The 72,089-nt window shown below is 47.7% G+C and overlaps 1 protein-coding gene across 1 annotated transcript; it reads right to left on the reverse strand.

The window, feature by feature from the left end:
• Positions 1-15,203: 15,203 nt before the first annotated feature.
• Positions 15,204-54,067, reverse strand: ptprma (protein tyrosine phosphatase receptor type Ma). Its single transcript, XM_080183017.1, has 7 exons — positions 53,813-54,067; positions 52,858-53,220; positions 39,719-39,822; positions 39,299-39,488; positions 25,848-25,944; positions 16,945-17,188; positions 15,204-15,227 (listed from the first exon to the last, which is right to left on the reverse strand). The coding sequence occupies exons 2-7, from the start codon at positions 53,213-53,215 to the stop codon at positions 15,204-15,206; spliced, it is 1,017 nt and encodes a 338-aa protein (XP_080039143.1). The 5' UTR covers positions 53,216-53,220; positions 53,813-54,067.
• Positions 54,068-72,089: the final 18,022 nt, after the last annotated feature.

Raw genomic sequence — 72,089 nt, forward strand, 5'->3', positions numbered from 1 at the left:
CCATATACACCACGTCCACTGCCTTACCCCCATCCACCTCTTTGGTCACTTTCTCAAAAAACTCAATAAGGTTAGTAAGGCACGACCTACCCGCCACAAAACCATGCTGACTATCTCCAATCAACTCATTACTCTCCAAATAACTATAAATCCTATCCCTAATAATTTTTTCCAAAACCTTGCCCACAACAGAAGTGAGACTCACCGGTCTATAATTCCCGGGGAAGTCTCTGTTCCCCTTCTTAAACAATGGGACAACATTCGCTTGGATAATCTGACCCCTTCACAAGGGAAGTGTCCCATCTCCAACTCCGGGACCCCCTGTACCTACCTGTGGAACAGGAAGATGAGGGCCAGAGAGATGATCAGAACCAAAAACAGGAAGGAACCGGAAATGATCTTGCTGAGTTTTCCCGAAGATACTATTGGAGGAAAAAAAATCAGTGAAAGAAAATGAATTTAATATCAGCTTCTGTTCACCAGACACACTCCATTTAATAATCGACAACAGTCTCTCCGCATCCATTCCCAAACTCTCAAAGACATTCCCGTTAATCGTGCAGAATGAAGTCCAGCGACACCACCGAACCTGGATCAGGCCATTCAGCCCCATCAGTCTGTGCTAGTATTTACCCTCCACACCTAATCATTCCAGTCACATTCACCCACCCTCCACCCAAACCCTCATCATCATTTCCTCCAATCACCTCTCTAATTCAATCCTGAATATTGATGCCGTTTCTGTCTAAATCATTCAGCCAGGAAATGAGTTCTACACTTTCACAACTCTCTGAAGATGTTTCTCACGCTCACTGTTCCAAACCCCTGCTATTTAAACTTCTATCTGTGTTCCATACAATATATTCAAAGAACAATACAGCACAGGAAGAGGCCCTTCGGCCCTCCAAGACTCTGCTGATCACGTTGTCTGATCGAGACCAACCGCCTGGATGCCTCTATTCCCTGTTTGTTGATATGTCTATCCTGGTGACGCTAACATAACTGTCTCAACCACCTCACTTGGCAGTGCATTCTAGGTCCCCACCACCCTCTGTGTAAAAGTAAAACTTCCCTTGCACATCTCCACTGATCCTTTCCCCCTTATCTTGAACTTGTGTCCCTTTGTAATTGTCATTTCTGCCTTGGGAAAAAGCTTCCAACTGTTCACCCTATCCATACCCCTCATAATTTTATAAACTTCTATCAGGTCGTCCCTCAGCCTCTGTCTTTCCAAGGAGAATAATCCCAGTTTATTCAATCTCTCCTCATAGATAATGCCCTCTGTACCAGGCAGCATCCTGGTAAATCTTTTCTGTCCCCTCTCCAAAGCCTCCACATCCTCCTGGTAGTGTGGGGACCAGAAGTGGACACAGTATTCCAAATGTGGCCTAACCATTGTTCATATAACTGTAACATAATTTGCCAACTTTTATACTCAATACCCACTTTATTGAAGGTGAGCATGTCAAATGCTTTCTTCACCACCTTTTCCAGCTGTGCTGCCACTTTTAAGGATCTGTGGACCTGTACTCCCAGATCTCTGTGTCTCTATGTTCCTGATGGTTCTGCCATTTATTGTCTCGCTCCCACCTGAATTGGATCAACCAAAATGCATCACCTCGCATTTGTCCAGATGAACTTCCACCTGTCATTTCTCCACCCAGTTTTCCAGCCTATCCATATCCTGCTGTATTCTCTGATAATCTTCATCACTATCCGCGACTCCACCAATCTCAGTATCATCCACAAACTTGCTAATCGGACCAGCTACATCTTCTTCCAAATCATTTATATATATCACAAACAGCAGAGGCCCCAGTACACAGCCCTGCGGAACACCACTGGTCACAGAAAAAGACCCCTCCACTGCTACCCTCTGTCTTCTATGGCCAAGATGTGGGTATGCCGGCGTTGGACTGGCGTAAACACAGTGAAAAGTCTGACAACACCAGGTTTTAGTCCAACCGATTTATTTGATAATATACTCACAAGCTTTTGGGGTTAGCCCCTTTGTCAGGTGAATGGAGAGTTCTGGCCTCAGACAGAGCATATAAAGCACAGACAGTTTACAGATTACTGATTAGAATGCGAATCCTTACACCTAACCTGCTGTTCAAGACCTGAAGTGGCTGATAATGTGAGTGGAAGGAGCACTGATCACAGTTTAAAGAGATGTGTATTGTCTCCAGATAGTACAGTAAGTGAGGTTTTGCAAACCCAGGCAAGTCACGGGGGTTACAGATAGTGCGACATGATAGTGCGTCATGTCGCACTATCTGTAACCCCCGTGACTTGCCTGGGTTTGCAAAACCTCACTTACTGTACTGTCTGGAGACAATACACATCTCTTTAAACTGTGATCAGTGCTCCTTCCACTCACATTATCAGCCACTTCAGGTCTTGAACAGCAGGTTAGGTGTAAGGATTCGCATTCTAATCAGTAATCTCTAAACTGTCTGTGCTTTATATGCTCTGTCTGAGGCCAGAACTCTCCATTCACCTGACAAAGGGGCTAACCCTGAAAGCTTGTGAGTTTACTATCAAATAAATAGGTTGGCCTAAAACCTGGTGTTGTCAGACTTTTCTATGGCCAAGCCAGTTCTGAATCCATCTCACTAGTTCACCCCTGATCCCATGAGATTGAACACCAGCCTGCCAGGACGGACCTTGTTGAATGCTTTACTGAAATCCATGTAGACGACATCCACAACCCTTCCTCATCAATCATTTTTGTCACCTCCTCAAAAAACTCAATTAGTGAGACATGATCTCCCTCATACTAAGAGCAAAGAAAATTCCAGCACAGGAACAGGCCCTTCGGCCCTCCAAGCCTGTACCGATCATGCTGTCCGACTGAACTAAAACCCCCTACCTTTCCGAGGACCATATCCCTCTATTCCCATCCTATTCATGGATTTGCCAAGATGCTCCTTAAAACTCACTATCGTATCCGCTTCCACTCCCTCCCCCGGCAGCGAGTTCCAGGCACCCCCCACCCTCTGTGTAAAAAAAATCTGCCTCATACATCTCCTTTAAACCTTGCCCCTCACACCTTAAACCTGTGCCCCAGTAATTGACTCTTCCACCCTGGGAAAAAGCTTCTGACTATCCACTCTGTCCATGCCTCTCATAATCTTGTAGACTTCTATCAGGTCTCCCCTCAACCTCCGTCACTCCAGTGAGAACAAACCAAGTTTCTCCAACCTCTCCTCATAGCTAATGCCCTCCATACCGGGCAACATCCTGGTAAATCTTTTCTGTACCCTCTCCAAAGCCTCCACATCCTTCTGGTAGTGTGGTGACCAGAATTGAACACTATATTCCAAGTGTGGCCTCACAAAGGTTATTGTTAGCGCAGACCGTGCTGTCTGTCACTAACAAGACCATTCAACTCCTATTCCTAAGAATCTTCTCCAACAGTTTCCCGATTACTGATGTCAATCTCACCGGCCTATAATTACCCGGGTTATCCTTGCTACCCTTCCTAAATAATGGGACAACATTGGCTATTCTCCAATCCTCTGGGACCTCACCAATGGCCAACAGGAAACAAAGATTTCTGTCAAATATTAATTCAATGATAACAAAGAACAGGACATCACTGGAACAGATCCTTTGGCCCTCCAACCTGTGCCCGTCATGATGCTCTAACTGAACTAAAACAAAACCTTCTGCCCTTACTCGGTCCGTATCCCTCTATTCCCTCCCTATTCATGTACCCATCCAGATACCTCTTCACTGTTGTTAATGTGCCTGCTTCCACCACCTCCTCTGGCAGCGCGTTCCAGGTACCCACCACTCTCTGTGTGAAAAACTTCCCCTGCATGTCTCCCTTAAACTTTCCCCCTCTCACCTTAAACCTGTGCCCCAGTAATTGACACTTCCACCCTGGGAAAAAGCCTCTGACTATCCACTCTGTTCAATAACTTTAAAAACTGAATATAGACAAGCCATCAAAATAGGTGTTCCAAATCTTATAGCCTTTGGTACAAGAACTATATTCCCTTCTACAAGGTCATTTCGAAGTGTCATTTAGACCCAAAACACTAGCTCTGTTTATCTCTCCACAGACGCTGCCAGACCTGCTGAGATTTTCCAGCATTTTCTGTCTCTATTTCAGATTTCCTCTTACCAAATAAAATATTCACAGCTACCCAGACAATTCCCACTTCTCCCACTAGTGAGTGAGTGGAATCGGCTGCCATTGGTGGTGGTGGAGGCGAACTCGCTGGGGTCTTTTAAAAGACTTCTGGATGAGCATATGGGATTTAATGGGATTGAGAGTTACAGGTAGTGCTATGGCCTGGTAGGTATAGATGTGATCGGTGCAACTTGTGGGCCGAAGGGCCTGTTTGTGCTGCAGTGTTCTATGTTCTATGTTCTCTGTGTTTCAGGTCAACACAAAAGACTCAGTGGAATTTCCCCAAAATTTGTTTGCGTGCCAGGTTCAGAATGAAACCCAGCGTCCAGATAGGGCAGCACGGTGACACAGGGGTTAGCACTGCTGTCTCACAGTGCCAGGGACCCGGGCACGGTGACACAGTGGTCAGCACTGCTGTCTCACAGTGCCAGGGACCCGAGTACAGTGACACAGTGGTTAGCACTGCTGCCTCACAGTGCCAGGGACCCGGGTACAGTGACACAGGGGTTAGCACTGCTGTCTCACAGTGCCAGGGACCCGGGCACGGTGACACAGTGGTTAGCACTGCTGTCTCACAGTGCCAGGGACCCGGGCACAGTGACACAGTGGTTAGCACTGCTGTCTCACAGTGCCAGGGACCCGGGCACGGTGACACAGTGGTTAGCACTGCGGTCTCACAGCGCCAGGGACCCGGGTACGGTGACACAGTGGTTAGCACTGCTGCCTCACAGTGCCAGGGACCCGGGCATGGTGACACAGTGGTTAGCACTGCTGTCTCACAGTGCCAGGGACCTGGGCACAGTGACACAATGGTTAGCACTGCTGTCTCACAGTGCCAGGGACCCGGGTACGGTGACACAGTGGTTAGCACTGCTGCCTCACAGTGCCAGAGACCCGGGTACGGTGACACAGTGGTTAGCACTGCTGTCTCACAGTGCCAGGGACCCGGGTACAGTGACACAGTGGTTAGCACTGCTGTCTCACAGTGCCAGGGACCCGGGCACAGTGACACAGTGGTTAGCACTGCTGTCTCACAGTGCCAGGGACCCGGGCACGGTGACACAGTGGTTAGCACTGCTGTCTCACAGTGCCAGGGACCCAGACACGGTGACACAGTGGTTAGCACTGCTGCCTCACAGTGCCAGGGACCCGGGTACGGTGACACAGTGGTTAGCACTGCTGTCTCACAGTGCCAGGGACCCGGGCACGGTGACACAGTGGTTAGCACTGCTGTCTCACAGCGCCAGGGACCCGGGCACGGTGACACAGTGGTTAGCACTGCTGCCTCACAGCGCCAGGGACCCGGGCACAGTGACACAGTGGTTAGCACTGCTGTCTCACAGTGCCAGGGACCCGGGTACGGTGACACAGTGGTTAGCACTGCTGTCTCACAGTGCCAGGGACCCGGGTACAGTGACACAGTGGTTAGCACTGCTGTCTCACAGTGCCAGGGACCCAGACACGGTGACACAGTGGTTAGCACTGCTGTCTCACAGTGCCAGGGACCCGGGTACAGTGACACAGTGGTTAGCACTGCTGCCTCACAGCGCCAGGGACCCGGGCACGGTGACACAGTGGTTAGCACTGCTGTCTCACAGTGCCAGGGACCCGGGTACAGTGACACAGTGGTTAGCACTGCTGTCTCACAGTGCCAGGGACCCGGGCACAGTGACACAGTGGGTCAGCACTGCTGTCTCACAGTGCCAGGGACCCGGGCACGGGGACACAGTGGTTAGCACTGCTGCCTCTCAGTGCCAGGGACCCGGACACAGTGACACAGTGGTGAGCACTGCTGTCTCACAGTGCCAGGGACCCGGGTACGGTGACACAGTGGTTAGCACTGCTGTCTCACAGTGCCAGGGACCCGGGTACGGTGACACAGTGGTTAGCACTGCTGTCTCACAGTGCCAGGGACCCGGGTACGGTGACACAGTGGTTAGCACTGCTGCCTCACAGTGCCAGGGACCCAGACACGGTGACACAGTGGTTAGCACTGCTGTCTCACAGTGCCAGGGACCCAGACACAGTGACACAGTGGTTAGCACTGCTGTCTCACAGTGCCAGAGACCCAGACACAGTGACACAGTGGTTAGCACTGCTGTCTCACAGTGCCAGGGACCCGGGTACAGTGACACAGTGGTTAGCACTGCTGTCTCACAGTGCCAGGGACCAGGGTACGGTGACACAGTGGTTAGCACTGCTGTCTCACAGTGCCAGGGACCCGGGTACAGTGACACAGTGGGTCAGCACTGCTGTCTCACAGTGCCAGGGACCCGGACACAGTGACACAGTGGTTAGCACTGCTGTCTCACAGTGCCAGGGACCCGGGTACAGTGACACAGTGGGTCAGCACTGCTGTCTCACAGTGGCAGGGACCCGGGTACAGTGACACAGTGGTTAGCACTGCTGTCTCACAGTGCCAGGGACCAGGGTACGGTGACACAGTGGTTAGCACTGCTGCCTCACAGCGCCAGGGACCTGGGCACGGTAACACAGTGGTTAGCACTGCTGTCTCACAGTGCCAGGGACCCGGGTACGGTGACACAGTGGTTAGCACTGCTATCTCACAGTGCCAGGGACCCGGGCACGGTGACACAGTGGTTAGCACTGCTGTCTCAAAGTGCCAGGGACCCAGACACGGTGACACAGTGGTTAGCACTGCTGCCTCACAGTGCCAGGGACCCGGGCACAGTGACACAGTGGTTAGCACTGCTGCCTCACAGCGCCAGGGACCTGGGCACAGTGACACAGTGGTTAGCACTGCTGTCTCACAGTGCCAGGGACCCGGGCACGGTGACACAGTGGTTAGCACTGCTGTCTCACAGTGCTAGGGACGCGGGTACAGTGACACAGTGGTTAGCACTGCTGCCTCACAGTGCCAGGGACCAGGGTACAGTGACACAGTGGTTAGCACTGCTGCCTCACAGTGCCAGGGACCTGGGCACAGTGACACAGTGGTTAGCACTGCTGTCTCACAGTGCCAGGGACCCGGGCACAGTGACACAGTGGTTAGCACTGCTGCCTCACAGTGCCAGGGACCCGGGCACAGTGACACAGTGGTTAGCACTGCTGCCTCACAGCGCCAGGGACCCGGGCACGGTGACACAGTGGTTAGCACTGCTGTCTCACAGCGCCAGGGACCCGGGCACAGTGACACAGTGGTTAGCACTGCTGCCTCACAGTGCCAGGGACCTGGGCACAGTGACACAGTGGTTAGCACTGCTGTCTCACAGTGCCAGGGACCCGGGCACGGTGACACAGTGGTTAGCACTGCTGTCTCACAGCGCCAGGGGCCCGGGTACGGTGACACAGCGGTTAGCACTGCTGTCTCACAGCGCCAGGGACCCGGGCACGGTGACACAGCGGTTAGCACTGCTGTCTCACAGCGCCAGGGACCCGGGCACGGTGACACAGCGGTTAGCACTGCTGTCTCACAGCGCCAGGGACCCGGGCACGGTGACACAGTGGTTAGCACTGCTGTCTCACAGCGCCAGGGACCCGGGCACAGTGACACAGTGGTTAGCACTGCTGTCTCACAGCGCCAGGGACCCGGGCACAGTGACACAGTGGTTAGCACTGCTGCCTCACAGTGCCAGGGACCTGGGCACAGTGACACAGTGGTTAGCACTGCTGTCTCACAGCGCCAGGGACCCGGGGCGGCACAGTGACACAGTGGTTAGCACTGCTGTCTCACACTGCCAGGGACCCGGGCACGGTGACACAGTGGTTAGCACTGCTGTCTCACAGTGCCAGGGACCCGGGCACAGTGACACAGTGGTTAGCACTGCTGTCTGACAGTGCCAGGGACCCAGGCACGGTGACACAGTGGTTAGCACTGCTGTCTCACAGCGCCAGGGACCCGGGCACGGTGACACAGTGGTTAGCACTGCTGTCTCACAGTGCCAGGGACCCGGGCACGGTGACACAGTGGTTAGCACCGCTGTCTCACAGCGCCAGGGACCCGGGTACGGTGACACAGTGGTTAGCACTGCTGTCTCACAGTGCCAGGGACCCAGGCACAGTGTCACAGTGGTTAGCACTGCTGTCTCACAGTGCCAGGGACCCGGGCACAGTGACACAGTCTGAAAGACGTGCTGGTTAGGGCACATTGACCCAAACAGGCGCCGGAGTGCGGCCACTAGGGGAATTTCACAGTAACTTCATTGCAGTGTTAATGTAAGCCTTACTTGTGACCAATAAATGTACAGTTGCCTTTTCACTCTGGATCATTTGGCATGTAGTGCACAGACAGCTGAGAGATGTGGTTGGCAATGCCACCCTGGGAGGGTGGAAGCTAATACAGATGGCAAGGTCTGTTCCATTGAGATCAGGGAGGCATCTTTCAATGGCACCCAGATCTACAATCTTGAGTAAACTTATTGCAGAAGGTCAGGGGACATGGAGTTGGGGGTAGGGTGTTAGCGTGGATAGAGGACTGGTTGTCAAATAGGAGGCAGAGAGTGGGGGTCGATGGGTGCTATTCGGATTGGCGGTTGGTGACTAGTGGAGTGCCTCAGGGGTCGGTGCTGGGGCCTCAGCTTTTTACCATTTATATAGATGATCTGGAGGAGGGAACCGAGTGTATGGTGTCGAAATTTGCTGATGACACCAAGATTGGTGGAATGGCAAATTGTGCGGAGGGTGTGGAGAGTCTACAGAAGGATCTAGATAGGCTGGGCGAATGGGCCAGGAAATGGCAAATGGAATTTAATGTTGGCAAGTGTGAGGTGGTCCACTTTGGTAGGAATAATGGTAGGAAGGACTATTACTTACGTGGAGAAAAACTGCAGCAGGCGACGGTGCAGAGGGACCTCGGGGTCCTTGTGCATGAGTCGCAAAAACCCAGCTTGCAGGTGCAGCAGGTGGTCAGGAAGGTGAATGGGATGCTGGCCTTCATAGCGAGGGGGTTTGAATATAAAAGTAGGGAGGTCTTGCTACAGCTGTATAGGGCATTGGTGAGGCCGCAGCTGGAGTACTGTGTGCAGTTTTGGGCGCCGTACTTACGCAAGGATATTTTGGCCTTGGAGGGAGTGCAGAGGAGGTTTATCAGGCTGATACCGGAGTTGAGGGGGTTGAGCTATGAGGAGAGGCTGAATAAATTAGGCTTGTACTCGTTAGAGTTTAGAAGAATGAGGGGAGATCTCATTGAGACGTATAAGATGATGAATGGGATGGATAGGATAGAGGTGGAGAGACTCTTCCCGCTCAGAAAGGATAGTAGGACTAGGGGGCACAGCCTCAAGATAAAGGGGGGGCGGTTTAGAACGGAGTTGAGGAGGAACTTCTTCACTCAAAGGGTGGTGAATCTCTGGAATTCTCTGCCCGTTGAAGTGGTGGAGGCTGCCTCGCTAAATATTTTTAAGACGCGGGTTGATGGGTTTTTGATAAAAGAGGGGATTAAGGGTTATGGGGAGAGGGCGGGAATGTGGAACTGAGCCACGACAGATCAGCCATGATCTTATTGAATGGCGGGGCAGGCTCGAAGGGCTCGATGGCCTACTCCTGCTCATATTTCTTATGTTCTTATTTCTCTCCTCAGACATGTAACGAAGGTTGGTGGTGTTGTGGATAGTTTGGAGGGATGTCAGAAGTTGCAGTGTGACGTAGATAGGATGCAAGACTGGGTGGAGAAGTGGCAGATGGACTTCAACATGGATAAATGTGTAGTGGTCCATTTTGGCAGGACCAATGGGATGAAGGAGTACAATATCAAGGGTAGGAGTCTTAGATGTGTTGAGGAGCAGAAGGATCTTGAGGTCCGGGTCCATAGAACATAGAACATTACAGCGCAGAACAGGCCCTTCGGCCCACGATGTTGCGCCGACCAGTTAAAAAACAATGACCCTCTAACCTAAACCAATCCCTTTTCATCCATAACCCTATCCACGGATCTCTTAAACGCCCCCAAACTAGGCGCATTTACAACTGCAGCAGGCAGGGCATTCCAATCCCTCACCACCCTCTGGGTAAAGAACCTACCCCTGACATCCGTCCTATAACTACCCCCCCTTAATTTAAAGCTATGCCCCCTCGTGCTAGCTTTCTCCATCCGAGGAAAAAGGCTATCACTGTCCACCCTATCTAAACCTCTAATCATCTTGTATGTTTCAATAAGGTCCCCTCTTAGCCGCCTTCTTTCTAACGAAAACAACCCCAAATCTCTCAGTCTCTCCTCATAGGACCTCCCCTCCACACCAGGCAACATCCTGGTAAACCTCCTCTGCACCCTCTCCAAAGCCTCCACATCCTTCCTGTAATGTGGGGACCAGAACTGCACACAGTACTCCAAGTGCGGCCGCACCAGAGTTTTGTACAGTTGCAACATGACGTTGCGGCTCCTAAATTCAATCCCCCTACCAATAAACACCAAGACACCGTACGCCTTCCTAACAACCTTATCTACTTGATTCCCAACTTTCAGGGATCTATGTACACATACACCTAGATCCCTCTGCTCATCCACACTATTCAGAGTCCTACCGTTAGCCCTATACTCTACACATCTGTTATTCCTGCCAAAGTGAATTACCTCACACTTTTCCGCATTAAACTCCATCCGCCACCTCTCGGCCCAGCTCTGCAACTTGTCCAAGTCTCTCTGTAAACTATGATACCCCTCTTCACTATCTACCACTCCTCCAACTTTGGTGTCATCAGCAAATTTACTGATCCACCCAACTATACCCTCATCCAGATCATTAATAAAAATTACAAACAGCAGTGGCCCCAAAACAGATCCCTGAGGCATACCACTTGTAACCGAACTCCATGACGAATACTTACCATCAACCACCACCCTCTGTCTCCTATCCGCTAGCCAATTCCTGATCCAATTAACTAAATCACCCTCAATCCCATACATCTGCATTTTCTGCAGAAGCCTTCCATGGTGAACCTTATCAAACGCCTTACTAAAGTCCATATATACCACATCAACTGCCTTACCCCCATCCACCTCTTTGGTCACTTTCTCAAAAAACTCAATAAGGTTAGTAAGGCACGACCTATCCGCTACAGAACCATGCTGACTATCTCCAATCAATTCATTACTCTCCAAATAACTATAAATCCTATCCCTAATAATTTTTTCTAAAACCTTGCCCACAACAGAAGTAAGACTCACCGGTCTATAATTCCCGGGGAAGTCTCTGTTCCCCTTCTTAAACAATGGGACAACATTCGTTATCCTCCAATCTTCTGGCACTATACCGGTGACCAAAGACGACCTGAAGATCAGAGCCAGAGGCTCTGCAATCGCCTCTCTTGCCTCCCAGAGAATCCTAGGGTAAATCCCGTCCGGCCCAGGGGACTTATCTATTTTCAAACCCTCAAGAATATCTAGCACATCCTCCTTATCAACTGCAATATTATCCAGTTTACAACCCTGTAACCCAGTGTTCTCCACAGCTACATTTATGTCCCCCTGCGTGAATACCGAAGAGAAATATTGGTTCAATGCCTCTCCAATCTCTTCCGGTTCCACACATAAATTCCCCCTGCTGTCCCTGACTGGCCCTAATCTTGCCCTAACCAATCTTCTGTTCTTAACATATCTATAGAACGCCTTAGGATTCTCCTTAATCCTGTCAGCCAAAGTCTTCTCGTGTCGTCTTTTAGCCCTTCTTAACTCACTCTTTAACTCCCTCCTAGCCAATCTAAAGCTTTCCAATGCACTACCTGAGCCCTCAAGTCTCATCCTGACATAAGCCTCCTTTTTCCTTTTAACCAGCGAATCAACTTTTTTAGTGCACCAATCAACTTTTTTAGCGCACCAAACTCTTAGGACTCTTAAATCGGCCTCGCAGGTGGAGGATGTGGTCAAGAAGGCGTATGGTGTACTGGCCTTCATTAATCGAGGGATTGAGTTTAGGAGTCGGGAGGTAATGCTGCAACTTTATAAGACCCTTGTCAGACCCCACTTGGAGGACTGTGCGCAGTTCTGGTCGCCTCACTACAGGAAGGATGTGGAAGCTATTGAAAGGGTACAGAGGAGATTTACAAGGATGTTGCCTGGATTGGGAGGCATGCCTTATGAGGATAGGTTGAGGGAGCTGGGACTCTTTTCTCTGGAGAGACGAAGGTTGAGAGGCGACCTGATAGAGGTTTATAAAATGTCGAGAGGAATAGATAGGGTGGATTCTCGGAGGCTATTTCCCAGGGCTGAAATAGTCGCTACGAGAGGACACAGGTTTAAGGTGCTGTGGAGCAAGTACAGAGGAGATGTTAGGGGTAAGTTTTTCACTCAGAGGGTGGTGAGTGAGTGGAATCGGCTGCCGTCGGTGGTGGTGGAGGCAAGCTCGCTTTAAGAGACTTCTGGATGAGTATATCGGATTTAATGGGATTGAGGGTTATAGATAGGCCTGGTAGGTAGGGATATGATCAGTGCAACTTGTGGGCCGAAGGGCCTGTTTGTGCTGTAGTGTTCTATGTTCTATGTAAGATCCCCCCACAAGCATCGAATGACTCCCCTCCCAACACACAAGCACTGAGGGTCCCGTCTTTTCCCAGGACACAGAAGGGAAACGCCCCTCCCCGACAGGGCTCTCCAGAGCGCCCGCCTCTGGCAGTACACTGAAATCCCAGTTCTTGCTTCTCACGAGATATAGCATGGAGTTATCAGACTGCAGAAATTAGGCAGCCAGATTACCTCACCCCATCCAGTTAAAGTTCAGCTGAGAACCTCCTAAAAGTGTAAACCTCATAACTTTATGTGAAGCCTTTGCTTTATAATATCTTGCATTCAATTTTAAAGCATTGAAAACATGCAAGAATTATCCCTGGGTGAGGTTCCTGAAGATTGGAGAGCGGCAAATGTTGTGCCTTTGTTTAAAAAGGGCTGCAGGGAAAAGCCTGGGAACTACAGAACATAAGAAATAGGAGCAGGAGTAGGCCATCTAGCCCCTCGAGCCTGCCCCACCATTCAATAAGATCATGGCTGATCTGAAGTGGATCAGTTCCACATTCCCGCCCTCTCCCCATAACCCTTAATTAGTTGAGGGGATTGAGCTATGAGGAGAGGCTGAATAAACTAGGCTTGTACTCGTTAGAGTTTAGAAGAATGAGGGGAGATCTCATTGAGACGTATAAGATGATGAATGGGATGGATAGGATAGAGGTGGAGAGACTCTTCCCGCTCAAAAAAGACAGTAGGACTAGGGGGCACAGCCTCAAGATAAAGGGGAGGCGGTTTAGAACGGAGTTGAGGAGGAACTTCTTCACTCAAAGGGTGGTGAATCTCTGGAATTCTCTGCCCGTTGAAGTGGTGGAGGCTGCCTCACTAAATATTTTTAAGAAGCGGGTTGATGGGTTCTTGATAAGAGAGGGGATTAAGGGTTATGGGGAGAGGGCGGGAAAGTGGAACTGAGCCACAACAGATCAGCCATGATCTTATTGAATGGCGGGGCAGGCTCGAAGGGCTAGATGGCCTACTCCTGCTCCTATTTCTTATGTTCTTATGTTTTTATGTAAAACCTATCTACCCGTGACTTAAATATATTCAGCGAAGTAGCCTCCACCACTTCAACGGGCAGAGAATTCCAGAGATTCACCACCCTTTGAGTGGAGAAGTTCCTCCTCAACCTTGTACTACTTGTGAGTGGAAAATCACGTCTCACAAATTTGATTGAGTTTTTTGAAGGGGTGACCAAGAAGGTAGATGAGGGCAGTGCAGTTGATGTTGTCTACATGGACTTTAGCAAGGCCTTTGACAAGGTACCGCATGGTAGGTTGTTACATAAGGTTAAATCTCACGGGATCCAGGGTGAGGTATCGAAATGGATAGAAAATTGGCTTCTTGACAGAAGCCAGAGGGTGGTTGTAGAGAGTTGTTTTTCAAACTGGAGGCCTGTGACCAGCGGTGTGCCTCAGGGATCAGTGCTGGGTCCACTGTTATTTGTCATTTATATTAATGATTTGGATGTGAATATAGGAGGCATGGTTAGTAAGTTTGCAGATGACACCAAGATTGGTGGCATAGTGGACAGTGAAGAAAGTTATCTCCAATTGTAACGGGATCTTGATCAATTGGGCCAGTGGGCTGATGAATGGCAGATGGAGTTTAATTTAGATAAATGTGAGGTGATGCATTTTGGTAGATTGAACCAGGGTAGGACTTACTCAGTTAATGGTAGGGCATTGGGGTGAGTTACAGAACAAAGAGATCTAGGAGTACAGGTTCATAGCTCCTTGAAAGTGGAGTCACAGGTGGACAGAGTGGTGAAGAAGGCATTCGGCATGCTTGGTTTCATTGATCAGAACATTGAATACAGGAGTTGGGACGTCTTGTTGAAGTTGTACAAGACATTGGTAAGGCCACACTTGGAATACTGTGTACAGTTCTGGTCACCCTATTATAGAAAGGATATTATTAAACTAGAAAGAGTGCAGAAAAGATTTACTAGGATGTTACTGGGACTTGATGGATTGAGTTATAAGGAGAGGCTGGATAGACTGGGACTTTTTTCTCTGGAGCGTAGGAGGCTGAGGGGTGATCTTATAGAGGTCTATAAAATAATGAGGGACACAGATCAGCTAGATAGTCAATATCTTTTCCCAAAGGTAGGGGAGTCTAAAACTAGAGGGCATAGGTTTAAGGTGAGAGGGGAGAGATATAAAAGTGTCCAGAGGGGCAATTTTTTCACACAGAGGGTGGTGAGTGTCTGGAACGAGCTGCCAGAGGTAGTAGTAGAGGCGGGTACAATTTTATCTTTTAAAAAGCATTTAGACAGTTAGATGGGTAAGATGGGTATAGAGAGATATGGGCCAAATACGGGCAATTGGGATTAGCTTAGGGGTTTAGGGCAGCATGGACAAGTTGGGCCGAAGGGCCTGTTTCCCCGCTGTAAACCTCTCTGGGTCTGTGAGTGTAGGTCAGGTGGAATGTCCGGAGAGATGGTTTAGATTTTCACCCTTGATTCATGCAGGGATACACTAACTGGGAGAGGTTTGTGTGGAGATGGAGGCAGGCATTGAACTCACTGTGAATCTGCTGGGGTTCGGAGCACCGGTACCTGAGGTTCTGAAAGGAAAATTTAACAGTGTTAATTGTGAATATCGTTCACTTCTAATATCGCAATGTCTCTGTCTCCTTCAGAATGAACACAACATCCCAATTTCCCCTCAATCCCTCACCGTTCCACCAAACCTGAACCCCTCTCCCATCCACTGTCACCCCCTCCCCTCAGCCCCTGTAATCCCCACTGTCCCCCCCACCCCCTGTAATCCCCACTGTCCCCCCCACCCCCTGTAATCCCCACTGTCCCCCCCACCCCCTGTAATCCCCACAGACCCCCCCACCCCTGTAATCCCCTCTGTCCCCCCACCCCCTGTAATCCCCACTGTCCCCCCCACCCCCTGTAATCCCCACTGACCCCCCCACCCCCTGTAATCCCCACTGTCCCCCCCACCCCCTGTAATCCCCACAGACCCCCCCACCCCTGTAATCCCCTCTGTCCCCCCACCCCCTGTAATCCCCACTGTCCCCCCCCACTCCCTGTAATCCCCACTGTCCCCCCCCACCCCCTGTAATCCCCACTGACCCCCCACCCCCTGTAATCCCCACTGTCCCCCCCCACCCCCGTAATCCCCACTGACCCCCCACCCCCTGTAATCCCCACTGACCCCCCCACCCCCTGTAATCCCCACTGACCCCCCACCCCCTGTAATCCCCACTGACCCCCCACCCCCTGTAATCCCCACTGACCCCCCCCCTGTAATCCCCACTGTCCCCCCCCACCCCCTGTAATCCCCACTGACCCCCCCACCCCCTGTAATCCCCACTGACCCCCCACCCCCTGTAATCCCCACTGTCCCCCCCCACCCCCTGTAATCCCCACTGACCCCCCACCCCCTGTAATCCCCACTGACCCCCCCACCCCCTGTAATCCCCACTGTCCCCCCACCCCCTGTAATCCCCACTGACCCCCCACCCCCTGTAATCCCCACTGTCCCCCCCCACCCCCTGTAATCCCCACTGACCCCCCACCCCCTGTAATCCCCACTGTCCCCCCACCCCCTGTAATCCCCACTGTCCCCCCCCACCCCCTGTAATCCCCACTGTCCCCCCCCACCCCCTGTAATCCCCACTGACCCCCCACCCCCTGTAATCCCCACTGTCCCCCCCCACCCCCTGTAATCCCCACTGACCCCCCACCCCCTGTAATCCCCACTGACCCCCCCACCCCCTGTAATCCCCACTGTCCCCCCACCCCCTGTAATCCCCACTGACCCCCCACCCCCTGTAATCCCCACTGTCCCCCCCCACCCCCTGTAATCCCCACTGACCCCCCACCCCCTGTAATCCCCACTGTCCCCCCACCCCCTGTAATCCCCACTGTCCCCCCCCACCCCCTGTAATCCCCACAGACCCCCCCACCCCCTGTAATCCCCTCTGACCCCCCCACCCCCTGTAATCCCCTCTGTCCCCCCCACCCCCTGTAATCCCCACTGACCCCCCACCCCCTGTAATCCCCACTGACCCCCCCACCCCCTGTAATCCCCACTGTCCCCCCCACCCCCTGTAATCCCCACTGACCCCCCACCCCCTGTAATCCCCACTGTCCCCCCCACCCCCTGTAATCCCCACTGACCCCCCCACCCCCTGTAATCCCCACTGCCCCCCCACCCCCTGTAATCCCCACTGACCCCCCACCCCCTGTAATCCCCACTGACCCCCCCACCCCCTGTAATCCCCACTGCCCCCCCAGTCCCTGTAATCCACACTGCCCCCCCCACCCTCTGTAATCCTCACTGCCCCCCACCACCCCCCCCTCCCCCCACTCCCTGACCCTCCCTATCTGATTTACCCCTCGCCACTGGCTGGCCACTCTCAGGGTCACCAAGTAATCTCTGTCCAGCTCCAATGGAACATTTTTATATCCACCGATCTCGGTTCCATCTCCGACGGTCACTACTGTTTCCGGTGCTGTCCCTGGGACCTGCAGGCTGATGTACCGGCGATGAGGAAATCTAGAGTCAAACCTGCCGGTAGCAGGGCTTTCACAGTTCAGCTGTGAGCGCGGAACTCTCTCTACGAGGATCTGATAGAAACTGAAAATACAATCCAATAAAACAGGCTGTCAGCATCAGAAAGCTGTCACTGGCCCCTTACTGAGCACAGAGAGGGGAGAGAGAGAGAGAGAGAGAGACACACACACACACACAGTGAGAGACACAGACACAGAGAGAAACGTACAGAGGGAGAGACAATGAGTGACACAGAGGGAGAGACACAGAGAGGCACAAAGAGAGACACAGAGAGAAACACACACACACACACACACACACACACACACACAGAATGATAGACACAGAGACAGACACAGTGAGAGACACAGAGAGAGACACAGAGAGAGACACACACACACAGAGACAGAGAGAGAGAGACACACACACACACACACACACACAGAGACAGTGAGTGACACAGAGAGAGACACAGAGAGAGAGAGAGAGAGAGACACACACAGAGACAGAGAGAGAGAGACAGAGTGAGACACAGAGAGAGAGAGACACACACACAGAGACACAGAGAGAGACACACACAGTGAGAGAGAGAGAGAGAGAGACACACACAGAGACAGTGAGTGACACAGAGAGAGACACAGAGAGAGACTCAGAGATACACAGTGAGAGACAGAGAGAAACACAAAGTGGAGATTAATTCTGTCCCTCAGAATGTTTCCCAATCATTTTTCAATCACTGTTAGACTCACTGGACTGGAATTACCTGGGTTTTCCCTACTTCCCTTCTTGAATAATGGTACCACATCATCCTCCAGTCCTCCGGCACCTCTCCTGTAGTGTGGAGATGCCGGGGTTGGATTGGGGTGGACACAGTAAGTCTCATAACACCAGGTTAAAGCCCAACAGGTTTATTTGGCAGCAAAGCTTTCGGAGCGCTGACTCACCTGATGAAGGAGCGAGACTCTGAAAGCTTGTACTGCCAAATAAACCTGTTGGACTTTAACCTGTTGTTATCAGACTTCTTATTATACCTCTCCCGTAGCCAGAAATGAATTGAAACTTACTGTCACAGAGTCATAGAGGTTTACAGCATGGAAACAGGCCCTTCGGCCCAACTTGTCCATGCTGCCCTTGTTTTTAAACCCCTAAACTAATCCCAATTGCCCGTGTTTGCCCCATATCCCTCTATACCCATCGTACCCTTGTAACTGTCTAAACGCTTTTTAAGAGATAAAATTGTACCCGCCTCTACTACTGCCTCTGGCAGCTTGTTCCAGACACTCACCACCCTCTGTGTGAAAAAATTGCCCCCCAGACACTTGTACCTCTCCCCTCTCACCTTAAACCTGTGCCCTCTAGTTTTAGACTCCCCTACCTTTGGGAAAAGATATTGACTATCTAGCTGATCTGTGTCCCTCATTATTTTATAGACCTCTATAAGATCACCCCTCAGCCTCCTACGCTCCAGAGAAAAAAGTCCCAGTCTATCCAGCCTCTCCTTATAACTCAATCCATCAAGTCCCGGTAGCATCCTAGTAAATCTTTTCTGCACTCTTTCTAGTTTAATAATGTCCTTTCTATAATAGGGTGACCAGAATTGCACACAGTATTCCAAGTGTGGCCCTACCAATGTCTTGTACAACTTCAACAAGACGTCCCAACTCCTGTATTCAATGTTCTGATCGATGAAACCAAGCATGCTGAATGCCTTCTTCACCACTCTGTCCACCTGTGACTCCACTTTCAAGGAGCTATGAACCTGTACCCCTAGATCTCTTTGTTCTGTAACTCTCCCCAGCGCCCTACCATTAACTGAGTAAGTCCTGCCCTGGTTCAATCGACCAAAATGCATCACCTCACATTTATCTAAATTAAACTCCATCTGCCATTCGTCAGCCCACTGGCCCAATTGATCAAGATCCCGTTGCAATTGGAGATAACTTTCTTCACTGTCCACTATGCCACCAATCTTGGTGTCATCTGCAAACTTACTAACCATGCCTCCTATATTGTGCCAGCCCTGTCCTTCAGTCTAAGAGGAATGTGTTTACCCTGAACCCTGGTTAACACACTTTTGAAAGCTTCCCACTTACCAGACGTCCCTTTGCCTTCCCACAGACTCCCCCAATTAACTTTTGAAAGTTCCTGCCTGATACCATCAAAATTGGCCTTGCCCCAATTTAGAATTTTAACTTTTGGGACAGACCCCTCATTCTCCATAGCGATCTTAAAACTAATAGAATTATGGTCACTGGTCCCAGAGTGATCCCTCACTCACACTTCTGTCACCTGCCCTTCCTTATTTCCCAAGAGGAGCCACATCAACCTACCATCAGAACCCCTGCAATCTCCTCCCTTGCCTCCCACAGCATCTCATCTGGACCTGGGGGTTTATCCACTTTCAAACCAGCTAAGCACATGAACACCTCCTCCCTCTCAATGCTAATCTGTTCAGTTATGTTGGAACGTGTTGGCCCTGTACTCGATTTCCTTTTTGAATAAATCCCACTGCTCTGATGGAGATTTTCCTATGAGTCGCGGCTCCCAGTCCTACTTTGGCCAGGTCCTCTCTTATCCAATTAAAATTGCCCTTTACACAATTCTGAATCTTTGTCCTTTTCCATCATTACTGTAAATCTTACTGAGCTTTGATCACTATCACTGAAATGCTCCTCTACTGGCTGGCTTCATTTCCTAAAATTAGCTCCAGTACCGCCATTCTCTTGTTGGACTTTCTACGTATTAACATAAAAAGCTCTCCTGGATGAATTTTAAGAATCCTGCCCCCTCTAAACCTTTCATACTTTGACTATCACGATTAATATTGGGGATGTTGAAATCCGTGACTATTATTACCCGGTTATTTTTACACTTCTCAGAGGTTTGCCTACACCTCTGTTCTTCTGTCCCTCTCTGTGGTTTCCATGATCTGAAGCCAGTATGTAGATGGATGGTCCGTCAAACTGAAGGGAGCTTTTTTAATCCATGCGATGTGGCTGTCACTGGCTGGGTCAGCATTTGGTGCCCATCCCTAATTACCCTTGAACTAAGTGTTTCACTCGGCCAGTTCAGGTGCTGGTTAAGAGTCAATCACATTGCTGTGGGTCTGGAGTCACGTGTAGGCCAGACCGGGTAAGGACGGCAGATTTCCTTCCCTAAAAGAGATTAGTGACCGAGCTGGGTTTCTCCAGCAATCGACAATGGGTTCACACTCACCATGACTGAGACAAGCTTCATATTACTGATTCATTTTAATTCAATGCAAATATCCCATGGTGGGATATCTGGCATCTGGGTTTCCAGGGCATTATCCTGGGTATCTGGATTATTAGTCCAATGACAATACCACTACATCACTGCCTCCCTAAATGACACTGATGCTTTAAGAATGGAGCTGTATGATTTGCTGTCTGCCCCAGCATCAGACCCAATTATCCACTTTTGACTGGGTGGTGAGTCCTGGCGATGTCCCTTGACCTTGTGTGTTGTTGAATCGATGGAGAGGGTAATCCTCAGTCCTCTTCCTCCATGTGAAACCCTTACTGAGGAAGGGGGCAGAGTTAGGATCAAGTCCCAAAGTGTAAATTAGGCTCTGACACCAATGCCAGTCTCTGTCGACTGTCGAATCGACTGTCTCAATCTTTCCTAGAAAACAATGCTTCAGAGCCAGGTGTGTGCATTGCTGCTACTGTTTCCACTATTACGTAATGTTCCCGACAAAATCCAGGTCAATATTGTTGTAAAGTTGAGTTTGTAAAGATGTAAAAATATGAGAGGAAAAGACTAACATTGTGTGATGATAAGAGCTCATGTTGAAGAACAGAAAGTAAAAACAGCAACAAGAGCTGCAGAGATGGCAGATGAATACACATTAATGCATCAATTGAAAATGAGCAGGAGTTCACCAGATTATGTTGCTGGTAGAATATAGGCAGGAAGTATTGTGGGTAGCACATGGATTACCTGTAGGATGGTGTGTAGGAGTGAGGAAGACTCAGGCTAAGATACAGAAGCATTTTTATTGACCTGGGTCACATAGAGATGTGGTTGAATTTTGCTGTGCCTGCCATACGTGTCTGATGGTGGGAAAGCCACAGGCTGTGCCTTTGGTAGCAAGTCCCACATGTGAGGAACCGTTTACAGGGGTTGTAATTGATTGTGTAGGTCCCTCCCTAAAACTAAAAGTCGGAGCCAGTATTTGCTAACCAGATTTCTCGAGGCAATTCCCTTCCACAATGTTGAGATAAATACGGTTATGTTGAAGTTGCTTTCATTAGCCATTATAAATTACCCAGGGAGATTCAGTCTAACCAAGGATCCAGTTTTACTGCCAAATTATTTAAGGAGGTGATGGATAGTTTAGACATCAGACACTGTACATTGAGAGCACACCACCCTGAATCCTGGGGAGCACTGGAAAGGTGACATCAGACCCTAAAGACCATGTTGATGGTTTATTGCCAGGATTACCCAATTGATTGGGATAAAGGTATCTCCTTTTATTATTTACTATTAGAGAGGCTCCAAATAAATTAACTCAGTTTACTCCAGTTGAGTTGATATTTGGACACAAAGTGAGAGGAGTTTTAACATTAATTAAGGAAAAGTTTGTCGGTGTGCAGTCAGAGATCTGACTGTTGGATTATGTATCTGAGGTGAGTGGAAGGTTAACCAGAGTGGGTGAATCAGCTCGATAATATTTGAAGGTGGCCCAGCACCTAATGAAGCAAAAAGCCGATAAGAAATCTAAAATTTATACATTTACCCGAGGCGATAAAGTATTGGTGCTATTACCAGTGGTAGGAAATCTCTTCAAAGCAAACTTTAGTGGTTTCTATCAGATTGAGAAGAAGTTAAATCAAGTGAATTATCTGGAAAGGATGCCGGATAGGGAAAATCTGTATAGGGAAGGTCGTGTGGATATACTGAAACAGTACTGTGTCAGAGAAAGGAGAGCGGAGAAACAGGTATTAGTTCCTGCTCCTCAGAGTGAGGAATCAAATCCCAATGATGTGGAGATTGATGTGCCTCAGAATAAATTGAATAATGAAGAAATCCTTAAGGAATGGAATTGGGTAATGAGCTACCTGTCCCAGGGACAGAGAACTGAATTGAAAGATTTGTTACAGTGCTATGAGGACCTGTATAGAAATAGAATGGGGAGGATTAATGATATGGTCATGAGGCTGACGTAGGGAATACTGTTCCAATAAAACAACACCCCTATCGGCTCAATTCGCTCAGAGCAGGGCAGGCTCAGCAGGAAGGGGAAGTGATGCTACAAGATGACATCATGGAGCTGAGTGAAAGTGAGTGGAGTTCACGATTGTATTGGTTCCCAAACCTGACGGTGTGAAGATTATCGGAATGTCAATCACAAAGTTGGAACTACTTCACGGTTACTGGCAGGTACCTTTGTCAGAGAGCGCAAAAGAAGTTTCTGTCTCTGGAACCCCAAATGGCCTGTATTTATTTAGAGTGATCCCTTTGGGATGGAAAACACTCCAGCTGCTTTTCAAAGGTTTATGAGCAGAGATGTTGTAGGATTGGCTCATTGTGCTGTCTAGATGATCTAGTGATCTTCATCCATTCCTGGAAAGATCACATGGAGCATTTAACAGAAATCTTTGAGAGACTACGGAAGGCAAAAACAAAGCTTGGCAAAAACACAATTTGCAACGGCGGAAGTGATATTCTTAGGGCGTCAGATACGGACGGACAACACCAAGAAACGTGAAGAGGAAGGTCATCAAGGAATTTCCAAGACCATCCTCGAAGAAGGAAGTGCGACGATTTCTGGGATTGAGTGGATTCTACAGGAAATTCAGACTAAACTTTAGTCGCACAGTGGGTACCGTGATGGATTCGTTAAAGAAGACACAAAATTTCGGTGGACTGAACAATGCCGGGAGGTATTTGAGAATTTGAAAACTGTGTTAACCACCGCACCCGTTTTAACCACACCAGAATTCCGAGTGACCATGGAGGCGGGTGATGTAGGAATTGGAGCTGGGTTATTACAGGAGGAGGATTGTGGAATTGAAAGGCCAAAGAGTTAATTTTCAGAAAAACTCAATATCTACCAGACAAAATATTCTACTTTTGAAAAGGAATTATTGAGTTTAATAACAGCCTCACAACATTTTAATATTGACATTACAAACAATATATCAGAGACGATTGTGTAACCAATCACAATCCTTTGACATTTCTGGAAAGATTTAAGGACAAGAACATCAGATTATTTCATTGGAGTTTCATGTCACAAGCATTTCATTTAAAGATTTTATATGATGTGATCTGTGGAAGTATTATTGCAGATGCTTTATTGTGAAATTTAATAAAAGGAAGCCAGCTTTCCATGATGATATTCATTTTTTTCTTAAGGGGGAGCTGTTGTGAAGTTGACTTTGTAAAGATGTAAAGAATGTAAAAATGCCAGAAGAAGAGAAAACAGTGTGTGGTCCCTTTAAAAACTGGTTTTGTTTCAGTGCTGGGGAGTTTAAAGGGCAAAGGGCATTCAGAGTCGAAAATAACACATTTGTTTCAAAAGCCAGACAACAGGACTGCCTTGGTAACAGGCTTCAGGCATCTGAATGTTTTTAAATCCAGCCGATCAATTTAAAAGCAGGCACTCAGATACCAAGAACCTATCAGATTTGAATTTGATGATGTTAAAAAATCAGACCAATCCTGTTGTAGGAAAGTTGCTAGGTCATCAGGTATCAAAGAGAGGGTGAGAGGGAAGCAGTTAGCCACTGTCAGCTCTGATGTCGGAGGGTGAGAACAGCTTGCCACCCTGCCTTCTCCACGGGAGAAATCCAAACCTTTCCAAAAGCCACAAACCTGGTCGAAATTTTTTTGCAAGTGATGGAATTCTATTAATGTATTTTTTGGTGAATGGCTGGTCCTTGTATTTATTTGAACAGCATTCCAGTAGACGCTTATTTGATTCGATGTGTTACTTGTGTTGATTTTGCAGTGAGTGTTTGATGTTTCTGTTAGTTATCCACTGAATGTTACTGAAGGACAGTTCACATCTTCCCACACACTTTAAACAGATTACCAAATGAGGGATTCCTCTTTGGGGGATTTGGTTTTACATCTAAAAGCGGAACAACCTCCGCATCGTAACAATATCCATGTCCTAGTGACAAATAAAACACTTGAAGAGAGGCGTGAAGATGTTATGATGTTACTGCTGGCCTGTGTTTATATACAGATTAGCACACACACAGGATTATAACCCAAACACTAATCCTAACGCAGAAGGTGCTGGGATGAAACCTTCAAGTTTTAATGCAGTCACAATAACAACAACACAAAGCAATGAGACAAGGTGACCAGACCCCAAGGAAATCACAGCCTCCAAAGCACCCCAAGGCAATCACTCTTGTAGCACAGAGAGAGACAGAGAGAGTTAGAGAGAGAGAGAGACAGGCAGACAGGGACAGAGAGAGAGAGAAGGAGAGAGAGTCAGAGTGAGAGACAGAGAGAGAGATGGAGACAGACAGACAGACAGGGACAGAGAGAGAGAGAGAAGGAGAGAGAGAGAGACAGAATGAGAGACAGAGAGAGAGATGGAGAGAGAGAGACAGGCAGACAGGGACAGAGAGAGAGAGAGAGAAGGAGAGAAGGACAGAGAGAGACAGAGAGAGAGTCAGAGAGAAGGAGACAGACAGACAGGGACAGAGAGAGAGAGAGAAGGAGAGAGAGAGACAGAGAGAGTCAGAGAGATGGAGAGAGAGAGAGACAGATAGACAGGGACAGAGAGAGAGAGAGGAGAGAGAGAGACAGAGAGAGAGAGGCTGAGTGAGAGACAGAGAGGGACAGAGAGAGAGAGACAGAGAGAGAGAGAGCGAGACAGAGAGAGAGACAGAGAGAGAGAGACAGAGAGAGAGATAGAGAAAGAGAGAGAGAGAGACAGAGACAGAGACAGAGAGAGAGAGAGACAGAGAGTCAGAGACAGAGGGAGAGAGAGACAGAGAGAGAGAGACATAGAGAAAGAGAGAGAGAGACAGAGAGAGAGATAGAGACAGAGAGAGAGAGACAGAGAGACAGAGAGAGAGACAGAGAGTCAGAGACAGAGAGAGAGACAGAGAGAGAGGGAGAGAGACAGAGAGAGAGACAGAGAGTCAGAGACAGAGAGAGAGACAGAGATAGAGAAAGAGAGAGAGACAGAGACAGAGAGAGAGAGAGAAAGAGAGTCAGAGACAGAGAGAGAGAGAGAGAGACAGACAGTCAGAGACAGGGAGAGAGAGACAGAGAGAGAGAGACAGAGAGAGAGAGACAGAGAGTCAGAGACAGAGGGAGAGAGAGACAGAGAGAGAGAGACATAGAGAAAGAGAGAGAGAGAGACAGAGAGAGAGAGATAGAGAAAGAGAAAGAGAGAGAGAGACAGAGAGAGAGAGAGTCAGAGACAGAGAGAGAGAGACAGAGAGAGAGAGAGACAGAGAGAGAGAGACAGAGAGAGAGAGAGAGAGAGACAGAGAGAGAGAGACAGAGAGAGAGACAGAGAGAGAGAGAGAGAGAGACAGAGAGTCAGAGACAGACAGAGAGAGAGAGAGAGAGACAAAGAGAGAGAGTCAGAGACAGACAGAGAGAGAGAGAGAGAGAGACAGAGACAGAGAGTCAGAGACAGAGCGAGAGAGACAGAGAGAGAGTCAGAGACAGACAGAGAGAGAGAGAGAGCAAAGAGGGATTTAAGAGCAACAGAGTAGAAAACACAGATTTTCAGACTAACCTGATCGGTGTACAGGCTGATGATACGGGCTTGAAGGAAACAATAACCGTGGAGTCTGTGATTTTAGAGATGGAGAGGGGAATGATTGGAAGTTGACCTGTAAAAAATGATGTGGAACTGTCAGCAATGCCCAGAATACTGCAGATACACACAGAGGAACCAGCAAGGGAATAGGTCATATTCCACTGGCTGATGTGCAATGAGAAAGGATTAGTTGGCAATCTAGTTGTGGGAGAACCTTGGGAGTGAGTCACCATAACAGTGGATAAGAACATAAGAAATAGGAGCAGGAGTAGGCCATCTAGCCCTTCGAGCCTGCCCCGCCATTCAATAAGATCATGGCTGATCTGTGGTGGCTCAGTTCCACATTCCCGCCCTCTCCCCATAACCCTTAATCCCCTCTCTTATCAAAAACCCATCAACCCGTGACTTAAACAAGTCTTGGGTAGATAGTGATGTGGTTGATTCTGTGACCAGGGTCCTTAATGGATTGTTCCAGAAATCCATCCCGTATACACTCCAGAAATTCCTCCTCTATTGGACTGTGATTAATTTGACTCTCCCAATCTATATGCAGATTAAAGTCGCCCAAAATCACCCATGATCCTTAACATGTACAACTCTGATTTCCTGTCTGATGCTTTTCCCAACATTACCACTACAGTTTGGTCTGTATACCACCCCCAATGTTTTTTGCCTCTTGTTTCTCAACTCGACCCATACAGATCCCACATCATCTACGCTAATATCTTTCTTCAATATCGTATCAACCTCATCTTTAATCAACAATGTAACTCCACCACCTTTTCCTTTCTGTCTGTCCCTCCTAAACACTGAATAGCCCTCGATGTTTGGTTCCCATCCTTGGTCACCTTGGAGTCACGTCTCCGTAATGCCAACTACATCCCACCCCTTTACACCTATGAGAGCACGATTGTGTGGAACAGAAAAACTGACAATAAAAGTTTCTTTAAGTATGTGAAGAGAAAAAGATGGGTGCCTTACAGACAGGGACAGGGGAATGTGCAATAGGGGACAAAGAAATGGTGGAGCAACTGAATACATACTTTGGGTTCTGTCTTCACAAAAGAGAACACAAATCAGATGCCAGAAATGTTGGGAAATGTAAGATTTAGTGAGAGGGAAGAACTGAGGGAGATCAATATTAGTAGAGAAATAGCAAGGCCAATGCACCTAACCCACACATCTTTGGACTGTGGGAGGAAACTGGAGCGCCCAGAGGAAACCCACGCAGACATGGGGAGAATGTGCAAACTCCACACAGACAGTGACCCGAGCTGAGAATTGAACCCAGGACCCTGGAGCTGTGAGACAGCAGTGCTAACCCACTGTGCTACTGGGGTGGGAGTTCAGGTGTTTCTTATGTGTTAGTGCAGATTCGACAGGCCAAAGGGACTCTTCTCCCTGTATAAATCTGAATGGCTGTAAGTTGGGAGAGGGGAGTGTGCAGAGGGACCTGGGTGTCCTTGTGTACCAGTCACTGAAGGTAAGCGTGCAGGCACAGCAGGCAGTAAAGCAGGTGAATGGTACGTTGGCCTTCATTGTGAGAGATTTTGAGTACAGGAGCAGGGATGTGTTGTTGCAATTATACAGGGGCCTTGGTGAGGCCATGCCTAGAGCATTGTGTACAGTTGTGGTCTCCTTTTCTGAGGAAGGGTGTTCTTGTTTGTGAGAGAGTGCAGCAAAGGTTTACCAGGCTGATTCCAGGGATGGAGGGACTGACAAACAAAGAGCAAAGAAAATTCCAGCACAGGAACGGGCCATTCGGCCCTCCAAGCCTGCACCGACCATGCTGCCCGACTGAACTAAAACCCCCTACCCTTCCGGGGACCATATCCCTCTATTCCCATCCTATTCATGTACTTGTCAAGACGCCCCTTAAAAGTCACTACCGTATAATACCATACGGAATCAATGGGTGCTATTCTGATGGGTGGTTGGTGACTAGTGGAGTGCCCCAGGGATCGGTGCTGGGGCCTCAGCTATTTACCATTTATATAGATGATCTGGAGGAGGGGGCTGAGTGTAGGGTAACGAATTTGCTGATGACACGAAGATGAGTGGAAAAGCAAATTGCGTGGAGGGTGTGGAAAGTCTGCAGAGGGATCTGGATAGGCTGGGCGAGTGGGCGAGGACCTGACAGATGGAGTATAATGTTAGCAAGTATGAGGTTATCCACTTTGGCAGGAATAATAGTAGGAGGGATTACTATTTAAAAGGCGAAAAGCTGCAGCATGCTACGGTGCAGAGGGACCTGGGGGTCCTTGTGCATGAGTCGCAAAAACCCAGTCTGCAGGTGCAGCAGGTGATCAAGAAGGTGAATGGGATGTTGGCCTTTATAGCGAGGGGGATAGAATATAAAAGCAGGGAGGTCTTGCTGCAACTGTGCAGGGTACTGGTGAGGCCGCAGCTGGAGTACTGTGTGCAGTTTTGGTCGCCGCACTTGCCCAAGGATATATTGGCCTTGGAGGGAGTGCAGAGGGGGTTCACGAGGCTGATACCGGAGATGAGAGGGTTGGCCTATGAGGAGAGATTGAATAGACTGGGTCTGTACTCAGAGTTTAGAAGGATGAGGGGGGATCTTATAGAGACGTATAAGATAATGAAGGGGATGGATAGGGTAGAGGTAGGGAGATTCTTCCTGCTTAGAAAGGATAGCAGGACTAGAGGGCACAGCCTCAAGATAAAGGGGGGGGGCAGTTTAGATCGGAGTTAAGGAGGAACTTCTTCACTCAAAGGGTGGTGAATCTCTGGAATTCTCTGCCTGTTGAAGTGGTGGAGGCTACCTCGCTAAATATATTTAAGTCACGGGTAGATAGGTTTCTGATAGACAAGGGAATTAAGGGTTATGGGGAGAAAGCGGGAAAGTGGAACTGATCCACTTCAGATCAGCCATGATCTTATTGAATGGCGGGGCAGGCTCGAAGGGCTAGATGGCCTACTCCTGCTCCTATTTCTTATGTTCTTATGTACCTGCTTCCACTATCTCCCCCAGCAATGAGTTCCAGGCACCCACCACTCTCTGTGTAAAAAATCTGCCTGGTACATCTCCTTTAAACCTTGCCCCTCACACCTTAAACCTGTGCCCCCCAGTAATTGACTCTTCCACCCTGGGAAAAGGCTTCTGACTATCCACTCTGTCCATGCCTCTCATAATCTTATAGACTTCTATCAGGTCTCCCCTAACCCTCTGTCACTCCAGTGAGAACAATGCCTTGTGAGAATAATTGCGACAACACATCCCTGCCCCTGTATTGGTAACTGGAAGCCTGTGCATCTCTCCTACAAATGACTTTTTGTCTATAATTTCTCATCTCAACCTAAACTGCTTCTCCATCCTGATTTGCTGAACTTGGGTCATTTCTCTCTATGGTACCAACACCATCATTGATTAACCGAGCCACCCCTCCACCCATTCTTAACCTCCTGTCCTTCCGCAATGTCACATATCCTTCCATACTTGGGTCCCAGTCGATGTCCTCCTATCGCCATGTCTGTGATGATTATCAGATCATTCTTACTCATTTCGATTTGTGCTGTCACTTCACCTATTTAATTTCAAATGTTACATGTATTTGGATACAAAGCCTTTAGTTTTGTCCTTTAATTATTTTTGGCACACTTAGCCTTGTCTGCTGATTTAGATTTCTGCTCTCTCTCTCTTGCTGCCACAAGCTGTTTATCATTTTGCACATTATTCCCTTCCTCTCTTGCCTTGTCTCTACTCTTTGGTACAATGACAACTTCCCAAGTTTGATCCCTTGCTCCCATGATTTAGTTTCGAACCCTCTTGTTACACAGCTGGCCAGAACACCAGGCCCACAGTGGTTCAGGTGTAGACCATCAAAAGGGTCCCACTTTCCCCAGTGCTGATAGCCAGCAGTCACAGGCCACTTCTTCCAGCCAGGCTTTGAGCCACACAATTTTCCCTGGTCTTACTTATCCTGTGCCAATTGTGGCTCAGGTAATTATCCAGAATTCCTGCTTTTTAATTTGGTGCCTTGCTGCTCTTACAGATGGTGCAGAACCTCCTTCCTCGTGGTGCCTGGGTCAAGAGTGCCTACATGGACCACAACCACTGGATCCTTCCCATCCCACTGCAAGCTCCTCTCTAGCCCAGAATGGATGTCCCGAACCCAAGCACCGGACAGGCAACACAGCCCCCGAGACTCTCATTTCTTACCTCAGAGAATGGTGTCAGTCCCCCTCTCTATGCTGTCCCCTATTACCACTGCAATTTTATGTGTGAGATAGGGAAAGGGTGAATGGATTTTGTACCTTGAGTATATCACAAACATAACCCTTCATCATGACAGATCTCCTTAAGCTTATACTGTTCCTGGCAGTAATATCAGTTATTTGTTCATTTTTACATGCTTTAATTCTCATTTTTATAAAGACAGATAGTTTAATGTGGCTGTTATTTTGTAGACTTTGTAAATCTTACCTATTTGTGTTAGTTGAATGATGGTAGTTTACGATACCAGCTTTTGACAGCTGCTGATGGCAGATCACGATAGCGGTTTTTAACAGGAAGAGTCCTGCTGGAACAGCCGCGATCGCACAAATAACTTCAAAGACAGGGATGTTGGTATTGCCGCAGAAGGGTTAGGAATGGTGACCAGATTAAACCTATGTCATAACCACAGCTGCCAGCTGGACTGTAATTCCTGGTTAACTCTGGGGCAGCATCAGGAGCCAGGAAGGAAGGTCTGGAGGTCTGGCAGGAATTGGATCTCTGAATCGGGATTACTGCTGGAGCTCAGAATGTATAAAAACCCACTTGTGTTTGTGTTCTAGGAGAAGTCTGGTCACTTTTCCCAAAATTCTGGGATGTACGCCAGAGTTTTGAAATAAAAACCACTGTATTTTGACTCACTAACAGTCTGAGGTATTATTTTACCTACAACATTTGGTGCTGAAACCCGGGATCTGTTTGCGGGCTCAGGTTGAATGGCCACAATCTGGGTACTGGAATAGATCACCAAACTTAATAGGGTGAGTCAAACTGCACTGAGGAATCATCTGTGCTGAGAGTCTGTGATGTGAGAATGAGAGAGTGTAAAAGAGGTCTGAACTGAACATATACGGACAAGGAGGCATTTGTCTTTAACACACCAGCCAGTTGTTAAGAGGGGAAATCCCCCACACAGTGGACAGGAGTTTGAAGTGGCTGTAAAAGACTGGAGAAAGATGCCCAGAGTGTGATGTTCAGACGTGAGTGGGAAAGTGACTGTCAGTGATCATCAGAGTTGAAGGAAAAGCCGGCTTAAGCTTAAGTTTAATAGTGTAAGCTTAATAGTGTAAGCAGTGGTACAGAGGGCAATGATCACACCTGACAGGTACTACCAGACTCTGATAAGAGCAGCGTAGGAGTGGGAGAGTGAGAAGGGGGATTAGAAGACTCCAGGTGGTGAGTATAAACTTATCTGTGTTATGGTGGGATCAGAAGGACAGTGAGGACCCCCCTGGGATCCCTGATAGAGGAATGTATTACTGATTGAGGACAGATTCATTAAACAGATGAGAGAAGGGGGGTGGGACTCATCTCATCCGTTAGATCCACAACAGAAATGCCTGGAAAAGGAAAAGAAAGACAGAACTATGAAAATTGGAGTTCCCTTAGCTCACCAATTGGCTGGATTAATTGAACAAGTCTCAGTCTCAGATAAGAAATGGGCTGACGACAAAGCAAAAATCAAAATGTTGGAATTACGGAATAGAGAAATAGAAAAGAGAAAGTGCATTTTTGAGAAGTATTCAAATTTGACTCTTCAGAGTTTATCAAGAATGCTTGGGAGTGCCTGAGCCTGCCCGAAGATAGAGGCTTTTTACAAGTGTTTAAAGATGGGCTGTCACCCAGTTCGCCAAAAAATCCTTAAAATGGGAGTTCTTAGTACACAGAACTATGATGCATTAGTAGAATGGGCATCTGGAATTAAAGATGGACCAGATGAGAGACCCTAAGGAGAATTCTTAGGTTTTGTATTTCATTGTGTTTGTGGGATCTGGTTGCTTGTTGAATGTAGGTGGTTGTTGTTGTATTAGATTGAGAGCAGGAGTTGTGTGTTCTTGTGGACTATTTATCACAGGTAATAAATGCAATGCTTTACACTTTGTTTTAACTTCAAAGGGACTGAGGAAGTGTTAGAACTGTTAAAATTTAAGTATAAGATTTCTTGAATTTACTTCTGTTTTGAGTTTAATTCCAGAAGAATGAAGGTGGCTGTCTGGATCAGTTTGCTTTGTTTCTTTCAATGTTTTATTTTAATGTTTTAATGTTCTTTCTCTAGTTGTGATTTTACAACAGTGGGTTTGATACAGAGTTTAATAAAGATTGGAAAGTAAACTGAACTTTCAAAGTCAAGGTATATAAATTAAAGTTTGGAATAACCAGTTTGAATTTCAAATAATCCTGGGTTCAATTTTTGTTGGGAAAGGATTTAAACCTTGGAAGGAACAATGTGCTCTTTTCTTTGTCTTCAAGAAGTTGTTTGAGACTGAATTAATTCATTTGGCTCCTAGCCAAAAGTATTTTTGTGTTTTGTTAAGTAGATGGTTCATGAATGGCCAGCAAGATTGTTTATCTCAACCTAGTGATAACTGAGACTTGAACAGTTTGGTTCATTCAGATTTTCTCATCGTTAACTTTCAAATTAAAGTGATTGGTTACACTTCAGTGTTACATTTAAATTTACAGAATAAATTGAGTGCACAAAATAACCAACTTATAAATGGGAAATTGCCTGAACTTATAAGAGGTAAATAAGTTTAATTTTGACAAACAAAGGGTAATGGAAATAAAGTCTGTATGGCTTTTATGTTTCACAGAGGGATGTATTGCAACGTGTTCTCAGTTTATGATATAACCATTTGAATTTGAGACAATTTTACAAAGTAATATCTGTTTGTTTTGTGTCTTTCCTGTACTGAGTAAATGTTATCTGTGGTAATCTTCATGTTCACATGTAAAGTTTGTTGATTCGATGTATGTAAATGCTAATATGTTGAGAGTTAGTTTGTCTGAAAAGCTAAGGGCTCTGGAGAGTATCAATGACAGGATTTTTTCTAGTATTTAGTTATTTGGGGTTACAGGAGTTAAAATGCTTAAAAAGAAACAAATAAACCATTTGTGCAAATTATGTTATTCATAAATAAATTGGTAAAATAGACAGAATCTGTAATTTGTTAAACCGATGGAAATATTTGAATTACTTTTAGTTTGTACATTGTGTTAATTGGGTCATAAAAACATAACATGTGTAAGGTGATAGATTTTGGGCTCTGACTGTGGAAGTTTAAATCTGAAAAGTTTGAAGTGTGAGGAGTTTGAAGTTTGAGCGGAGAAGTGTGAGGTAATTCACTTTGGTAGGAATAACAGGTGTGTAGAGTATAGGGCTAATGGGAGGACTCTGAATAGTGTGGATGAGCAGAGGGATCTAGGTGTATGTGTACATAGATCCCTGAAAGTTGGGAATCAAGTAGATAAGGTTGTTAAGAAGGCATACGGTGTCTTGGCGTTTATTGGTAGGGGGATTGAATTTAGGAGTCGCAGCGTCATGTTGCAACTGTACACAACTCTGGTGCGGCCGCACTTGGAGTACTGTGTGCAGTTCTGGTCCCCACATTACAGGAAGGATGTGGAGGCTTTGGAGAGGGTGCAGAGGAGGTTTACCAGGATGTTGCCTGGTATGGAGGGGAGGTCCTATGAGGAGAGGCTGAGGGATTTGGGGTTGTTTTCGCTGGAAAGAAGGCGGTTAAGAGGGGATCTTATTGAAACATATAAGATGATTAGAGGTTTAGATAGGGTGGATTAGGAAGCATGGATTGGATTAGGGGATTGCAGGGACTGGGAACATCTGAAATGTGGAATTTTTTCAAGGAGCAGCTACTGCGAGTCCTTGATAGGTATGTCCCTGTCAGGCATGGTGGATTTGGTAGGGCTAGGGAACCGTGGTGCACTAAAAGAGTTGAGTCGATGGTTAAAAAGAAAAAGGAGGCTTATGTTCGGATGAGATTGGAGGGCTCAGATAGTGCACTAGAAAGCTTTAGATTGGCTAGGAGGGAGTTGAAGAGTGAGTTGAGAAGGGCTAAAAGAGGACATGAGAAGACTTTGGCTGATAGGATTAAGGAGAATCCTAAGGCGTTCTATAAGTATGTCAAGAACAGAAGGTTGGTCAGGGCAAGATTAGGGCCAGTTACAGACAGCAGGGGGAAGTTGTGTGTGGAACCGGAGGAGATTGGAGAAGTATTGAACCAATATTTCTCTTCGGTGTTCACGCAGGGGGACATGAATATAGCTGAGGAGGACATTGGGTCGCAGGGGTGTAAAATAGAAAGTATTACGGTTGATAAAGAGGATGTGCTGGAAATTCTTGAGGGGCTGAAAATAGATAAGTCCCCTGGTCCGGATGGGATCTACCCTAGGATTCTCTGGGAGGCTAGAGAGGTGATTGCAGAGCCTCTGGCTCAGATCTTCAGGTCGTCATTGGTCTCTGGTGTAGTCCCGGAGGATTGGAGAATAGCGAATGTTGTCCCATTGTTTAAGAAGGGGAACAGAGACTTTGCCGGGAATTATAGACCGGTGAGTCTTACTTCTGTTGTGGGCAAGGTTTTAGAAAAAATTATTAGGGATAGGATTTATAGTTATTTGGAGTGTAATGAATTGATTAGAAATAGTCAGCATGGTTTTGTAGCAGGTAGGTCGTGCCTTACTAACCTTATTGAGTTTTTTGAGAAGGTGACCAAAGAGGTGGATGGGGGTAAGGCAGTTGACGTGGTATACATGGATTTTAGTAAGGCGTTCGATAAGGTTCACCATGGTAGGCTTCTGCAGAAAATGCAGATGTATGGGATTGTGGGTAATCTAGGAAGTTGGATCAGGAATTGGCTATCAGATAGGAGACAGAGGGTGGTGGTGGATGGTAAATATTCATCATGGAGTGCAGTTACGAGTGGTGTGCCTCAGGGATCTGTTTTGGGGCCACTGTTGTTTGTAATTTTTATTAATGATCTGGATGAGGGTATAGTTGGGTGGATTAGTAAATTTGCTGATGACACCAAAGTTGGAGGTGTGGTAGATTGTGAGGAAGGGTGTCATAGTCTGCAGGGAGACTTAGATAGGTTGCAGAGCTGGGCCGAGAGGTGGCGGATGGAATTTAATGCGGAGAAGTGTGAGGTAATTCACTTTGGTAGGAGCAACAGATGTGTCGAGTATAGGGCTAACGGGAGGACTTTGAATAGTGTGGATGAACAGAGGGATCTAGGTGTGTGTGTACATAGATCCCTGAAAGTTGGGAATCAAGTAGATAAGGTTGTCAAGAAGGCATACGGTGTCTTGGCGTTTATTGGTAGGGGGATTGAATTTAGGAGTCGCAGCGTCATGTTGCAACTGTACACTACTCTAGTGCGGCCGCACTTGGAGTACTGTGTGCAGTTCTGGTCCCCGCATTACAAGAAGGATGTGGAGGCGTTGGAGAGGGTGCAGAGGAGGTTTACTAGGATGTTGCCTGGTATGGTGGGGAGGTCCTATGAGGAGAGACTGAGGGATCTAGGGTTGTTTTCGTTGGGAAGAAGGCGGCTAAGAGGGGATCTTATTGAAACATATAAGATGATTAGGGGTTTAGATAGGGTGGATAGTGATAGCCTTTTTCCTCGGATGGAGAAAGCTAGCACGAGGGGGCATGACTTTAAATTAAGGGGGGGTAGCTACAGGACGGATGTCAGGGGTAGGTTCTTTACCCAGCGGGTGGTGAGGGATTGGAATGCCCTGCCTGCTGCAGTTGTAGATGCGTCTAGTTTGGGGGCGTTTAAGAGATCTCTGGATAGGTTTATGGACGAAAAGGGATTGGTATAGGCTAGTGGGTCATTGTTTTTGTAACTGGTCGGCGCAACATCGTGGGCCGAAGGGCCTGTTCTGCGCTGTAATGTTCTATGTTCTATGTTCTATGTTCTATGATAGTAATAGCCTTTTTCCTCGGATGGAGAAAGCTAGCACGAGGGGGCATGGCTTTAAATTAAGGGGTGGTAGTTATAGGACGGATGTCAGGGGTAGGTTCTTTACCCAGAGGGTGGTGAGGGATTGGAATGCCCTGCCTGCTGCACTTGTAAATGCGCCTAGTTTGGGGGCGTTTAAGAGATCCGTGGATAGGTTTATGGATGGAAAGGGATTGGTTTAGGTTAGAGGGTCATTGTTTTTTAACTGGTCGGCGCAACATCGTGGGCCGAAGGGCCTGTTCTGCGCTGTAATGTTCTATGTTCTATGAAATGGTAACTGTGACAAAAGGTGTTTATTATGCAAATTTGGATCATTTTAAATAACAAATAGTTTGGAGAGTTAAACCTACCTCTTCAGCACTTTTTGGGTGCGTGACCCTCCAAAATCCAAATTTGAATGTTATTTCCTTTTGCATTTGTATCAATGATTTATTATTGTCCTGTGTATAACTCTGAACCTAAACTGGTGTTTAGAATATGTGATTATTTGTATTTGCAGCGCGCTGTTGTCTGTAATATCTGGAATATCAATATGTTATGGGGATGTATTATTACAACCAAAGTTGGAGGTGTGGTAGATTGTGAGGAAGGGTGTCATAGTCTGCAGGGAGACTTAGATAGGTTGCAGAGCTGGGCCGAGAGGTGGCGGATGGAATTTAATGCGGAGAAGAGTGAGGTAATTCACTTTGGTAGGAGCAACAGATGTGTCGAGTATAGGGCTAACGGGAGGACTTTGAATAGTGTGGATGAACAGAGGGATCTAGGTGTGTGTGTACATAGATCCCTGAAAGTTGGGAATCAAGTAGATAAGGTTGTCAAGAAGGCGTACGGTGTCTTGGCGTTTATTGGTAGGGGGATTGAATTTAGGAGTCGCAGTGTAATGTTGCAACTGTACACTACTCTAGTGCGGCCGCACTTGGAGTACTGTGTGCAGTTCTGGTCCCCGCATTACAAGAAGGATGTGGAGGCGTTGGAGAGGGTGCAGAGGAGGTTTACTAGGATGTTGCCTGGTATGGTGGGGAGGTCCTATGAGGAGAGACTGAGGGATCTAGGGTTGTTTTCGTTGGAAAGAAGGCGGCTAAGAGGGGATCTTATTGAAACATATAAGATGATTAGAGGTTTAGATAGGGTGGATAGTGATAGCCTTTTTCCTCGGATGGAGAAAGCTAGCACGAGGGGGCATGGCTTTAAATTAAGGGGGGGTAGCTACAGGACGGATGTCAGGGGTAGGTTCTTTACCCAGCGGGTGGTGAGGGATTGGAATGCCCTGCCTGCTGCAGTTGTAAATGCGCCTAGTTTGGGGGCGTTTAAGAGATCTCTGGATAGGTTTATGGACGAAATGGGATTGGTATAGGCTAGTGGGTCATTGTTTTTGTAACTGGTCGGCGCAACATCGTGGGCCGAAGGGCCTGTTCTGCGCTGTAATGTTCTATGTTCTATGTACTGTGATGCCAATGTCTGGGCCTTGCTCGACTGTTGAGTGACTGGGGAACTCCTGACAGACACTGGTCCTGAGTTTGTGATCCATCATGCTTCATGTTCAGGATGGAAGGGAGATATGTGACCTGTGTGCCTCCAATGTCTACAGACATGGCCAATACCCAGAGATCAGTGTGGCAGCACCTGACTGGACTCTTATCGATCAGGGGGAACAAGTCCTGATTGATTGATTGGCAATGGCCAAAAGGGGTGTGAAACCTAACCAGGAATGGGTTACAGCAATGGTGACCATCACCAGCGATGACCAACAGTTGGAGAGCCACCACACCCAAGAAGGGCAGAAGGAAAACCAAAGCCAGGCCACACCAAAGAACTATAATACACAGAGGATGACCAAGACCGATGCACAGATATAGGCCAGTGTTTGCTTGGGTACTTGCCGGTCACTCAAGGTTAGGTCGAGGTCTCATATTGGACTTGAATTTTGGTATTTTCCTGTAAGATAACTTATTATTGATTGAGTGGGTGCTTTTGGTGGTGTGGGCACAAAGAATCCCATGTTATCATTTGTTTTTTAACTGGGGGTAGGCCCATATGCTGATAACATTTGGCTTCGGATTGGTCACGGGGCCATGCCTGGGCCTAGCCCTGACCAAAAGAAGGGAGTGAAGTGGGGAAAGGATGACTGTGTTTTGTACCTTGAGTATATCACAAACATAACCCTTCATCATGACAGATCTCCTTAAGCTTATACTGTTCCTGGCAGTAATATCAGTTATTTGTTCATTTTTACATGCTTTAATTCTCATTTTTATAAAGACAGATAGTTTAATGTGGCTGTTATTTTGTAGACTTTGTAAATCTTACCTATTTGTGTTAGTTGAATGATGGTAGTTTACGATACCAGCTTTTGACAGCTGCTGATGGCAGATCACGATAGCGGTTTTTAACAGGAAGAGTCCTGCTGGAACAGCCGCGATCGCACAAATAACTTCAAAGACAGGGATGTTGGTATTGCCGCAGAAGGGTTAGGAATCGTGACCAGATTAAACCTATGTCATAACCACAGCTGCCAGCTGGACTGTAATTCCTGGTTAACTCTGGGGCAGCATCAGGAGCCAGGAAGGAAGGTCTGGAGGTCTGGCAGGAATTGGATCTCTGAATCGGGATTACTGCTGGAGCTCAGAATGTATAAAAACCCACTTGTGTTTGTGTTCTAGGAGAAGTCTGGTCACTTCTCCCAAAATTCTGGGATGTACGCCAGAGTTTTGAAATAAAAACCACTGTATTTTGACTCACTAACAGTCTGAGGTATTATTTTACCTACAACACAGGCTTCCCTCACTAGAATGGCTTCCTGCATCACGAGGCAATGGTCAGGCAGTCCATCCACCCTACACTCTCATCCAAACAAACTGAGGGAACCTCAAACCTGTTGGACAGTTGCAGCGGCTGAAGCTCCTAAATTTTGGGTCCTCTTCCCTGCCTCAGCTGCAGTCACGCCCTCCTGTCCCTGACCACTTCCCAAACCAGAAGACCCTATTCTGAGGGGTGTGACCGCCTCCTGAAACTAACCCTCTCCCTTCCTGATGTGTTGCAGTGTCTGCAGCTCAGCCTCCAGCTCGATGACTCTGAGCCAAAGCTCCTCAAGCTGTATGCAGTTAATACGGACGTGTTTAACATAGAACATAGAACACTACAGCACAAACAGGCCCTTCAGCCCACAAGTTGCACAGATCATATCCATACCTATCAGGCCTATCTATAACTCTCAATCCCATTAAATCCTGTTTGCCCTGGATCACAGTGTAATCCAGGAGTTCCCACATGCTGCAGCATTAACACATCACTTACCATCAGTAACACGTTTTAAATAATTAATTAATCATACTATTAAATTATTTATTTTGTTAGATATTTATTAATCTGATCCCAAAACACAGAGATTAGATAATGGGAGTTTATCAGTCAGTGAGTTGTGTACATTGACTAACCTGCCTTTGTGTAGAAAGGTAAATCATTAGAGAGACTCCATCCCATTGAACTCTGAGCTTGCAGCGAGACGATATAACCGCTCGCACATTCAATCTCGGAAAATATGTAGTCTGTCTGATCGACAGCAATTGGAAAACTCCATTTGCGGGTAAAATTTTGGTCATGATCTCTCCAAGAAGTAATATTTATCTAGAAAAGACAGTAAGGACAGTATTAAAAATAACTGAGCCTTTAGTCACAGCCAGTGTCGAGACAAGGAGAGAGGAATCCATCACAGACACTATCCAGGCACTGAGGAATCAATCACAGACAGCATCTAGACATCAGTCACAGAGTGTTCGAGAGTGTGAAGAATCAGTCACAGTGTCTAGACACTAGAAAGAGAGGAATCGGTCACAGAGAGAGAGACTCTATCATACCTGGTATCCAAGGATTGGGCCATTGCAGTTGTCCGATTTGCTCCATTTAATAATCAGTTTTTCATTCCTCTCCCGCAGGTATGTAATCACGGGTTTTCTAGGCACTAAGAATGGAAAGAACAGGGCATTGGTCACTGAGGGAGATTGGAATAACATCAGCAGAATTGTAGACAGGAGCGTGCTGATGGTATATCTAGTGTCAGGTACTGATCATTAACACAGAGTTAGGAGTGGACCATAAGGCACAGGAGCAGAATTAGGCCACTCAGCCCATCGAGTCTCCTCCGCCATTCAATCATGGCTGATATTTTTCTCATCCCCATTCTCCAGCCTTTTCCCCATAACCCCTGATCCCCTTATTAATCAAGAATCTATCCATCTCTGTATTAAAGACACTCAGTGGGGGTAAGTGGGTGTTTTTCTGGTTGGCGATCAGTGACTAGTGGTGTGCCTCAGGGATCAGTGTTGGGACCACAATTGTTTACGATTTACATCGATGATTTGGAATTGGGGACCAAGTGTAGTGTGTCAAAATTCACAGATGACACTAAGATGGGAGGCAGAGCAAAGTGTGCAGAGGATACTGAAAGTCTGTAAAGGGATATAGATAATCTAAATGAGTGGGCGAGGGTCTGGCAGATGGAGTACAATGTTAGTAAATGTGAGGTCATCCATTTTGGTCGGAATAACAGCAAAATGGACTATTATTTAAATGGTAAAAATTGCAGCATGCTGCTGTGCAGAGGGACCTGGGTGTCCTTGTGCAGGAATCTCAAGGAGTTGGTTTGCAGGTACAGCAGGTAATTAAGAAGGTAAATGGAATTTTATCCTTCATTGCCAGAGGGATGGAGTTTAAAAACAGTGAGGTTATGTTGCAGCTGTATAAGGTGCTGGTGAGGCCACACCTAGAGTTACTGTGTACAGTTTTGGTCTCCTTACTTGAGAAAGGATATACTGGCACTGGAGGGGGTGCAGAGGAGATTCACTAGGTTGATTCTGGAGTTGAGAGGGTTGGCTTATGAGGAGAGACTGAGTAGACTGGGGCTATACTCCAATATCCTGGCGGGAAGGTTTGCTAAGGCTACTGAGGAGAGTTTAAACTAGAACGGTTGGGGGGTGGGAATCAAAATGAAGTGACTGGGAGCGAGGAGGTTAGCTCACAAACAGAGAGGGATTGTCGACAGTGTGAGAGGGAGGTTAGACAGGTGATGGAGAAGGGGAATGCTCAGACTGAAGGTTTGAGATATGTCTATTTTAACGCTAGGAGTGTTGTAAACAAAGTGGATGAGCTTAGAGTGTGGATCGCTGCTTGGGAATGTGATGTGGTGGCCATTACAGAGACTTGGATGTCTCAGGGACAGGACTGGATACTTCAAGGACCGGGTTTCAGATGTTTCAGGAGGGAAGCAAAAGAGGTGGTGGAGTGGCACTGTTGATCAGGGACAGTGTCACGGCTGTAGAGAAGGGGGATGCCGTGGAGGGATTGTCTACGGAGTCTCTGTGGGTGGAAGTTCGGAACAGGAAGGGGTCGATAACTTTGCTGGGTGTTTTCTATAGGCCGCCCAATAGTGACAGGGAAGTTGAGGTGCAGATAGGGAAACAGATCCTGGAGAGACGTAATAATAACAGAGTTGTCGTGATGGGAGACTTTAATTTCCCAAACATCGATTGGAATATCCCTAGGGTAAGGGGTTTGGATGGGGAGGAGTTTGTTAGGTGTGTTCAGGAAGGTTTCCTGACACAGCACGTGGATAAGCCTACGAGAGGAGAGGCTGTACTTGACCTGGTGCTGGCGAATGAACCAGGACAGGTGTGGGATCTCTCGGTGGGAGAGCATCTCAGGGATGGAGATCATAATTCTATCTCCTTCACAATAGCATTGGAAAGAGATAGGATCAGGCAGGCTAGGAAGGTGTTTGTCTGGAGTAAGGGGAAATATGATGACATCAGGCAGACAATTGGACGAGTAAACTGGAAGGAGGCGTTCTTGGGGAAAAGTACTGAAGGAAGGTGGCAGATATTCAAGGAAAGTTTATCTGGAGCTCTGCGTGACAACGTTCTGATGAGACAAGGAGGTTTTGGTAGGGCACAGGAACCATGGTGCACAAAGGCTGTGGTGAACCTGGTCAGGAGGAAAAGGAAGGTGTACAAAAGGTTCAGGGAACTAGGAGATGTTAAGGATCTTGAGGAGTATAAGGACTGTAGAAAGGAGCTTAAAAGGGAAATTAGGAGAGCCAGAAGGGGTCATGAGAAGGCCTTGGCGGGTAAGATTAAGGAGAATCCCAAGGCCTTCTACAAATACGTGAAGAGTAAAAGGATGAGAAGAGAAGGGATAGGACCTATAAAAGGTGAAGGGGGAAAAGTCTGTGTGGAACCGGAAGAAATGGCTGAGGTGCTTAATGAGTACTTTGCCTCAGTATTCACGGTGGAAAGTGATCTGGGAGATTGTACTACAGGTTTGCGGCAGACTGAAAAGATTGAGTATGTGGATATTAAGAGAGAGGATGTGTTGGAACTTTTAAATTCTATCAGGATAGATAAGTCGCCGGGACCAGATGGGATGTACCCCAGGTTACTGTGGGAGGTGAGGGAAGTGATTGCTGAGCCCCTGGCGATGATCTTTGCGTCATCGATGGAGACGGGAGAGGTTCTGGAGGATTGCGGATGTAGTCCCTATTTTCAAGAAAGGGAACAGGGATAGCCCGGGAAATTACCGACCGGTGAGTCTAACCTCAGTAGTTGGTGAGTTGATGGAGAGGATTCTGAGGGACAAGATTTACGAGCATTTAGAGAAGTTTAGAACGATCAGAAATAGTCAGCACGGCTTTGTCAAGGGCAGGTCGTGCCTTACGAGCCTAGTTGAGTTCTTTGAAAATGTGACTGAACACATTGACGAAGGAAGTGCAGTGGACGTGGTTTACATGGACTTCAGCAAGGCGTTTGATAAGGTCCCCCATGCAAGACTTCTTGAGAAGGTGAGAGGGCATGGTATCCAAGGGGCTTTGGCCTTGTGGATCCAGAACTGGCTTGCCTGCAGAAGGCAGAGAGTGGTTGTGGATGGGTCTTTTTCTGCATGGAGGTCAGTCACCAGTGGAGTGCCCCAGGGATCTGTTCTGGGACCCTTGCTGTTTGTCATTTTCATAAATGACCTGGATGAGGAAGTGGAGGGATGGGTTAGTAAGTTCGCCGATGATACGAAGGTTGGTGGTGTTGTGGGTAGTCTGGAGGGATGTCAGAAGCTGCAGTGGGACATAGATAGGATGCAAGACTGGGCGGAGAAGTGGCAGATGGACTTCAACGCAGATAAATGTGTAGTGGTCCATTTTGGCAGGACCAATGGGATGAAGGAATACAATATCAAGGGTAGGAGTCTTAGCTGTGTTGAAGAGCAGAAGGATATTGGGGTCCGGGTCCACAGGACTCTTAAATCGGCCTCGCAGGTGGAGGATGTGGTCAAGAAGGCGTATGGTGTACTGGCCTTCATTAATCGAGGGATTGAGTTTAGGAGTCGGGAGGTAATGCTGCAACTTTATAAGACCCTTGTCAGACCCCACTTGGAGTACTGTGCGCAGTTCTGGTCGCCTCACAACAGGAAGGATGTGGAAGCTATTGAAAGGGTACAGAGGAGATTTACAAGGATGTTGCCTGGATTGGGAGGCATGCCTTATGAAGATAGGTTGAGTGAGTTAGGCCTTTTCTCCCTGGAGAGACGAAGGATGAGGAGTGACCTGATAGAAATGTATAAGATGATGAGAGGTATAGATCACATGGATTCTCAGAGGCTTTTCCCCAAGGCTAAATGGCTGCCACAAGAGGACACATGTTTAGGGTGCTGGGAAATAGGTACAGAGGAGATGTTAGGGGTAAGGGGTAGGTGGTGAGTGAGTGGAATCGGCTGCCGTCGGTGGTGGTGGAGGCGAACTCACTGGGGTCTTTTAAGAGACTCCTGGATGAGTATATGGGATTTAACGGGATTGAGGGTTCTCAATAAGCCTAGCAGGTAGGGATATGATTGCCACAACTTGTGGGCCGAAGGGCCTGTTTGTGCTGTGGTTTTTCTATGTTCTATACTCATTGGAATTCAGAAGAATGAGGGGAGATCTTATAGAAACATATAAGATTATGAAGGGAATAGATAAGATAGAAGCAGGAAGTTGTTTCCACTGGTGGGTGAAACTAGAACTAGGGGGAATAGCCTCAAAATAAGGGGAAGCAGATTTCGGACCGAGTTGAGGAGGAACTTCTTCACACAAAGGGTTGTGAATCTGTGGAATTCCCTGCCCAGTGAAGCAGTTGAGCCTCATTGAATGGTTTTAAGGCAAGGATAGATACATTTTTGAACAGTAAAGGAATTAAGGGTTACGGTGAGCGGGCGGGTAAGTGGAGCTGAGTCCATGAAAAGATCAACCATGATCTTATTGAATGGGGGAGCAGGATCGAGGGGCCGAATGGCCGACTCCTGCTCCTAGTTCTTATGTTTATGTTTATGACCTGGCCTCCGCAGCCTTCTGAGGCAAAGAGTTCCACAGATTCACCACTCTGGCTGAAGAAATTTCTCCTCATGTTTGTTTTAAAGGAGTTGTGCCCTCTGGTTCTAGTTTTTCCTACTTGTGGAAACATCCTCTCCACATGCACTCTATCCAGGCCTTGCAGTATCCTGTAAGTTTCAATAAGATCCTCCCTCATCCTTCTAAACGCCAACGAGTGCAGATCCAGAATCCTCAATTGTTCCACATACGGCAAGCTCTTCATTCCAGGGATCATTCTTGTGAACCTCCTCTGGACCCTTTCCAAGGCCAGCACATCCTTCCTTAGATATGGGGCCCAAAACTGTTCACAATGCTCCAAATGGGACCTGACCAGAGCCTTATACAGCCTCAGAATTACATCCCTGTTCTTGTATTCTAGCCCTCTCGACATGAATGCTAACATTGCATTTCCCTTCCTAACTGCCGACTGAACCTGAACATTAACCTTAAGAGAATCTTGGATAATGACTCTCAAGTCCCTTTGTGTTTCTGATTTCCTAAGAATTTTCCTATTGCTCCTTCCAAAGTGCAGAACCTCACACTTTTCCCCATTATATTCCATCTGCCAGTTCTTTGCCCACTCTCCTAACCTGTCCAAGTCCTTCTGCAGCCCCCCTGCTTCCTCATTGCTACCTGTCCCTCTACATATCTTTGTATCATCTGCAAACTTAGCAACAGCACCTTCAGTTCCTTCCTCCAAATCATTAGTGTATGTTGTGAAAAGTTGTGGCCCCAGCACTGACCCCTGAGGCACACCACTAATCACCGACTGCCATCCTGAGAAAGAACCCTTAATCCCACTCTCTGCTTCTGCCAGTCAGACAATCCTCTATCCATGGATGATATTGGAATAGTGTAGGTTAAATGGGCTTTAGATTGGTTTCACAGGTCAGTGCAACGTCGAGGGCCGAAGAGCTTGTATTGCACTGTAATGTTCTGTGTTCTTTGCCAGGATCCTAGCATTAACACCATGGGATCTTAACTTGTATAACAATCTCCCATGCAGCATCTTGTCAAAGGCCTTCTGGAAATCGAAATAAATCACTTCCACTGGTTCTCCTTTATCTAACTTCCTTGTTAACTCCTCAAAGAACTCTAACAGATTTGTCAGACACGACCTCCCCTTGATAAAGCCGTGCTGACTCAGTCCTACTTTGTCGTGCATTTCCAAGTACTCTGCAATCTCATCTTTAATAATGGACTCTAAAATCTTACCAATGACTGAAGTCAGGCTAACCGGCCTAATATTTCCCGTCTGCTGCCTCCCACCCTTCTTAAACAGCAGTGTTACATTAGCTACTTTCCAGTACTCTGGGCTCTCCCTGAATCCAGTCATTCCAAAAAGATCACCACCAACGCTCCCACAATTTCCTAAGCTCTCTTTTCGAACCCTGGGGTGTAGATCATCCGGTCCAGATGGTTTATCCACCTTTAGACCTTTCAGTTTCCCCAGAACCTTCTCCTTAGTGATAGCCACTACACTCACCTGTGGAGTTGTGGCATCCCACTGGTGTCTTCCACCGTGAAGACTGATGCAAAGTAACTATTCAGTTCCTCTGCCTTTGCTTTGTTTCCTATTATTCCTTCTCCAGCCTCAGTTTCCAGGATCCAATGACGATTGTTACCTCTCTTAACTTCTGTATATTGAAAAAAACTCTTCCCATCTTCTTTTCTATTACTAGACAGCTTACAGTCATAGTTCATCTTCTCCCCTCTTATTGTTCTTTCAGTTCTCCTCTGCTCACTTTTAAAGGCTTCCCAATCCTCTGGATTCCCACTAATCCTCACCACTTTATATGCTTTCTCTTTCGCTTTTCTGCTGTCCTTGCCCTCCCTTGAGCTCCAGATGCCTTTCTTCTATCTGATTACTGGAAGGTCACCAGCAGTGTGCTGGGACAACAAAACCCATGACAAACCTCCCCTCGGTGTCCTCCTCGAGCTGTCTGCAGCCTTTCACACGGTGACCGCCCCATCCTCCTCTCGCCCAGCTGGCTGGGACAGCTCCTCTCCCCCCCTGCCACCGGATCCATTCTGATCTCTCCAATCAGAGCCAGAGAGTCAGTGCCAATGGGTTCTCTTTTCTCCTTGCCCTCTGTTCCCTCCCTCAGGCTCTATCCTGTACCCCGCTGTTCCCCATCTATACTCTGCCCCTCGCTGACATCATCTCAAAACATAGCGTTAGATTCCCCCTGGACACTGACCACCCCCCACCCCCACCCCCACCCCACTCCCCCAGTCCCTCCTCACACCCAGCCCGTCCCCCACACACAGCCCCTGCCCCACCCCCATCTCACTCCCTGTCCCACCTCCACCCCCACCCTCACCCCCTTTCTCTACACCCTCGCTGTGACTGTACCACTACATTCTGCACTGTCTCCTTTCCTTCTCTATGAATGGTATGCTTTGTCTGTATAGCGCGCAAGAAACAATACTTTTCACTGTTTGTTAATACATGTGACAATAATAAATCAAATCAAATCAAACTTATTTCTACCTCAGAGGCCCTGAGCCACAGAGTCCCAGACAGTCAGTGAGCCCAGACAGGTCCTGACACAGTGCTAGAACAGTTAGCCCGCTCTGTTCTCCCCCATTCCTGGTCAGGTGATAATGAAGGAATGCAGGCACCAATAGGAGGAGACACCACAGGAGGGAGTAATGAAGAACAGCAAAGAACAGTCTTTGGAGATCCCATAGTCAGAGGAACAGCCAGGCATCGGTACCAATAACCCCGAGGGGGGGGTATTATAGGGACAGTCCGAGGGGCAATTTCACCTCCTTCAGCGAGGTGAGGTCATAAAATCGGGAGTGAGCCAACCAGCAGTTATGGTGCCATTTTTGTGCCCATTCCCTTGTACCTAAAAGATGGGAGCAATCTGACACGCCCCCAAAATGGGCAGAATGTCAATCAACACGCTTTTTCACACATCTCAATGTAATTAGCCCGGTTCACTCACAATCGTCCCACCTCTCTCTCTGTAACAACAGGTCCCACAGAGCCAGATCGGGGCTGGAGGGGTGGGTGGGGGGGTGAGGATGGGGGCTGGTATTTGCTAGACTGGATGGGGAGGGTTTAAACTAATATGGCAGGGGAATGGGAATCTGTGCAAGGATTCAAAGTAGAGGGAATTAAGAACAAGAGGCCAGAAAGGAGAATAAAAGAATGTGATAGGCAGAGAAACAAAGAGCCAGAATCAGATAAAGACCAAGTGAAAAATAGTGGAAAAAGAAATATTAAAGGTACACAAAGTTTTGTACTTGAATACTCGGAGCGTACAAAACAAAATGGATGAATTAATTGTGCAGCTAGGTGTAAAGGGGTGGGATGTAGTTGGCATTACGGAGACATGCCTCCAAGGTGACCAAGGATGGGAACCAAACATCGAGGGCTATTCAGTGTTTAGGAGGGACAGACAGAAAGGAAAAGGTGGTGGAGTTACATTGTTGATTAAAGATGAGGTTGATACGATATTGAAGAAAGATATTAGCGTAGATGATGTGGGATCTGTATGGGTCGAGTTGAGAAACAAGAGGCAAAAAATGGGGGTGGTATACAGACCAAACTGTAGTCATAATGTTGGGAAAAGCATCAGACAGGAAATCAGATGCATGAGTTACAGGCACATTTGTGATTATGTGTGACTTTAATCTGCATATAAATTGGGAGAGGCAAATTAATCACAGTCCAATAAAAGAGGAATTTCTGGAGTGTTTCCAGGGTGGATTTCTGGAGCAATGTGTTGACGAACCAACAAGGGAGCAGGCCATCTTGGACTGGGTAGATCCATTGGTGGTTATTTTCCAAAATTCTTTGGACTCTGAAATAGTTCCTACAAATTAGAGGGTAGCTAATGTAAGCCTGCTGTTCAAACAGGGAACTATAGACCAGTGAGCCTGATGTTGGTACTGGAGAAATTGCAGGAGTTCTGAGGATGTGACGATTCTTATGAGGATGTGACTAGTGCGGTAGACAGAGGGGTACTGGTGGATGTGCTGTTTCTAGATTTTCAGAAGGCGTTTGATAAGGTGCCTCACAAAAGATTGCTTCAGAAAGTTAGGGGGCATGGAGTTGGGGGTAAGGTGTTAGCGTGGATAGAGGATTGGCCCTCTAATAGGGGGCAGAGAGTTGGTATCAATGGGTGCTATTCTGATTGGCGGTTGGTGACCAGTGGAGTGCCGCAGGGATCAGTGCTGGGGCCTCAGCTATTTACCATTTATATAGATGATCTGGAGGAGGGGGCTGAGTGTAGGGTGACAAAATTTGCTGATGACACAAAGATGAGTGGAAAAGCAAATTGCGTGGAGGGTGTGGAAAGTCTGCAGAGGGATCTGGATAGGCTGAGCGAGTGGGCGAGGACCTGACAGATGGAGTATAATGTTAGCATGTGTGAGGTTATCCACTTTGGCAGAAATAATAGTAGGGATTATTATTTAAAGGGCGAAAAGCTGCAGCATGCGACGGTGCAGAGGGACCTGGGGGTGCTTGTGCATGAGTCGCAAAAACCCAGTCTGCAGGTGCAGCAGGTGATCAGGAAGGTGAATGGGATGCTGGCCTTTATAGCGAGGGGGATAGAATATAAAAGCAGGGAGGTCTTGCTGCAACTGTACAGGGCACTGGTGAGGCCGTAGCTGGAGTACTGTGTGCAGTTTTGGTCGCCGTACTTGCGCAAGGATATTTTGGCCTTGGAGGGAGTACAGAGAAGGTTCATTAGACTGATACCGGAGATGAGGGGATTGGACTACGAAGAGAGACTAAATAGACTGGGTCTGTACTCGCTGGAGTTTAGAAGGATGAGGGGGGATCTTATAGAGACGTATAAGATTATGAAAGGGATGGATAGGGTAGAGGTAGAGAGTTTCTTCCCGCTTAGAAAGGACAGCAGGACTACAGGGCACAGCCTCAAGATAAGGGTTTAGAACAGAGTTGAGGAAGAACTTCTTCACTCAAAGAGTGGTGAATCTCTGGGATTCTCTGCCCATTGAAGTGGTTGAGGGTACCTCGCTAAATATATTTAAGTCATGGGTAGATAGGTTTTTGACAGACAAGGGAATTAAGGGTTATGGGGAGAAAGCGGGAAAGTGGAACTGATCCACGACAGATCAGCCATGATCTTATTGAATGGCGGGGCAGGCTCGAAGGGCTAGATGGCCTACTCCTGCTCCTATTTCTTATGTTCATTATCAAGGATTTAATAACTCAGTATTTGGGAGGCAGTGGGAGAATCAGACACAGTCAACATGGATTTACACAAGGGAAATCATGCTTGATGAATCTATTGGAATTCTTTGAGGATGTAACTGATAGAGTTGACCAAGGAGAACCAGTGGAGGTGATTTATTTAGACTTTCAGAAAGCTTTCGACAAGGTCTCACATAACAGACTAGTGTATAAAGTTAAAGCACATGGGATTGCTGGTAATGTCTTGAGATGGATAGAAAGCTGGTTAGCAGATATGAAGCAAAGAGTTGGCATAAATGGGTCTTTTTCTGATTGGCAGTCAGTGCCTAGTGGGGTTCCACAGGGATCTGTGCTGGGACCCCAACTGTTCACATTATATATTAATGATTTGGAAGCGGGAACTGAATGTATTATCTCCAAATTTACAGATGATACAGAGTTGGGTGGGAGGGTGAGCTGTGAGAAGGGTGCAGAGATGTTTCAGTGTGATTTGGACAGGCTGAGTGTGAGGGTATCTGCATGGCAGATGCAGTATAATGTGGATAAATGTGAGGTTATCCACTTTGGTAACAATAATAGGAAGACAGATTATTACTGGGATGGGTGTAAATTGAGAGAGGTGGATAGTCAGCGAGACCTTGGAGTCCTCGCGCATCAGTTGCTGAAAGTAAGCGTGCAGGTACAGCAGGCAATAAAGTAGGCAAATAGTATGTTGGCTTTCACAGTGAGAGGATTTGAGTATAGGGATAGGGATGTTTTGCTGCAATTGTACAGGGCCTTGGTGAGGCCACACCTGGAGTATTGTGTACAGTTTTGGTGTCCTTATCTGAGGAAGGATGTCCTTGCTATAGAGGGAGCACAGTGAAGGTTTACCAGGCTGATTCCTGGGATGGCAGGTCTGTCACATGGGGAGGGACTAAATTGGTTAGGATTAGATTCACTGGAGTTTAGAAGAGTGAGAGGGGATCTGATAGAAACTTATAAAATTCTAACAGGGTTAAACAGGGCAGATTCAGAAAGAATGTTCCCAATGGTGGGGGAGTCCAGAACTAGGGGTCAGGGTTTGAGGATAAGGGGTAAACCTTTCAGAACTGAGGTGAGGAGATCATAACTCTGTTGGATGGTTTGAATGATAAGGAGAGGCTGGATAGACTGGGACATTTTTCTCTGATCTTACAGAGGTCTATAAAATAATGAGGGGCACAGATCAGCTAGATAGTCAATATCTTTTCCCAAAGGTAGGGGAGTCTAAAACTAGAGGGCATAGGTTTAAGGTGAGAGGGGAGAGATACAAAAGGGTCCAGAGGGCCAATTTTTTCACACAGAGGGTGGTGAGTGTCTGGAACAAGCTGCCAGAGGCAGTAGTAGAGGTGGGGACAATTTTGTCTTTTAAAAAGCATTTAGACAGTTACATGGGTACAATGGGTATAGAGGGATATGGGCCAAATGTGGGCAATTGGGATTAGCTTAGGGGGTTAAAAAATATGGCATGCTTGCTTTCATCAGCCAGGGTATTGAGTTTAAAAATTGGCAAGTTATGTTGCAGCTTTATAGAACCTTAGTGAGGCCGCACTTGGAATATAGTGTTCAATTCTGGTCACCACACTACCAGAAGGATGTGGAGGTTTTGGAGGGGATACAGAAAAGATTTACCAGGATGTTGCCTGGTATGGAGGGTATTAGCTATGAGGAGAGGTTGGAGAAACTTGGTTTGTTCTCACTGGAGTGACGGGGGTTGACGGGAGACCTGATAGAAGTCTATAAGATTATGAGGGGCACGGACAGAGTGGATAGTCAGAAGCTTTTTCCCAGGGTGGAAGAGTCAATTACTGGGGCACAGGTTTAAGGTGTGAGGGGCAAGGTTTAAAGGAGATGTACAAGGCAGATTTTTTACACAGAGGGTGGTGGGTGCCTGGAACTCGCTGCCGGAGGAGGGAGTGGAAACAGATACGGTAGTGAGTTTTAAGGAGCATCTTGACAAATCCATGAATAGGATGGGAATAGAGGGATATGGTCCCCGGAAGGGTAGGGGGTTTAGTTCAGTCAGGTAGCATGGTCGGTGCAGGCTTGGAGGGCCGAAGGGCCTGTTCCTGTGCTGGAATTTTCTCTGTTCTTTGTTCAGAGGGATCTTGGTGTGTATTTACACCGGTCCCTTCGGGTTACAGGACAGCTGGAGAAAGTGGTTAAGAAGGCACATGGGGAACTTGACTTTATTAGCCGAGACATTGAGTTTAAGAACAAGGAGGTGATGCTGGAACTGTATAAAATGTTGGTTAGACCATGGCTGGAGTGTTGGGTGCAGTCCTGGAATCCATTAGGAGGGAGGCGATTGCATTGGAAAAGGAGTGGAGGGGATTTTCCAGGAGAGTTTTAGTTATGAAGAGAGATTGAATTTTCTTTAGCAGAGCAGACTGAGGGGAGACTCGATTGAGATGTTTCAAATTATGAGGGACAAAGATAGAGTAGGCAAGGAAGGAACTTTTCCTTTTGGTGGAGGGATCGATAACTAAGGAGTATAGATTTAAGGTAAGGAGCAAGCGGTTTAGAGGGATGTGAGGAAATCCTTTTTCACCCAAAGGGTAGTGGGAATCTGGAACTCTCTGTCTGACAGGTTGGTGCATGCAGAGATCTCATAATGTTAAGTAGTATTTAGATATGTACTTGTGATGTAAAGGCATACAAGGCTGTGGACCCAGTGCAAGGTCATCATCTTGCCTGCCTGAGACTCATAAAATCAGGGTTTGGGGCAGCAGGGTTCCCGAGAGCCTTCACCCCCGACCCTCCAATCAATCCCCCACCCCCCACCCTCCCCAACACCCCCTGAACCCCCGAAACCCCCCACCCCTCAAAACCACCCCATCCCTCCCCAAACCCCCCCCAAAAACACCCCCAACCCTCCCCCAAACCCTCCCCTCAAACCCCCCAAACCCTTCCTCAAACACCCCCAAAACCACCCCCCACCCTCCCCAACACCCCTTGAATCCCCAAAACCCCCCACCCCTCAAAACCACCCCCCAACCCTCCCCTCAAATTTCCACAAACCCCCCAAAACCACCCCCTAACCCTCCCCTCAAACCCCCCCAAAACAACCCTCCCCAACACCCCCTGAATCCCCCAATAACCCCCATCCCCCAACCCTCCTCCAAATACCCCCAACCCTACCCCCAAACCCCACCAAAATAACCTGCCCCAACCCTCCCACCTAACCCTCCCAAACACCCCCACCCCACCCACCAAAACCCCCTCAACCCTCACCCCAAACCCCCCAAAACCACCCTCACCAATCCTGCCCCAACACGCTCCTGAACCACCCCCAAACCCCCTCACCTCCCCCCCAATCCCCTCCAACACTCCCCTGAACACCACCACCTCCCCATCCCCCCCCCGCCCCAAATCTGCAACATCATTCCCTGCATACAGAGACTGTTCCCCACCTCCCTGAGTGGTGCTGATGCTGTCGGTGTAAATCCGGTTCTTGTCTGTCTGTCTGTATTGTGAGAAGCTGTGAAATGATTGGGTTCGTACGTAAAGCGCATTGAGGTTGATTTGATATTCAGCAAAGGGGTGAAGGTCAGAGCAGTTCCAGGACTGTGGGGAAAAGGTGCTGTACGTCTGAGGCTCAGACTCACTCCATGTCCTTTTGGAGTTTTTGCAGTGACCCGCATGGTACTTGTGGAGGGAACACTCCAGCTGCAGTTCGGATGGTTTTCTGCCGCTCGAGGGTCCAGTGTAACTTCCCCAAACTCGGATACTCTCCGCTGATACCGACTTGTTCACAAGGAAAAACTCCATCCGCCCTGAAATCGACAAATTCACACAAAACACACACAAACTCAGCACAGCGCACACTGGGGGTACCCTTTACACCCACAGCCCACCCCCACCCCACAGCACAGACCCACCCCGCAGCACAGACCCACCCCACAGCACACCCCCACCCCACAGCACAGACCCACCCCACAGCACAGACCCACCCCACAGCACAGACCCACCCCGCAGCCCACCCCCACCCTGCAGCACAGACCCACCCCACAGCACAGACCCACCCCACAGCCCACCCCCACCCCACAGCACAGACCCACCCCACAGCCCACCCCCACCCCACAGCACAGACCCACCCCACAGCACAGACCCACCCCACAGCACAGACCCACCCCACAGCCCACCCCCACCCCACAGCACAGACCCACCCTGCAGCACAGACCCACCCCACAGCACAGACCCACCCCACAGCACAGACCCACCCCACAGCACAGACCCACCCCACAGCACAGACCCACCCCACAGCACAGACCCACCCCACAGCCCACCCCCACCCCACAGCACAGACCCACCCCACAGCACAGACCCACCCTGCAGCACACCCCCACCCCGCCCACCCATACTTACCCACACATTCGTATTCCGGCTGTCTATAACCTCCGTAGTGAGACTGCTGGCAGGCCACTTCCTGATTGTTCCGGAAGTTTAACGGCTCAAACCCATCTTCACATCTAAGCCAACAATATCCGTTGGGAGGTTGTTGTGGAATCCGTCTCACATGCGAACCTGAATGCCAGTTACCGGAATCCCCTAGGAATAATTGTCAGAAAACATCAAACTTCAAACAGGAGCGGGAATTCTCAGTGAGAGTGTAACAGGAGTGGGAATTCTCAGTGAGAGTGTAAAAGGAGCGGGAATTCTCAGTGAGAGTGTAACAGGAGCGGGAATTCTCAGTGAGACTGTAACAGGAGCGGGAATTCTCAGTGAGACTGTAACAGGAGTGGGAATTCTCAGTGAGAGTGTAACAGGAGCGGGAATTCTCAGTGAGACTGTAACAGGAGCGGGAATTCTCAGTGAGACTGTAACAGGAGTGGGAATTCTCAGTGAGACTGTAACAGGAGCGGGAATTCTCAGTGAGAGTGTAACAGGAGTGGGAATTCTCAGTGAGAGTGTAACAGGAGCGGGAATTCTCAGTGAGAGTGTAACAGGAACGGGAATTCTCAGTGAGACTGTAACAGGAGTGGGAATTCTCAGTGAGAGTGTAACAGGAGTGGGAATTCTCAGTGAGAGTGTAAAAGGAGCGGGAATTCTCAGTGAGAGTGTAACAGGAGCGGGAATTCTCAGTGAGACTGTAACAGGAGCGGGAATTCTCAGTGAGACTGTAACAGGAGTGGGAATTCTCAGTGAGAGTGTAACAGGAGCGGGAATTCTCAGTGAGACTGTAACAGGAGCGGGAATTCTCAGTGAGACTGTAACAGGAGTGGGAATTCTCAGTGAGACTGTAACAGGAGCGGGAATTCTCAGTGAGAGTGTAACAGGAGTGGGAATTCTCAGTGAGAGTGTAACAGGAGCGGGAATTCTCAGTGAGAGTGTAACAGGAACGGGAATTCTCAGTGAGAGTGTAACAGGAGCGGGAATTCTCAGTGAGAGTGTAACAGGAGCGGGAATTCTCAGTGAGAGTGTAACAGGAGCGGGAATTCTCAGTGAGAGTGTAACAGGAGCGGGAATTCTCAGTGAGAGTGTAACAGGAGTGGGAATACTCAGTGAGACTGTAACAGGAGCGGGAATTCTCAGTGAGAGTGTAACAGGAGTGGGAATTCTCAGTGAGAGTGTAACAGGAGGGGGAATTCTCAGTGAGACTGTAACAGGAGCGGGAATTCTCAGTGAGAGTGTAACAGGAGTGGGAATTCTCAGTGAGAGTGTAACAGGAGCGGGAATTCTCAGTGAGAGTGTAACAGGAGCGGGAATTCTCAGTGAGAGTGTAACAGGAGCGGGAATTCTCAGTGAGAGTGTAACAGGAGCGGGAATTCTCAGTGAGAGTGTAACAGGAGCGGGAATTCTCAGTGAGAGTGTAACAGGAGTGGGAATACTCAGTGAGACTGTAACAGGAGCGGGAATTCTCAGTGAGAGTGTAACAGGAGCGGGAATTCTCAGTGAGAGTGTAACAGGAGCGGGAATTCTCAGTGAGAGTGTAACAGGAGCGGGAATTCTCAGTGAGAGTGTAACAGGAGTGGGAATACTCAGTGAGACTGTAACAGGAGCGGGAATTCTCAGTGAGAGTGTAACAGGAGCGGGAATTCTCAGTGAGACTGTAACAGGAGCGGGAATTCTCAGTGAGAGTGTAACAGGAGGGGGAATTCTCAGTGAGACTGTAACAGGAGCGGGAATTCTCAGTGAGAGTGTAACAGGAATGGGAATTCTCAGTGAGAGTGTAACAGGAATGGGAATTCTCAGTGAGAGTGTAACAGGAATGGGAATTCTCAGTGAGACTGTAACAGGAGCGGGAATTCTCAGTGAGAGTATAACAGGAATGGGAATACTCAGTGAGACTGTAACAGGAGTGGGAATTCTCAGTGAGAGTGTAACAGGAGTGGGAATTCCCAGTGAGAGTGTAACAGGAGCGGGAATTCTCAGTGAGAGTGTAACAGGAATGGGAATACTCAGTGAGACTGTAACAGGAGCGGGAATTCTCAGTGAGAGTGTAACAGGAATGGGAATACTCAGTGAGACTGTAACAGGAGCGGGAATTCTCAGTGAGAGTGTAACAGGAATGGGAATATTCAGTGAGACTGTAACAGGAGCGGGAATTCTCAGTGAGAGTGTAACAGGAGTGGGAATTCTCAGTGAGAGTGTAACAGGAGGGGGAATTCTCAGTGAGAGTGTAACAGGAGCGGGAATTCTCAGTGAGAGTGTAACAGGAGGGGGAATTCTCAGTGAGAGTGTAACAGGAGCGGGAATTCTCAGTGAGAGTGTAACAGGAGGGGGAATTCTCAGTGAGACTGTAACAGGAGCGGGAATTCTCAGTGAGAGTGTAACAGGAATGGGAATATTCAGTGAGACTGTAACAGGAGCGGGAATTCTCAGTGAGAGTGTAAAAGGAACGGGAATTCTCAGTGAGAGTGTAACAGGAGCGGGAATTCTCAGTGAGAGTGTAACAGGAGTGGGAATTCTCAGTGAGAGTGTAAAAGGAGCGGGAATTCTCAGTGAGACTGTAACAGGAGCGGGAATTCTCAGTGAGAGTGTAACAGGAGCGGGAATTCTCAGTGAGACTGTAACAGAGCGGGAATTCTCAGTGAGAGTGTAACAGGAGCGGGAATTCTCAGTGAGAGTGTAACAGGAGCGGGAATTCTCAGTGAGAGTGTAACAGGAGTGGGAATTCTCAGTGAGAGTGTAATAGGAGCGGGAATCCTCAGTGGGACTGTAACAGGAGCAGGAATTCTCAGTGAGAGTGTAACAGGAGCGGGAATTCTCAGTGAGAGTGTAACAGGAGCGGGAATCCTCAGTGGGACTGTAACAGGAGCGGGAATCCTCAGTGGGACTGTAACAGGAGCGGGAATCCTCAGTGGGACTGTAACAGGGGTGTTCCGGTGATGAATGACAGACCTGACCCGGGGCCCGGGACTCGGAGGGAGGATTGCTGCAGGCCTGGGATTTGCTGAATCCTGGCCAATGATGAGCCTCTGGACTCGGCCATGCCTCACTTCCTGGAACTCCAAAGGAAAAATCAGGAATATCCGCATTACAAGAAGGATGTGGAGGCATTGGAGAGGGTGCAGAGGAGGTTTACCAGGATGTTGCCTGGTATGGAGGGGAGGTCCTATGAGGAGAGACTGAGGGATTTGGGGTTGTTTTCGCTGGAAAGAATGCGGCTAAGAGGGGATCTTATTGAAACATATAAGATGATTAGAGGTTTAGATAGGGTGGATAGTGATAGCCTTTTTCCTCTGATGGAGAAATCTAGCACGAGGGGGCATGGCTTTAAATTAAGGGGTGGTAGTTATAGGACGGATGTCAGGGGTAGGTTCTTTACCCAGAGGGTGGTGAGGGATTGGAATGCCCTGCCTGCTGCAGTTGTAAATGCGCCTAGTTTGGGGGCGTTTAAGAGATCCGTGGATAGGTTTATGGACGAAAAGGGATTGGTTTAGGTTAGTGGGTCATTGTTTTAACTGGTCGGCACAACATCGTGGGCCGAAGGGCCTGTTCTGCGCTGTAATGTTCTATGTTCTATGTTCTATCAGGAAGGAATATCCGTACACTCCTCCGACTGAAAGTGCTGATGGAGGGAGGCCGGGTACCTTCTGTCTCCAGAGATACCCTGAGGCAGAGCACTTCACACTGCAAGGACACACTCCGGGGTGAGGGACACACTCCAGGGTGAGGGACACACTCCAGGGTGAGGGACACACTCCGGGGTGAGGGACACACTCCGGGGTGAGGGACACACTCCGGGGTGAGGGGACACACTCCGGGGTGAGGGACACACTCCGGGGTGAGGGACACACTCCGGGGTGAGGGGACACACTCCGGGGTGAGGGGACACACTCCGGGGTGAGGGGACACACTCCGGGGTGAGGGGACACACTCCGGGGTGAGGGGACACACTCCGGGGTGAGGGACACACTCCGGGGTGAGGGACAGACTCCGGGGTGAGGGGACACACTCCGGGGTGAGGGACACACTCCGGGGTGAGGGGACACACTCCGGGGTGAGGGACACACTCCGGGGTGAGGGGACACACTCCGGGGTGAGGGGACACACTCCGGGGTGAGGGACACACTCCGGGGTGAGGGACACACTCCGGGGTGAGGGACACACTCCGGGGTGAGGGGACACACTCTGGGGTGAGGGACACACTCCGGGGTGAGGGGACACACTCCGGGGTGAGGGACACACTCCGGGGTGAGGGACAGACTCCGGGGTGAGGGGACAGACTCCGGGGTGAGGGGACACACTCCGGGGTGAGGGACACACTCCGGGGTGAGGGACACACTCCGGGGTGAGGGACACACTCTGGGGTGAGGGACACACTCCGGGGTGAGGGACAGACTCCGGGGTGAGGGGACACACTCCGGGGTGAGGGGACACACTCCGGGGTGAGGGACACACTCCGGGGTGAGGGGACACACTCCGGGGTGAGAGACACACTCTGCGGTGAGGGACACACTCCGGGGTGAGGGGACACACTCCGGGGTGAGGGACACACTCCGGGGTGAGGGACACACTCTGCGGTGAGGGACACACTCCGGGGTGAGGGGACACACTCCGGGGTGAGGGACACACTCCGGGGTGAGGGACACACTCCGGGGTGAGGGGACACACTCCGGGGTGAGGGACACACTCCGGGGTGAGGGACACACTCTGCGGTGAGGGACACACTCCGGGGTGAGGGGACACACTCCGGGGTGAGGGGACACACTCCGGGGTGAGGGACACACTCCGGGGTGAGGGACACACTCCGGGGTGAGGGGACACACTCCGGGGTGAGAGACACACTCTGCGGTGAGGGGACACACTCCGGGGTGAGGGACACACTCCGGGGTGAGGGGACACACTCCGGGGTGAGGGACACACTCCGGGGTGAGGGGACACACTCCGGGGTGAGGGACACACTCCGGGGTGAGGGACACACTCCGGGGTGAGGCACAGACTCCGGGGTGAGGGACACACTCCGGGGTGAGGGGACACACTCCGGGGTGAGGGACACACTCCGGGGTGAGGGGACACACTCCGGGGTGAGGGACACACTCCGGGGTGAGGGACACACTCCGGGGTGAGGGGACACACTCCGGGGTGAGGGACACACTCCGGGGTGAGGGACACACTCCGGGGTGAGGGGACACATCAATCCCAGATCCAAGAAACTTACAGGAATATTCCACCCATTTCTCGAGGCTTCGTCCTGGGGGAAGAGAAAGTGACTGAAAGGGGACAGCGCCTGCTAATTTACCAGACAGTTCCTCTCAGTCAATTGGTATTGAGAGTGCGATGAACACCCCCACTCTATTCCAGAGTTCGTTTCAGCCTTGCCTCATGGTTGACAATTGGGTTTACCCTTCCTCTTGACTAACCATACTTCTAGACTATCTGAGGAAGGAAGACAGGCACTTAGCCCAGGAACAAGGCTCATAGTAAAAGATTAATTCCTACTCCCCCTACGCCTGGTGTACCAGGAACATGGATCAATCCACCCCCCAAAATACTGCTGAAAGCTAGGTCTTTAATCTCACACACGGCCCACTGCAATTGGAGATAACTTTCTTCACTGTCCACTATGCCACCAATCTTGGTGTCATCTGCAAACTTACTAACCATGCCTCCTATATTCTCATCCAAATCATTAATATAAATGACAAATAACAGTGGACCCAGCACTGATCCCTGAGGCACATCGCTGGTCACAGGCCTCCAGTTTGAAAAACAACTCTCTACAACCACCCTCTGACTTCTGTTTGCTGTGTATTTCAGTGTGTTTGTGCAGTCTGGTTGCTTGTTGAATGTAAGTGGTTGTTGTTGCATTAGATTGAAAACAGGAGTGGTTAAAGCTTGTATGTTCTTGTAGGATATTTATTGTGGATAATTAATGCAATGCTTTACACTTTAGTTTAACTTCAAAGGGGCTGAGGCAGTGTTAAAACTGTTAAAATTTAAGTTTAAGATATCTTGAATTTTCTTTTGTTTTGAGTTTGATTACAGTTTGGAAGAAGAATGAAAGCAACTGTGTTAATCTATTTCCTTTAAATGTTTTATTTTCATCCCAGTTTAAAGTGTTGAAGTTGAATGAAAGGGAAAATGCCGAGGAGTGAAGATTGGACATTTGGTTAAAGTATATCAAGTCCTCTAGCAGGACTAGAGGGCACAGCCTCAAGATAAAGGGGGGGTGGTTTAGAACGGAGTTGAGGAGGAACTTCTTCACTCAAAGGGTGGTGAATCTCTGGAATTCTCTGCCTGTTGAAGTGGTGGAGGCTACCTCGCTAAATATATTTAAGACGCGGGTAGATAGGTTTTTGACAGGCAAGGGAATTAAGGGTTATGGGGAGAGAGTGGGAATGTGGAACTGAGCCACGACAGATCAGCCATGATCTTATTGAATGGCGGGGCAGGCTCGAAGGGCTAGATAGCCGACTCCTGCTCCTATTTCTTATGTTCTTATGTCCATGTGGGAGTGTGTGTGTTTAATGACGTGGTTATGTAAATGTTTCTGTTGTTTGTTTTAATGTTCTTTCCCTGATTGTGATTTTACAATAATGGGTTTAAATAAAAATCGGAAATTGGATTAGATTAAACTGAAACACGTTTTTGGATTCCCTTGTCCTTGTATGTATAATCGATGGCCTTGATTGTGCTTAAGAGATACAGGATATAAATACACGTAATATAAATGTGGGAAGTTAGTTTGAACAATTTGTTTTGGAAAGTAAATTGAAAGTTTAAAATTAAAGTACATAAATTGGAGTTGTGAATGATCCTGGGCTGAAAGGATTTAAATCTCAAGTCTCTTTCCTTTGTTTTGAAGAAATTGTGATTTCATCACACTGGAATGGGTTTTATTTCTTGAGTTTTTTAACACTGGTGTAGAGATGCTGGTGTTGGACTGGGGTAAACACAGTAAGAAGTCTCACAAACACCAGGTTACTATCCAACAGGTTTATTTGGTGGCACAAGCTTTCGGAGCGCTGTAACACTCTGAAAACTAGTGGCTCGTGATATTAAATAAACCTGTTGGATTTTAACCTGGTGTTTGTGAGATTTCTTACAGTTTTTTAACTGCCAGAGATTTCACCATCTTCTGTGTCTAATTTGGTGATTAGAAATTCTTATACATTGGAGATGATGAATTTTACTTTTGTTTTATTTTTTAATTTGTCTGAGATTTTGAGACCAAATTAACTCATTGTTTTAATTAGATTGCTCGTGAATAACAAATCAGCAACTTTGAGACTTCAAGATTGTTTCTGACAACCTTGTGATAACTGAGAGCTGAAGCTTTAATTCATTCAGATTTTCCTATTGTTGCCTTTTGAATGGAAGTCTTTGGTTACATGGAAGTTTCTGACCAATCTCAATATAAATGGGAAGTTACCAAAATTCTAAAGGGATAAAGAAGTTCAATTTTGACAAATAAAAGCAAATGGAAAGAGAGTCTGTTTGGGTTTTGTGTTTCAAAGACAGATACATTGGGATATATTCTCAGTTCAAGACGCTACCATTTCAATCTGGGATAATTTTACAAAGTAATATCTGTTTATTTTGTGAGTTTCTGATATGGAGTAGATGTTATCTACGGTAATGTTCATGTTCACAAGTTTGTTCAGTTCAATGTACCTAAATGTTAATAAGTTGGGAGCTAATTTTCTGTGAAAAGTTAAGAGCTCTGGAGCGTATCAATGACATTAGAACAGATGACAGGAATATTCCTAGTGTTTAGTTATTGGAGTTAAAAACGCTTAGAAGAGGAACAAATAAACCATTAGTGCAAATCATGTTATTTATAAAGTAGATGAAATGATGGAGGACTTTCCTCTACAATTTGTTAAACTGGTAGAAAATCATTTGAATTACTTCTTACTTGTACTTGGGTTTACATTGGGCAGTAGAAAAACAGCATGTGTGTGCTAGTAGGAGACAGATTCTGAGCTGTAACTGTGCAAGGTTACATTTATGCTCGTAATTGTGACAAAAAGTATTTATTATGCAAACTTGGATCAGTTCTGAAATATCACATACATTGGAGAGTTAAACCGACCTCTTCAGAACCTTCTTTAGTACACAGCACATCTGAACTTCTATCAACTCAACTACTACATCTCCACCAATGGTGTATTCTCGCTCTGTCAATACTCTTCGACCTCAAAATGGTTTCGTAATAACAGGAGACCGGAGACAGTAACAGGAAACCAGAGACAGTAACAGGAGACCGGAGACAGTAACAGGAAACCGGAGACAGTAACAGGAAACCGGAGATAATAACAGGAGACCGGAGACAGTAACAGGAGACCGGAGATAATAACAGGAGACCGGAGACAGTAACAGGAGACCGGAGACAGTAACAGGAGACCGGAGACAGTAACAGGAAACCGGAGACAGTAACAGGAAACCGGAGACAATAACAGGAGACCGGAGACAGTAACAGGAAACCGGAGACAGTAACAGGAAACCGGAGACAGTAACAGGAAACCGGAGACAGTAACAGGAGACCAGAGACAGTAACAGGAAACTGGAGACAGTAACAGGAAACCGGAGACAATAACAGGAAACCGGAGACAGTAACAGGAAACCGGAGACAGTAACAGGAAACCAGAGACAGTAACAGGAGACCGGAGACAGTAACAGGAAACCGGAGACAGTAACAGGAAACCGGAGACAATAACAGGAGACCGGAGACAGTAACAGGAAACCGGAGACAGTATCAGGAATCTGGAGACAGTAACAGGAAACCGGAGACAGTAACAGGACACCGGAGACAGTAACAGGAGACCGGAGATAGTAACAGGAAACCGGAGGCAGTAACAGGAGACCGGAGACAGTAACAGGAGACCGGAGACAATAACAGGAGACCGGAGACAGTAACAGGAGACCGGAGACAGTAACAGGAGACCGGAGACAGTAACAGGAGACCGGAGACAATAACAGGAGACCGGAGACAGTAACAGGAGACCGGAGACAGTAACAGGAAACCGGAGACAGTAACAGGAAACCGGAGACAATAACAGGAAACCGGAGACAGTAACAGGAGACCGGAGACAGTAACAGGAAACCGGAGACAGTAACAGGAAACCGGAAACAGTAACAGGAAACTGGAGACAGTAACAGGAGACCGGAGACAGTAACAGGAAACTGGAGACAGTAACAGGAAACCGGAGACAATAACAGGAGACCGGAGACAGTAACAGGATACCGGAGACAGTAACAGGAAACCGGAGACAGTAACAGGAAACCGGAGACAATAACAGGAGACCGGAGACAGTAACAGGAAACCGGAGACAGTATCAGGAATCCGGAGACAGTAACAGGAAACTGGAGACAGTAACAGGAGACCGGAGACAGTAACAGGGGACTGGAGACAGTAACAGGAAACCGGAGACAGTAACAGGAAACCGGAGACAGTAACAGGAAACCGGAGGCAGTAACAGGAGACCGGAGACAGTAACAGGAGACCGGAGACAATAACAGGAAACTGGAGACAGTAACAGGAGACCGGAGACAGTAACAGGGAACCGGAGACAGTAACAGGAGACCGGAGACAGTAACAGGAAACCGGAAACAGTAACAGGAAACCGGAGACAATAACAGGAGACCGGAGACAGTAACAGGAAACTGGAGACAGTATCAGGAATCCGGAGACAGTAACAGGAAACTGGAGACAGTAACAGGAGACCGGAGACAGTAACAGGAGACCAGAGACAGTAACAGGAAACCGGGACAGTAACAGGAAACCGGAGACAGTAACAGGAAACTGGAGACAGTAACAGGAGACCGGAGACAATAACAGGAGACCAGAGACAGTAACAGGAAACTGGAGACAGTAACAGGAAACCGGAGACAATAACAGGAGACCGGAGACAGTAACAGGAAACTGGAGACAGTATCAGGAATCCGGAGACAGTAACAGGAAACTGGAGACAGTAACAGGAGACCGGAGACAGTAACAGGAGACTGGAGACAGTAACAGGAAACCGGAGACAGTAACAGGAAACTGGAGACAGTAACAGGAGACCGGAGACAATAACAGGAGACCAGAGACAGTAACAGGAGACTGGAGACAGTAACAGGAGACCGGAGACAGTAACAGGAGACCGGAGACAGTAACAGGAGACTGGAGACAATAACAGGAAACCGGAGACAATAACAGGAGACCGGAGACAGTAACAGGAGACCGGAGACAGTAACAGGAAACTGGAGACAATAACAGGAGACCGGAGACAGTAACAGGAGACCGGAGACAATAACAGGAAACCGGAGACAATAACAGGAGACCGGAGACAGTAACAGGAAACCGGAGACAGTAACAGGAAACCGGAGACAGTAACAGGAGACCAGAGACAGTAACAGGAAACCGGAGACAGTAACAGGAAACCGGAAACAATAACAGGAGACTTGAGACAATAACAGGAGACCGGAGACAGTAACAGGAAACCGGGGACAGTATCAGGAAACCGGAGACAGTAACAGGAGACCGGAGACAGTAACAGGAGACCGGAGACAGTAACAGGAGACTGGAGACAGTAACAGGAAACCGGGACAGTAACAGGAAACCGGAGACAGTAACAGGAGACCGGAGACAATAACAGGAGACCAGAGACAGTAACAGGAGACTGGAGACAGTAACAGGAGACCGGAGACAGTAACAGGAGACCGGAGACAGTAACAGGAGACTGGAGACAATAACAGGAAACCGGAGACAATAACAGGAGACCGGAGACAGTAACAGGAGACCGGAGACAATAACAGGAGACCGGAGACAGTAACAGGAGACCGGAGACAATAACAGGAAACCGGAGACAATAACAGGAGACCGGAGACAGTAACAGGAAACCGGAGACAGTAACAGGAAACCGGAGACAGTAACAGGAGACCAGAGACAGTAACAGGAAACCGGAGACAGTAACAGGAAACCGGAAACAATAACAGGAGACTTGAGACAATAACAGGAGACCGGAGACAGTAACAGGAAACCGGGGACAGTAACAGGAGACCGGAGACAGTAACAGGAGACCGGAGACAGTAACAGGAGACTGGAGACAGTAACAGGAAACCGGGACAGTAACAGGAAACCGGAGACAGTAACAGGAAACTGGAGACAGTAACAGGAGACCGGAGACAGTAACAGGAAACTGGAGACAATAACAGGAGACCAGAGACAGTAACAGGAAACTGGAGACAGTAACAGGAGACCGGAGACAGTAACAGGAGACCGGAGACAGTAACAGGAGACTGGAGACAGTAACAGGAAACTGGAGTCAATAACAGGAAACCGGAGACAGTAACAGGAAACTGGAGACAGTAACAGGAAACCGGAGACAGTAACAGGAAAACGGAGACAATATTCCTGATTGATTGGTACCAGTTGTTTTGGATTTCACTGAAATACATTTTCCTGGTTGGTGTTCCTCTCATCATGGGGAGTTATGTTTTTATTTAACACAGAGATTGTTAGATCAAGAAGTGACAAATCAAGAGCAAGAATGGTTGAGTGATTCAAAGGGTCGCCAGAGGAGGGAGTTAATTAATGATTTAGCAACTGCTATAGTGTGAGAGTGTTCACGCTAATACTGTTCACTTCATTAAAATTCAAACATTAACCAGCTGGAATAAGGCTATCTGGATTGGACAATGGAAGTTAAGCATCCAGATAGAGACATTATTACAATAATACTACTTACTGTTCAATTTGTAAGATGGAAATGGGAAAAATAACACAACAGTTGCATATGGAAATATTATTACAAAACAAGAAAATTCCGTTAATTGTAAATATAACATATGTAACACGATAATAGGTAGTTTGGCTGGATTTTGATATTACCTGATTGGGAAAGAGTTTGGTCATGGTCTATTTTGCTATATGTTCCAGGATCAAAAGGAGGGAATGTAGACAGAGAGAGAACGGCTGCATTATTTAACAACAATTATGGCAATACTGGCTTTAAAATGGCTGTTCTGGCTGAGAGAGAAGCATGCTTTTTATAAATAGATAAAAATAAATATATATAAATATTTTTTATAAATATATAAAAAGGAAGAGGCTGGCTAGGGTGAACGTTGGTCCCTTAGAGGATGAGAAAGGGGACTTAGTGGTAGGGGATGAGGAAATGGCTGAGGTCTTGAATAACTTTTTTGTTTCTGTCTTCACAGAGGAGGACGTGAATAATTTGCCGGGTGTTAGCGATGGAAAGGTGGTAGGACTGGAGGGTCTTAATGACATTACTGTTACTAGAGAGGTGGTGCTCGACAGACTGGAGGGGCTGATTGTGGACAAGTCCCCAGGACCGGATGGAATGCATCCGAGGGTTCTGAAAGAAATGGCGGAGGTGATAGTGGATGCCTTGGTGGTTATTTTCCAGACGTCGCTCGATTCCGGGGAAGTGCCGGAAGATTGGAAAACGGCTAATGTTACGCCGTTGTTTAAGAAGGGTGCCAGGCAAAAGGCAGGGAATTATAGGCCTGTTTGTTTAACGTCTGTGGTAGGTAAAATGTTAGAATCCGTCATTAAGGAGGAAATTACGAGGCATCTTGAAGGGAATTGCTTGATAGGGCGGACGCAGCACGGTTTCATTAAAGGGAAGTCGTGTCTGACAAATTTACTGGAGTTCTATGAGGATGTGTCTAGGGCGGTGGATAGAGGAGAGCCGGTGGATGTGGTCTTTCTGGATTTTCAGAAGGCGTTTGATAAGGTACCTCACAAGAGGTTACTGCAGAAGGTCAGGGGACATGGAGTTGGGGGTAGGGTGTTAGCGTGGATAGAGGATTGGTTGTCAAATAGGAGGCAGAGAGTGGGGGTCAATGGGTGCTATTCGGATTGGCGGATGGTGACTAGTGGGGTGCCCCAGGGGTCGGTGCTGGGGCCTCAGCTATTTACCATTTATATAGATGATCTGGGGGAGGGAACCGAGTGCAGGGTGTCGAAATTTGCTGATGACACCAAGATTGGGGGAAAGGCAAATTGTGCGGAGGGTGTGGAGAGTCTGCAGAAGGATCTAGATAGGCTGGGCGAATGGGCCAGGAAATGGCAAATGGAATTTAATGTTGGCAAGTGTGAGGTGGTCCACTTTGGTAGGAATAATGGTAGGAAGGATTATTACTTACGTGGCGAAAAACTGCAGCAGGCGACGGTGCAGAGGGACCTCGGGGTCCTTGTGCATGAGTCGCAAAAACCCAGCTTGCAGGTGCAGCAGGTGGTCAGGAAGGCGAATGGGATGCTGGCCTTCATAGCGAGGGGGATTGAATATAAAAGTAGGGAGGTCTTGCTGCAGCTGTATAGGGCACTGGTGAGGCCGCAGCTGGAGTACTGTGTGCAGTTTTGGGCGCCGCACCTGCGCAAGGATATTTTGGCCTTGGAGGGAGTGCAGAGGAGGTTTACTAGGCTGATACCGGAGTTGAGGGGATTGAGCTATGAGGAGAGGCTGAATAAACTAGGCTTGTACTCGTTAGAGTTTAGAAGAATGAGGGGAGATCTCATTGAGACGTATAAGATGATGAATGGGATGGATAGGATAGAGGTGGAGAGACTCTTCCCGCTCAGAAAGGACAGTAGGACTAGGGGGCACAGCCTCAAGATAAAGGGGGGGCGGTTTAGAACGGAGTTGAGGAGGAACTTCTTCACTCAAAGGGTGGTGAATCTCTGGAATTCTCTGCCCGTTGAAGTGGTGGAGGCTACCTCGCTAAATATTTTTAAGAAGCGGGTTGATGGGTTTTTGATAAGAGAGGGGATTAAGGGTTATGGGGAGAGGGCGGGAAAGTGGAACTGATCCACTTCAGATCAGCCATGATCTTATTGAATGGCGGGGCAGGCGCGAAGGGCCAGATGGCCTACCCCTGCTCCTATTTCTTATGTCCTTATGTTCTTATGCTGGGAATTTTGGTCAATTTATAGATTGAAACCAAATGCAGGTGGTAAAGAGGCTCAGGTCTGAGAACTGTGACCTGAAGCTGCGTTGGTCAGATCAGGGAACTGTTTCCAGTAACAGCTTGGTTCCGATTTATGGCTGCTACACGAGGGACATAACAAATGAAAGAAGCATTATGGTGTTGTTCAAAAATAATTTCACTTGGTACTTGAGCCATGTGATCAGTTTCTAGGTGACATAATTGGCTGGATGACGGAGAATCTTCCGGACGCAAGTGGAGAGTTGTGGATAAAAGACACGTTGAGTTCTTTGTTTGGCAGCAATAACTCCAAGAGAACAACCATCACAACAAGACCTGTACCCTGAAGGATGCTTCAGAGAGAAGGAGGTAGATTCTACAGTGCGGATGTTTCTTGGCCAAGGTTTTCCTAACTCGGTAGTATCTATTTTCAGTTAAACAGTTAAAGTTTTTCCAGTTAGAGTTAAAATTCAGTAAAGAGTTAATGAGCTGCAATTACAGATGTTTGAGTTGTTACTGGGAGTGTTAAAATAAAGAAATAACTGAATTGCTGTCTTTGTCTCTTTAAAGTGGAATGCTTGGAAAGTGTTTACATTAGAGCTGTATAACACTCGCCTTTCACAAATGTACAAGGATACCCAGATCCTTCTTCACCTCTGTCATCTCTCACTATTGGATAATAAGCTTCTTTTTTATTCTTCCTGGAAAATGGAGAATCTCTCATTTTCCTATTTGCCAGGTTTTTGCCACTCATTCAATCTACCTCCATCTTCTTTTAGTCTCCTGATATCATCTTCACAATATACCGGGAGGCATACACAGAAACACAGGAGTAGGAGGGGGCCATTCACCCTTCGATCCTGCCCTGCCATTCATTTTGATCATGGCTGATCATCAAATTCAATATCCTGATTCCCCTTCCCCTCCCCCCATATCCCTCCATCCCTTTAGCCCCAAGAGCGAAATCTAATTTCTTCTTGAAATCAGGCAGTATTTTGGTCTCAGCTACTTTCTGTGGGAGTGAATTCCACACATTCCCCACCCTCTGGGTGAAGACATTTCTCCTCAGCTCAGTTCTAAAAGGTTTCCCCCTTATCCTCAAACTCTGACCCCTAGTTCTGGACTCCCCCACCATGGAGAACATTCTTTCTGAATCTACCCTGTTAGAATTTTATAAGTTTCTATGAGATCCCCTCTCATTCTTCTAAACTCCAGTGAATATAATCCTAATCAGCCTAGTCTCTCCCTGTATGACAGACCTGCCATTCCAGGAATCAGCCTGGTAAACCTTCACTGCACTCCCTCTAAAGCAAGGACATCCTTCCTCAGATGAAGGCACTGAAACTGTACACAATACTTCAGGTGTGGCCCCATCAACGCGCTGTACAATTGCAGTAAAACATCCCTATTCCTATATTCAAATCCTCTCACTATGAAGGCTAACATACCATTTTACAGAATCACAGAATCCTACAGTGCAGAAGAGGCCCTTCAGCCCATTGAGACTGCACGATACATGAATGGTTCTGACCTGCCCACCTAATCCCATTTCCCAGCACTGGGCCCATAGCCCTGAATGTTATGATGAGCTAAGCACTCACCCAGGTACTTTTTAAAGGATGTGAGGCCTCCACCACCCCCCAGGCAGCACATTCCAGACCCTCACCACCCTCTGGGTAAAAAGGTTTTTCCTCACATCCCCTCCTAAACCTCCCACTCGTCACTTTTAACTTGTTTCCTTCGTAACTGACCTTCAACTAAGGGGAACAGCTGCTCTCTATCCACTCTGCCCCTGTCCCTCATAGTCCTGTCACCTCGATTAGATGTTGCCTGACAATGTGGTTTCCCACAGTCAGGCATCATCCTGACCTCTGTGCTGTTGTAATCTATACCGATTGATGAAGGTGTGTCAGCCACATGCCTTTTTCACCACTCTTTTTGCCTTCAGAGATCTATGGATAAAAGGAACTGAGGTCCCTTTGTTCTTTGGAACTTCCCAGTGTCAGGTCTTTCATAGTATACTTCCTTGTCAAATTACTCCTTCCAAAGTGCATCACCTCACACTTTTCAGGGTTAAACTCCATCTGCTGCTTATCCGCCCATTTGATCATCTTGTCTCCATCTTCCTACAGTCATCGATGTCATCTGTATAAATGACAAACAGCAGGGGGCCCCCGCATGGTTCCCTATGGTATGCTGCTGGTCACTGGGCCTCCAGTCTCTGAAGCAGCCATCTATCACCACCCTGTCTTTCCTACCGCTAATTATGAATCCACCTTGTCAGATCACCCTGTATCCCCTTCTTAATAAGTCTCCCACGTGGGACTTTGTCAAAGGCTTTGCTGAAATCCATGTGAACTACATCAACAGCACTGCCCTCAATCACACACTTGGTTATACGCTCAGAAAATTCAATCAAATTTGTTAAGGACAACCTCCCTCTGACCAAACCATGCTGACTATTCCTGATCAAACCTTGCCTCTCCAAATGGAGAGAGATTCTCTCCTTTAGAATCTTCTCTGGTAGTTTCCCAAATCACAGACGTGAGACTCACAGGTCTGTAGTTCCTTGGCTTGTCTCTACAACCCTTCTGAAATAGTAGGATCTCATTCACTGTTCTCCGATCCTCTGGCACCTCCCTGGTGGCCAAAGAGGAATTAAAAATTTGGGTCAGAGCCCCTGCAGTTTCCTCCCTCGCCTCCTGCAACAGCCAAGCCTGGGACCCGATTCATCCAATCCTGGAAATTTGTCCACTTCTGAGCTCACCAATATCACTAATACCTTGTCACTCCCTGTGATAATTTTCTTCAGAACCTCACCGTCTCTCTCCCCGAGTTCCATAACTACCTCCTCATTCTCATGGGCGAAGACAGATATGAAATATTCATTTAACATCCTACCAATGTCCGCTACTTCTACCCACAGAGTTCCCCCTTGGTCACCAAAATGCCCCCCCCCACCAATACATCAAACACCTGTCCAGTTTCATTCCCCAGAATTAGGGCCAGCACGGCTCCCTTCCTGTTGGATCTTCTACATATTGACCTAAGAACTTTTCCTGCAGATATCTGAAAAACTCTACTCCACCTAAGCCCTTAACATGATGGCTATCCCAATTAATGTTAGGATGATTTCCCTTGTGTAAATCCATGTTGACTGTGTCTGATTATCCCACTGCCTTCCAAATACTGAGTTATTAAATCCTTGATAATGGACTCCAGCAGCTTTCCCAGTACCTACTCTAGGCTCACTGCTGTATAGTTCCCTGTTTTCTCTCTATCTCCCTCTATGAATAGCAGGTTTACATTAGCTACTCTGCAATCTGTAGGAACCAGTCCAGAGTCCAGAGAATTTTGGAAAATATCCACCAATATATCTACTATTTCCAGAGCCACTTCCTTCAGTACTCTGGGATGAAGATTATCAGAACCTGGAGGTCTATCCACCTTCAATCCCATCAACTTACCAGGATGTTGCCTGGTCTTGAGAGTGTTGACTATGAGGAGAGGTTGAATAAATTAGGATTGTTTTCACTGGAAAAGCAGAGGCTGAGGGGGGACCTGATAGAGGTCTACAGGATTAGGAGAGGCATTTTTAAAATTTATTCATGGGACATGGGCATCGCTGGCTGGACAGCATTTATTGCCCATCCCTAGTTGCCTGAGGGCAGTTGAAAGTCAACCACATTGCTGTGGGTCTGGAGTCACATGTAGGCCAGACCGGGTAAGGACGGCAGATTTCCTTCCCTAAAGAACATTAGTGACCCAGATGGGTTTTTCCAACAATTGACAACGGGTTCATGGTCATCAGGAGATTTTTAATTTCAGATTTTTTTGTATTGCATTCAAATTCCACCATCTGCCTTGGTGGGATTCAAACACGGAACATTAGCTGAGTTTCTGGATCAATAGCCTAGTGACCGTACTGTTAGGCCATCAGCTCCCCAACAGGCAGGGTGGACAGTCAGAGGCTTTTTCCCAGGGTGGAAGTGTCAATTACACAGGGGCACAGGTTCAAGGTGAGAAGGGGAAGTTTAAGGGAGATGTGTAGGGGATGTTTTTCACACAGAGAGTGGTGGGTACCTGGAATGAGGAGGTGGTGGAAACAGGCATATTAACAACATTTAACAGGCGTCTGGATGGGTAGATGAATAGGGAGGGAATAGAGGGATACAGACTGGGTAAAGGTGGAAGATTTTTTTCAGTCAGGGCATCATGATGTTTAGTTAGGGACACAGAGGAGATGTACAGTTGGGAACGAGGTCCAGTCAGATATTTAAGAAAAACTAGGTCAGTCCAGCAGGCAGAGAAGACAGGGGCA

Source organism: Carcharhinus amblyrhynchos, unplaced genomic scaffold (assembly GCF_965287045.1).
Source record: "Carcharhinus amblyrhynchos unplaced genomic scaffold, sCarAmb.v2.hapA chromosome_117, whole genome shotgun sequence".
NCBI lineage: Eukaryota > Metazoa > Chordata > Chondrichthyes > Carcharhiniformes > Carcharhinidae > Carcharhinus > Carcharhinus amblyrhynchos.

Excerpts from the sequence above, each read along its gene's own strand:
- ptprma (XM_080183017.1), bottom strand. The coding sequence starts at position 53,215 with ATGGAGTTTTTCCTTGTGAACAAGTCGGTATCAGCGGAGAGTATCCGA. Across the intron at positions 17,189-25,847 it reads TCAGCCTGTACACCGATCAG|TTTCTATCAGATCCTCGTAG; the intron begins GTTAGTCTGAAA and ends TTGTATTTTCAG. Across the intron at positions 15,228-16,944 it reads TGGCCAGCCAGTGGCGAGGG|GAGACAGAGACATTGCGATA; the intron begins GTAAATCAGATA and ends TTCATTCTGAAG.